The following is a 72,089-nucleotide window of genomic DNA, read 5'->3' on the forward strand; positions in this document are numbered from 1 at the left end:
ACACGTATTACGAAAATATTGTCCTAAAAATAGCCATCGCATTCTTTTTATGCGATCCCTCTCATATATTATGGCTTTACAGGCCAAAAAGGCAATGCCGAAACACAGCTTATATATGTATCATGCTGGTTCACCAACCGCAGTGATCGCTGAGTTGAGCCGTGCCATCGGCCTATTGCAGGAAAGCTAGGTAGACATATATAAGCCTACTAGGCTTGATATGCGAGAGAACGACGCCGGCTTATCACAAATATTTGATAGCGCTTTCCGCTTAGTTGTTTCGTGGTTGTCATAGGTCGGCCGTACACGAGCATGTGCTCTTATGTTTTATGTTTTAGTCCCTAAGCCAACCGATCAGATAATGAGCCGATTTACCATTTCAATGGTGGTAATACTGAGTCACTGGTTCTCTTCGTTGAATTAAATTGATATACGCAAAATAGTTCAATAAATCTACACATACCGCTGCTGATAATGCGCTTCACATGTTTGCACCCCCAAGACATATTTTCGCGTACTGTAGTTAGCGTTGCTCCGAAAATCTTCCCTGACGACCTTATATGAGCGAACATTGCGTAAATTTCACGAAGTACGATCTAAAACTTTCCGAAATCGCTGCGCAACACGCGACAGCAATACTTTAAAGCAGCGCCGCGCCGGATCGCACAAGCCAGAGAGGAGGAAAGGCTCGCCTCCCGCCCTTTCCTCCTCCCCCGATGAAAAGGTCTATACAGCCAGCCGCCACCGACAGCGACCGCACGTGACGTCACTCTACTAACCCGTTAAAACTAACCTGCCTTTGACGAAGATAGGTCCTTCTGTCGAAACGTTGGTCAGTCTTTCTGAGGCACTTCACCCTGTTTATAATCTTTATACCATAGAGGACGGTCTTGAAAGGTTCACAAGAGAATCGTTCTGAGCAGGCTACTCTAATGCATTGAATGCAGTCGACTTGAGTTACATTTAAAAATATTTCTCCAGGTCCCGAAGCTACGCGTTCCGTAATACTTTTGTGCATCACTCTGTCTTAGCCCAGCCTAAAATGACCATAAATCATCGAATGACGCTTGCTTCTCGTGCATTTGCTGTTTCTCGACAAAAACATCGGTCTATACGGCGTGCTATTTGTTGTTGTCATGGAAATATGCCGTTTATGTCTAGATGATGTCTATTGTGGGTTTTGTGAAACGTCTGCAAAATGCTTGTGCGGAATTTCATAATGATGCCCTGTTAACTATGTTACAGCTTTGAATGAAGCTCTGCTGGTCTTACATGCTGCAGCGCGCAACAAAACCAAGTACGAAAAAAAAGAATGTAGCCATTTTCAATGTAATTTGCTAAATATGTATCGGCGCATTACCACAAGGTGAGCAATGCAGAAAATGTACTAGCTATACAGGCTTTTCGACCAGGAAGTTTACCAATAGTATGCATTAAAAGAAGCAAGCTATTTTTACTGGTAGGCGAAATATGTTGATCCGCTGCTCTGCATCACCTTCTTATAAATAAGAAATAAACGTTGCGATAAAAAAATGCTTCTTATAATTGTTCTATTGACAGCCTATGAACACTGTCTCTGTAGCAATTTTCTCTACAATCTTAGACAAAGCTACACTCTTTGGGGCATATATCTGCCACACAACAATAATGGGCATCTGGCTTGCTTGTGTTGCCTTTCTCGAAAATGCCGCGCCCGCTACTTTCCTGTCGCGAATACTATGTCATGCTGGGTCGCTATCTTGTACACGTTCGAAAAGCCGGCGTTCGATTTTGCCTCGCGCGATTGTCCAGGCTGCGCCGATATCACGGCCTAGGCCAATCTAATCCAATCGCGTGAGGCGAAATCGAATGTCGGCTTTTCGAACGTGTACAAGATAGCGGCCCTGATAACGCGTATGCCGTTCGTTACTAGGAAGTACCGGGCTCGCCGCGTTAAAGAAAGGAAACTTGGACAAGACAGATGACGATTATCGTTGTGTGGCAAGATATGACCCAAAGGGTGTAATTTTGTTTTAGAGTGTATGTATGAGAAATTATTGGAACCTGCTTCATGTATGTATATATAATTACCGTAAGACAGAATGCGTCCATGTGTGCTGAACATACATTGTTATGTTGCGTATTGAATGTCTCGTTTTGCGATACCTTGCTAATAAAAGCGGTGAATAAACCGCATTTTTCTGACCATATATACTCCTGTTTCTCCGTTAGAATATTTCCGCGTACCATGACGTACTGGCTCCCGCATATTGGACAGAGAAAAGTTTTCACGCAAGTGTGTTGCGCACGTGCTGTCAGTACAAGAAAATTGTTGAAACCGGCTAAAAACAAGTTGTGCAGTAGTAATACTATCTGAAAAAAAATGCAAGCGGTGTTGGATTGCGTTCGCGCCTGCAAAGACAGTCATGCTCTCGTCGAGCGCATAGCAGACGACAAGCGATGTGGCATTTTCCCATCGACAAAAGCGTTGCCATGGCAACACGACTGATCTTTTCTGTTTTTTTTCCTTTGACTTGGAAGTTTGACCTACCAAACACCAGGGGAGAAACTTGCGCTCGTTAAGCGATTCCCGCTTACCTGGGGGTGTACCAGCTGACATAGCCGTGGTAAGATTCAGTGATAAATGCAAGGCACAGCAAAGCAGACGTCAGTGCTACGTCAGGCATGCAATAAAGTTAACTGAAATATAGCATTATAAATGAAAGGGACCTAGTGATTTTTCTTTCACCAACGGATACGTTTACCAATGTTTACGCAGTTTTTTTTTTTTTTAATGCGAGGATAAATGCCTCATGGCATACAAGGGTATGTGATGGGGGTGAATAAGGATGATTAAATGAATGAAAAAAGATTTGCTGACTTAATGAAGTCCAAGAGGGATCGATAATGCGGTCCCTGCGTCGTTTACGCAGTTCATCAGGGCTCTTGTTGGTGAAACTGTTGCCCGTTTACACGCTGTACACAAACAAAAAGCTGAATTCCCCGCGACGCAGCGACATGCTACTGCAAGTGAAATTCTCTTCAGTGCATCACTGCAACGCATGCTTCGACGGGCCAAAAAATATAGCAACCGGCAAGAATCAAGCCGCGCCCTTAGGCTTAACAGCGCCTGTGCAGGTACGCTTCTATGTGTGGCCACGCGGCGGTCATTGGAACTGCGGCCAACATTGGCACTTTGTCTTTGAGGGGTGTGGTGTCCTGCTCGTTTGTTCGAAATAAGTCAGCGCATCCCCATAGCTGCACAGCGATGACCTCAATTAGGGTGAACTCGAGAGCGCGTAGCCGAAGGCACTGTCAACGCCGCGTAACGGCCATTGCTGTAAACATTGCACATGTGCTCTGCGAAAGAATCTTTCAACCGCACGCACCACGTCACTGGATACACTCGTTCGTCGTCTGCTAACCACATTTTTAGTGAAGCATCGAGTGACACTCAGACGACCGGGGAGTGACACCTCCTCAGATTAGCGGGGGGGGGGGGGGGATTTAAAAATAAATCAGACAAAAAATTCAGTGCCCTTCCACTCTGTGAAGAAGAATGACCAGCAAAGCTGTGAATGTGGGCCCCTTAACAACGAACTGCACTTCCGCCGTGGGTCGGCCCGGTACCCATGGGGAGTGCTTAACGCCTGCTTCACCTCCGTCGCGGCTCGGCCCGGTATCGGACCAGCTTCGGGATCGGCCCACGTATGAGGAGTGCTTAACGCCTGCTCCACATCCGCCGCGGGTCGGCCCAGCATATTGCACTACCTTCGGGAGTGACTCAAGTATGTGGAGTGCTTACCACCTGTACGCCTCCGCTGCAGGTCGGCCCAGCGTTGCAATATCTTCGGGATTGGTCCACGTATGAAAGAGTTTTGAGCGGTCGCCGGGTACGTCTGGAACTCAAGCTTAAACAGCTCCGCGTTAAAAAAATATAGACAGAAATAGCACAGTACAAAATTGATGGGTTCCATTATAGATATGGTATCAGAGCATAAGTTTAGTTACAAGTTGAGTTACTGAAGTGTCTGGAATAATTAAAATTAATTAAAAATGACCGAGACGACCGCAGACGAACTTCAAAATAAATGAGGAAAACAAGAAAAAATTAATACAGAAAAAAAATTCAGTGGTTTCGTTATAGATATGATATCAGAGCATTATTTTAGTTACAAGTTGAGTTACTGAAGCGTCTCGACTCATTAGAATTAATAAGAAATCTATGATTACCGTACACGAAAGCACAGAACCGTAGACTTTAGAGACCCGCCAGGTGAGCACGACTTTGGTGCGATTGCTGGAAACCCGGAAGTAGAAAGCTGAAGTAATGACATCACTAATGACGTCCCACACAAAATATGGCATGATATTTAACCGACTAATTAATGGAAAACAGTTGCCTCCGAGTTCGGTTCGTGCCTTGCGTTCGCGTAAAGTTAACCTAAAGAACACCAACACCGAAGTGCGAGTGCCACTAAGAGAAAGCTAAGTCAAAGATTACGGTCGGCTACCATTTGTTTTTTTGTCTGCTGAGCTGATGCCTCTTGCATCTGATCGCCCATCTGGATTAAAAATTGATGTGTGTATGAAGAAATCAGTATGAGACAGTTTATATTTCAACTATATATTGAACTAAGCTACAAGCTCGCAGTTCAAGTTGAACAAGCGCACGACAGAAAAATAAAATATGAGCATATCTAGTACAGAGTCATGTCCCCGCTGACGAGGACTCCAGCTGTTCTGGACGGCAGCGAGTCAGAAAGTGCTCGAAGATGTTCGTCATTAGCCTTTGCCACTCGTTGTTGACTGCGGCCCAAAAGTGGTCGGAAGGCGCGCAGTAAAGGGGCTTTTTTGCCAAGGCAGCTTTCTGGCGGCCTCACACGTTTTTGACAACATTAATGTCCGCCCCTTTCGGTGGCCATTCCAGTAGAGGTATGTGCTGCTCTGGCGGGGAGTCCTTCACAACCCTGGCCGTGAGGATCGGCAACCGGTCGAGCTGGAAAATATAATCACCGTCGGGGAATGAACTGCTCGCCTATGGCAACAGCACATTGTTCAAAATGTTGCAGTATTTGCGCGTACGATAAGTGCCCACGCACGCGTTGAAATGGCCTTAAACCATATCCCGAAACCGCACCCCGCACACGTTCACACTTGCTCTCCCGCTGGCAGAGACGCATTGCAAGGTGGGTCGTTCCTGTGTGGCGTTGTTAAATTGAGTAAAAAAACAAACTCGCACGAACGCAGTATGTATACCTTACCGTTTGCCGGGCAGTCTCCACACGAGCAATCGTCGGTCTTATCGCTTCGGAAACAGGGACTTCTCTGAAAAGATGACACGACCACAGTCTTCGCTTGTGAACAACTCGTGCTGCTCAGCGAACCGCTATCGTTTGTGGCCGTTGCGGCTTCTGCGCTGCGACGCAACTGCCAAGGCCGGCACTGCGCAGGCGACGTCGATCGATAGTGTGTGCAACGCACAAACCTAACTCCTCGCCAACTGCTGCGGCAGGCAAAAAATGGTTCTCGACAACAGCTGCAAGTATGCGAGCATTTTCGTCATCTGTGATAGCCCTAGGATGCGGTGCACGGGGCGCATCACGAATGTCACCTTCACGCTTATACATCTGACATATCGTTGGTAATAACCTCCCAGTAAGAACTCAAGAATAGAGCGTGTTTGATTATCGGGAATTCTAACCGTAATAGCAAGTGGCGACAGACTGGACGTATGCGAAAGGTGCTCGTTTTTAAAAATGAAATGCTTTCAGCTCCCGTTATAGGCGACCTTCAAGAGACCTCGAGCCAAAATCCCGAGCCATTATCTGGGCATTCAAGACGAAAATGGGACGAGCAGGAAACAATATCATCCCGAGCAACCAGTTTCAAAAACCAGTCAAAATTTCAAAAAATGCGGTCTTCGGCCCCCAACCCCTTCTACCGGAGCACATTACATGCGCTAGTCACTGTCCAAACAAGTTACAAAAAATGATATTGCTTGTGACTCCTTCCTAATATTTGTTCACGATATCACTCACGCTGTAACTTCTTGTATACTAAAGGAACCGCGATACACAAGAACAAAATAACCGTCAGATCTTTCGAACAGTCGCCGAGCACAACGACATGTTCTTCGACATCTGGAGAAGCTGGACAGACAGCGTTGGAGGGCATTCTGTGGATCCCTAGATCCAAGACAGCCTCTACCTAAGATCTGGCGGGTCATACGAAGTCTTAAGGCAACTGCACAACAAAGACACCCATTCCCTGCGGTGGCTCTACATCAACGCCGGACCAAATTGGAGGTAGTGGAGGACTACTGTAAACTCATTGTGGACGCATCTAAAGCAGTGACTTCATCCCTTGTCACCATCGCGCCCCCGTCACCTGATGAGCGACTCGAAGTACCGTTTACGATGCAAGAGCTTGACGCTGTTATTTCAGTTTCTCGGCGCTCATCGGCACCAGGACCAGACGGAATCACATACGCTGCACTCTGCCATCTTGGCACCGAATCACGACGTGTTCTTCTATCTTATTATAATGCGACGTGGGAGACAGGAAATGTTCCAGATTGTTGGAAATGCAGTCGCGTTGCAGCGCTGCTTAAACCGGGGAAGTGCCCTAACGCGCTTTCCTCCTACAGACCGATCGCCTTAGCCAGTTGCGTCGACAAATTAATGGAAAGAATGCTCTTGGCAAGGCTGGAATGGTTTCTAGAGAGAAATAATTGCTTTCCTGATTTTATGCACGGATTTAGAAGAGGCTGTTCTTCCATTGACGGTGTTATCGACTTGGTCTCCACTGTTGAACATGAAAGAAGTCGCCGTCGGTTAGTTGGAGCTGTTTTTTTGGATATTAAGGGTGCATACGACAATGTACTCCATTATGCAATCCTTGATGCACTGGAAGATTTAGACGTCGGTGGCCGGCTATATGCATGGATTGTTAGCTACCTGAGGGGCCGCACGGTGTATATGTCGACAAGTGATGGCGACACTGGGCAGTACCATATACATCGAGGTGTTCCACAAGGGGGAGTTCTCAGTCCAACTATTTTCAATGTTGCATTGATTAGCCTTGCATCCGAACATCTTAGCAAGGTGAAGATTAGCGCATATGCGGACGACATATGCATATGGACATCTGGAGCCACCCGTCCCCAAATGCGTGCAAGGCTTCAACGTGCAGTGACAATCACAGCTAAGTATCTGCGGCGTCAAGGCCTCCAACTCTCAACAGAAAAATGTTCCGTGATTACACTCACGCGAAAAGAAATGACCAGGTATCCGATAATCGTTAACGGAGTAGCGATGCCTACGGTTACACACCACAGATTCCTTGGCTTAGTCATAGACCGGGTATTATCTTGGTCAAGACATGTCGTCGCACTGAAGTCAAAGCTGAAGAGTTTTGTTCACGTCCTTCGCGTCGTTGCAGGAACAAGGTGGGGCCCCTTGGAGTCGTCATTACTGCAATTGTACCAATCACTATTCGTAGGGTATATACGGTACAGCTTTCCGGCGCTCTCAAGCATGGGACTTAGCTGTGTGAACGCGCTGGAGAGCATTCAAGCTCAAGCATTGCGCACATGTTTAGGCCTCCCACGATGCACGTCAACCAATGGAACAATAGCGGAAGCTCGTGCTTGTCCTATTGGGATATACTTTCTCTGCAAGCCTCTTCGAATGTACCTTCGCGTGTTGACCCGACACAGGCACCATCCTCTGTCATCGCTCCCTGCCACCCACCCAGGTTCCAGCTTTTCAAGGACTATATCGTGCCATCAGAGTGTTTTGCCGTCAAGATTTTCTCCTGCCTGTATTCCTAGAATACCGCCGTGGGTTCTGCCTAAACCTGTCGTTACATTGCAGATCCCTGGAATTACTAAAAAGTCATCCGTTGCATCTATTGGCCTCAGGCAACTCACCCTGTTGCACATTTCTGCAAAGTACAGAGATACTGTACACGTGTATACCGATGGCTCTGTCACACCATATGCCTCCACTGCAGCCTTCGTCATTCCACATATGATCGTCGCTCGGTGGTTTAAACTAGACCATAGCTCAACATCGACTGCCGCAGAACTTGTTGCTATCCAGGAGGCGCTTCGATTTCTCTCTGAGGAGCCTCCTCACGCATGGACGATATTCTGCGATTGCAAGCCAGCTCTTCAAACGATTGACTGTGTACTCAGACGGGGCCCGTATTATTCCATGGCTATAGAAATTACAGAGCGCCTCAAACACGCAACTAGAAATGGCCACAATGTCACCTTTCAATGGATACCCTCACACTCTGGCGTGATCGGGAACAAACAGGCAGACGCTGAAGCGAAAACTGCTTTAGATAATGCTTGTGAAGTACGCATTCCGTTCTCACGAACAGACACAGACGCCCTACTGCGTCGGGTAAACCGCTACTCTACGTTAGAACACTGGAACCAACCAGATCCACGACACAAGCGATTACACAAATGGGACCAAGAAATGAAATTTTGTATGCCTCACAAGCTCAAAAGAAGCCACACGTGCATGGTGCACCGGATTCGCCTTGGTGTCGCATTCACCAGCCGTTATAGACATATGATAGGTGCCAGTGATACTAGCCCAAACTGTGAATTCTGACAAGGTGCCAGAAACGCTTGAACATACATTTTGTGTGTGTCCCGCGTACGCGCAAGAACGACAGCAACTAGTCGCTTCCATTGCAAAGATCCATGAGAGACCGCTATCGGACGAGTTTCTTTTAGGTCCTTGGCCTAATGCAAACAGCGCAGCCCTGGTAACAAGAGCTGCTATAGCGTTTCTCCAAGCCACTGGGCTGGACGCACGGCTTCAGAGATGCCACAACTCCGTGAATTTGTATATACGCATCTCTTCCTTATACCATCATCACTCATCAGCTCTTTCCCTCCCCGTCCCTTTTCCCCAGTGTAGAGTAGCAGGCCAGAGCAAGTTATAGCTCAGGCTGACCTCTCTGCCTTTCTGTAAATAAATTTTTCTCTCTCTCTTTCGCTCTCTCTCTCGGAAGTTTAATTTGTTATTTCCAATAGCGACGTTCGGAAGGCAGATACAGTGCACCATAAAGTGATTGTCATTTTGCGCTGAAACAGGGCTGAGTGTGCTGTTTTCAACGCCTGTGGTCCTTGAGTTCCGCGGCGCGCGTTTCGCGCCGCCTCCTTCGAAAGATGGTGCCACGCTGTGTGACCAGGCCGGCAGCGTCCGGTGCACCGCCGATAGTCGTGATGGTTGTCAAATGGTTGTGAGTAATCGCCGTAATTACTCCAACCAATCTGCTTTGCCGGTAGCCGTTCCGTGCTTACACTGCCCACGGATACAGAAGAGCCCGCATATTTTTTATATCCGACAGTGCATTTGGAACAACCCTGAAGAGAATAAATAGACACGTCCCCACGTAGCTATGTCCGTTTTCTTTCTTTTTTTCTGTCCTGTTTTCTCAAAGCACAGATATTTAAAGAAGGAGGGAGATTAAACTGCCGAAAGTATCAGCTCACAAGCCAAGAGCGCGGCTAGCAAACGACGAATGAGCCTCTCCAGTGGCGTGATTCGCGCGCCGGAAAGACAGCCTCGCCAAACGTGTACTGCGCATGTGCAATGCTTCCAGCGATTGCCATCACGCAGCGCTGACGGTGGGATAAAACCCCTTACCCCCCTTACGGCGGTCACGCCAGTCACACACTCGCTTGTTCAGCCGATGTGTGCGCATCGCTGTACCAACAGCCCAGTCTGCTATCGTGAGCGACAGTGCTTGCGACAGATACGGTCAGTGAAGGCATTTTATTTTCTTATTCCTGGCGCCGTCTTACAATGCTTCCTTTAAGAAGTGTTGCAGTTTGTGTTGTAGTACGTGTGTTGTTGCCGTGCTAGAGGTGTTTTACGCCTCGAGGTAGCGCGCTGCTTCTGTCGTACTCGCCGTGGTTGCTTAGTGGCTATGGTGTCGCGGGATCGAATCCCGGCCACGGCAGCCGTATTTCGATGCAGGCGAAAAACACCCGTGTACATAGATTTAGGTGCACGTTAAAAAACTCTGGTGGTCCAGCTTTCCGGGGCCCACACTAGTGTTCATGACCAGATCGTGGTTTTTGCACGTAAAATCCCGTAATTTTTTTTTTTTTTGCTTACGGCGTTTCGTTAAAGCCCGGTCACATTATAAGCCGACACCGAAGCCGACATGAAGCCATTGACTGACTAGCCGACAGGTCGTGGTGCTGAGATCTATATCGTCATACTAGCCTGGCAGCGAGGTCGTCGCGACAGATGACAGCGAGTCATCATAGTGGGAAGACTTTTGTTCCAACGACCAAACTACTCTGCCGACCGTCGTTCTGCCAATAGTCGCAAGAAAGGTTGCCGAGCGAGAGCATGGCACCAGCTAATTGTCGCATGAACTACACTTGCATATATATTCGAGTTTGAGGTTGGCCAGAACATGCTTCCGAAGTTGTAGTGAACGTTTGTGAGTTCTTTCACGCTGACGTTGAGCTAGAGTCGATGTCGTTCGGGGAATTTAGGGCTAACACATGGACGCAACGGCGGACGGCCTGACCTAAACGCCCAGTGACTCTAGCCCGACACGACTCCAATTTCGGGCGGCCCATTTCCGTATAGTTCAGTTATGGCCATACCGATATGAAATCAACTACTTTTCATTTAGTATAGTGCGCTCTCGAGCGGGGACAAGGCACGAAAAGCGAGAACCCCTATCAGTCTGGAAATGGCTGTTCAGCAAAGACCCACCGGTAATATTCACTCTTCTACGTGTAATGCGACGCTACTCAGTTGCGCAAATCTGTCTGGCAGCATTTTGCTGTGATTTCATGTGAGCACTACACGATTCCTACCGTACTTGAAGCGAACGACCAGTTGTGGCCTTATATACCTACAAATGGAAACAGACGCAGACAGTTGCGCTCCGTAGGAGGTTACTTGCAGAGTATTGACGATTTTTTCTCGTTTTTATTTGAGGATGGGTCACGACAAAAAAAAAAAAAAAAAAAAAAAAGCGAGCACCAGTTCAGAAACAGGCAACAATTCTGTGGTACGCACAGTGATAGGGTGGTCGTCTCCTTGCAGTATGACAAAAAAATGGTCTGACAATCTGCGGAGAATTCAGCCCCCCCCGAAGCACCGCTTGCGAAACCTCTGCAGACTATTGGCGTCGCACAGTATCATAGGGCCACTGAAATTTTTGGACAGCTGTCGCAATAAGTCGGTAGAAAAAATAACTGCGTAGTGTCGGCCTTGTAAGACTAGGCCATAACTGAGCCCGTGGTCGCAAGTTGTATTCCTCTCTACCGGGGGCCGGACACTGGTTGGGCTGAAATATCAATGTCAATATATATTTAAATTTAGGTACGCTATAAAAGAACATGTGGGCGCAGTTATCAGTTTACCTCTACATCCCGTATGTCCCGTCTGGGTGTTACTGTTTTCTTTTGACTTGAACAACTTGCAGTTAAAGCGGAAGATGGCAACTTTATTATAAATAAAAGCCACACTTCCGCATATGCGATTCATTCAAACGTCTCCACTCACGCATTTCATGCAGCCATTGTGCAGGAACGAATTCTACGTCAGACCCACCCAATTCGTTAGAAGGCTAGTCGGTATTGTGGCCATTCTGGCTGTGGGATCCATCTGCAAAGTTCTAAGACATTGTTGGTGGCATAGTCGGCCACATATGTCTAGCGCGCTTAATCGATGCACTGCGGTGCAAATAAATGCGTTCTTGGCCGGTTTGAGACCTGTTTGCAACCAGTGGAAGCCACGAAGTGCTGCCGGTGGATGCGGTGTTAAGCAAGCACCTTGAGCAAAGCGGCAGTTGTGCTATTGCCGTGTTTTGCTTGCAGTCATGCGCTCCAGAGAAAAGGGTAGATGTGTCGCCGATTGAACACCATGTGGTAGCTTGTGGCTCGTCCTTTGGCGCACCACGGCAATGATGCGGCAGCGTGGCCTACTTGCAGTCGTGCGATTTATGATAGCAAACACGAGAGCGCATCGCTCTCAATCGATGCGCGGCCTAACCAGCACACGTTCCGCCGCGCATGTGCACCGTTCTGAAAACGGAAGCACTGCCAATACTCGCGGACAACTTTCTGCGGCATTGAAGGGACAGCTAGTCAGGCGAAGCTTCTGCACGCGTTCTGCCGCGCTATTTGGCTGCGCTTTTGGTTTCTCGCAACAGAGGCTGAACCGACGCTGCTTCCGCGTGCACAGTTTGGCGTTTCCTCTGATGCGGGAGAAACTGTCAAAAGTGGTCACCTTTGACACTAAGTAGTGTGCTTTGTCTTAAAAGGTGCTTTTCTCTTCCCCAGCTTAATATAAAACGCGGATGAAAATGTGAAGCGCACTGACTTGAGCATGCTTTGCTTCCGTGCTTCTCTTCACCGGCAAAAAGTGGTACCCGAGTATATACGTATATGTACTGTCAACAAAAATCACGGACTCCTGCGAGCGCTAGCCGAATTGCATCATTGCGCCGCCCAGCGACTGGGCGCTTGGCCTGGCCTGGAGTCCAGACCCGCTCATGTTCGTCCCAAAGTATAGTACACACCGGCATATCCGCTGGTTGTGCCCGACGCACCCTGCTATCATGGGCGAGTTTTGCGGGAGCCACCGCTTTATGACGAGCACGACTCAGCGGTATCTCGGCCATATTACGTCGCATCTAGCGCCATTGGTAACGGTGCGCCAACTGGGCGTTACCAGCGTAACTTTACGAGGTGCCGCTACTGTGAAATCCTGCCGAGCAATGCACGTGTCAGATAGAGGCGCCTTGCGCGAAAATGAGAAAGCTGTAGGGGGGCAAATCGTGAAACGAATATTTAGGCAAGCGAGAATGCGTGATTTCTCGACGTTAGGTGACCCCGGCGCTCATGTGCTAGGTGGTGGAATGGTGCAATTCCGCACACGCTCGCAATAAAGGAATGCGTGCGCATGGTAGCGATGCTGCCATAGCGCATGCACCCTGCAATGTTGGCTTGTGGAGGCACGGTAGCGTCAGCTACATCTCGCGGGGTTAACCTTATCGGTGGGAAAAAAGCTACATTTTTCCTGCGAGGCTTGTTGTGCCAAGCCCTCTGCTACGCCAGCTCACATCACATATCATACACGGAGCACACAAGAGAACAAATGAAGCAAAAGGAAGAATACCGTAAGAACATGAGACGAGTTTCACATGAGTCTCGCGAGTTTTGACATCAGTCATTTGACTTTATGATGTTTCTTTGGAATTTTCTGATGTATTCCTACTTTCATTTTAAACCATATTGGCCACAGTCTTTCTGTTGAATACTTGAGTGTTCTTTCTTGCGAGCATGAGTTGTCTTCCTTATGTGTACTCCAGAGCAGTTTTCTTGTGACTGTCTCATGTCTTCCTAATGAACTTCTATTTAGCCAGCACGTGTGGTAACATTTTCTGATGTTTCCCGATGTCAGTCGGATCTTATTTCACGATGTTAGCTGTACCTCACCGTTTTTACTGGATTCCGGCACGCTCGAGGTCATGAGGTTCAATGTATATGTGCGTATATATATCTATATATTAACGAAGAGAAAGAGGATTAAACGAGGGGCCCGATATTTATTAATCATATCATAAGAAACCAACAAACACACCAAGGAACGGATAGGAGAAATTACTTGCACTTACTAATTGAAATAAATTATAAATTAATAGAATTGAACATCGATGAAATACAACTTGCCGCAGGTGGGGGATGATCCTACGTCTTCGCATTACGCGTGAGATGCTCTGCCAATTGAGCTACCGCGACGCCGCCTTCCCATCCACTTTCTTGGGTATTTATGTGTCACTAATAGAACTGACCCTGGGAGTGTTAGCAAGCGCCACGACTCTGAAAATTCTGAAAAAAAAACTCCCGATTCTCAGTTTGTACCAGCACACTCCCCCAACACATCGAAACAGGCTATACCAGAATCAATGCCAAACAGTACATACCAAATATCCAACGCTGTTTTAAGCGCCAAAAATTCGGTCACTGCTCTCACAGCTGTCCAGGCCGTACTAAGTCTAGTAAGTGCGCGTTGAACGAGCACACCGTGAACTGAAATGACCCACTTCACGGTGCAAACTGATGAACAGCCTGCTTACTATCGCCCGTATCCTTCATGGCAAAGAAAAAAAATCATAACCCTCAACGCAAAAAAATTATTCAATGAAGCGTGCAAACTCCTCTCCATTGTAGCGGTGCCTACATTCTGTAGGCACCTGTTCATGTACAGGGGCCTAAATTTTTTGGCGTCTTTGTTTGTTCGCCTATAACGACATCAATAAAAATCGGCCCCTCGGCTAACCCCCTTTTTGTGCTTACATTCTCCGAAGTGGCACGGCTGGTGGCAGTGCCCGATCCATTCTCGGTGGGCGTTCGCACCACGCAGAGTGGACCGGCGGCACCGCACCGCCACTCGCCCCCATTGCGGGATCAGCAAGTGCTGTTACGCGACCCGGCAAGAAGAGCCAGCAGTCCTCCGGGCCCGTAGGCTCTAGGACTTCAGGGCTTCTCTGCGCGAAAACGGGCCCAAAACAACCGCTAGCGGGTCATCCAGCGCCTCTGAGGAGGCGGGGGACACATTGCCAAGTGCATCGGCGTCCCAGACGCCGAAAGGTCGGCGCAGCTCTCAGGAGTACGCCAAAAAACTCATCCCGCATCAAGAGGTCCGGAAAGGGAAAGGGTCCTGTGGGATAACGTAATTTTTCTCGTAAGTGCACAGCACAAATTATCATAAATATGGATAGCAAAATATTACATTGGAACGTCAGAGGTCTTATCCACAACCTCGGTAACGACAAAGAACCCGTACATAATTTTAATCCCCTGTTGCTGTGTGTGCAATGGACATACGTAAAACCCAGGTAGCTAGGCGTTCTGCTGCAGTTCGCCATTTTCAGCAACGACAGTGACGGCGCCAACGCCTCGTCCAGTGATGTTGCAATAATAAAGTGCGTCGTATGTCGGGCTCTTCGATTTCGAGCGCCTGTTGAGGCAAGTGTGCTTCGAGCCTTACTGCTTGGAAAAAGATACAATTTCTTCTTTCTACATACCACCTAAGTGTCGACCCCAATGAAAGGAACTTGAGGGATTAATCGATGTCTTGCCAGGTCATTACATATTGGTTGGCATTTCAACGTACACAATTCTCGATGCGATGCAAAAGGCCGAATAATAGAAAAACGTTTTCTTCTGACACCAACGTGCTAAATGGGGAAACAGCCACCATCTTACAGCCTTGCACATAATACTCGTACAGGCTTACCTTACCTTGGTACCATATTTAGAATGGAATGTCGGAACGCTTATAGTAATGATCATTTTTGTGTGCCTAATTCTAGAAAAGGACATGCTCCTCCCCCGCACTCCGAAGACAAGAAAATTTAAGGCGATGACACATGTGCCTCGGAACACTCTTAACCAGTTTAATATAAACGATGGCGTTGCTTATTTTACCGCTTTTATTATTGACGCCGCATTAGAGTGAATCTAGCAAACGAATGAGGCTCCAAACAAAAGGCGCATGTCCTCGAGAAACGAGGACTGCAGGAACGCACGGAAAAAACAGAATAAGGCTTGGGGTATGCTACTCCAGTCTCAAACAACTGAGAACCTAATTAACTTAAAACAGTCCTAAGGAAGACCAACAGGGTTCATTGCTAGAAGAGAAACCTAATAAAATTACGCCTCCAGCATTAATACCTGATTTCCAGGACAAGTATGCAACCGGCAGAGAAAATTAGTATGCCGTCAGCCTTACCTTTCGCCTTACGTCGATGACAAAGGCAAAGTTGAAGACCAGGCTAACGCCCTTAGGCACCGTTTCGAGCGTGTGTGTATCTCCGAACATTATTCGGAGTCAATCCCAAAACAAAAACAATTAATACTACAGTCCCCTGACCAGGATGTAATGAAAACGAATCCTACAACCGTTCATTTAGTGTTGCTGAGTTCAGGGCTTCCTTAAACGATTGTCGAAGCTCTGCTCCCGGAGCCGATAGAATCATGTACGACCTAAGGAATCTTCACTCTATCAAATTGCACTGCTGTCCCTATTCAACACGGCGTGAATACATTCGCCGAATGAATACTTCTATAAATGCATCTTTTGAAAAGTAATAGACGGGTGGAAGAGCCTCTTGGACTACTTTTACCACACCGCCTCAGTTTCCGGTTAAATGACGGGATCGCTTCCACCTCTGTCAGATCAAAAGCAATTGTCCTTCCTCTATATCTTGTCATTTTGGTTATGCTGTATAAAATTTAAGCAATTGCCTACCGCATCTTATATGATCGGATCAATGTGTTTTTAGTGATTGTTCTACCATACAGCAATGCCCAAGCGGAGGCTGCAGGTACCTAATATAACTAAATACCAACCCACTGTTGCTCATTGAAGTCTCCATATTCTTGTGAACCATGCTCTGTCTTAATAGAAATAAACAGTGCAACGTTTACGCTGACCGTAGGACAGGAAGACAGGTACAAGCGCTGCCCTGTACTGTCCTACAGTTTGCGAAAAAGTTGCACTGTTTATTTCCGTCATGTATCTGTACCAACTCCCCCCAAATGTCTGTTCCTGTGCTCTTGTTTCTATGCCACATAAGTTTTAGGCTATTGACGAAATGTCGCTAGGCATTACATTCGACAACTGTCAACCAAGCTTGTCGTCCCTAGGGCCTTCAAATTTTTTTTTTTACCTTGAAGCTCAAATATGTTGGCACGGTCACTACTGCTGATCTGGTAAACGTAGCTCGCAGAGCACGAAGTTGCGAGTTTAATTTCTCGTGACCTAACTCGCGCTAACCGGAGCGGTATGAAAAAGCACTCGCGCAAAAAATTACTGGTGCGCGTTGACGAATGCCACGTGGTCAACGTTAATCCTAGCAATCCTAGTAGAAAGGTTATTCTCTAGATATCCACCTGCAGATCATGTCCATTTCAGCTGCTGCTGAAGTGCTGATTGGCTGGGTTGCGTGACCAACTTGGAAACACAGGCACCCTCGGCGAATTTCCATCTAGCCTGAACGGACATTCCACTAGGTGGACACTAATAGGATACCACCCCCCCCCCCCCCCCCCCCCCTGTGTCCTGCACGGTGCCGTCTCGGATGTTTTGCCTTGCGACGTTGAAAACCCGATCAATGAACTTACAACTGTATGTTCGACGCAGCCATGTCACCTGCTTGCTGCATGAAACGTAAGCGCCGTTTGCAAGCTTCGCCTCAGCAGCGTCTGTTCAGGCCTTCAAGCTACAAGCCTGGAAATGTAAGCCCTTACACTCTTCTGGAAGCAGGAGCGATATTTCGAATGTCTGAATTGTATTGCTTCTGATTAGCTTTTACATTATCACTAAAATTTTCTTTTACATGTACTTGAAGGAGACCATTTTTTTGCAACTGCAGATACATTCGTGGAGGGTAAAAAAAATAACTTTCACCTTAAGTAGAACTGAACCAGTTGTGAAAGTCTAGAGAAGGTTCAGAACTTCGCAAACAAAGCGCAAGTATCTGTAGGCACAAGCTGCTGTGCATATTTGCACGCGAAAGAAAAGGTTGCGTTACGCTCGAACGTGAGTTTATTATTTTCCGCTATTAAACGCTGAACAATGTTGGCAATCTAACAGAGCTTAAAATTTTTAAGAACGGATAAGTTGCAAGAAAAGCTTCGGCAAATAGGCTTGCGTAGCTCATGTCCCTGAAATTCTAAAAATAATCAGTACCAGGCATAGGCGTGACTCTTTCTTTTCTTTATGTGCAGTTTCACGGCCACTTCGGTGTAGACGAAGCGCGTGTAGATAGACACGCTGGCTGCAGGCCTGCTGCTTCGCCTTCCCAGCGCCCCGAATGGAATGACAGCACCAAGGTCTCGGCTACCTTTGACAACCTCTGCAAGAAAGAGACCCACAAAAAAGAACGTGCTCTTACCAAGGCACATAGGAAGTGAGTGGGAAAGCGGAAGGGATCGCCACGTTGTCATTGCGCATTTTTGCTACTTCACGAATTCATATTCTCGTGCTAACCGAAGACTGCATAGCGGCACAATCACTTCTGAAGTTGGTTTTATTACCTGCAGGTATGCTGTAAGGACGTGAACAAGTCTATCCTGCTTAAATACCCAGGTTAGATGCTGAAAGCAATATCTGCCTGTAAGTGGACAAAGTAGCTTTGTCCTAATTACGGTAAATTGTTTTCGTTTACTTCAACCAGCAACGAAAGTGTAAAAGTGTTTGGTTAGCATGTTGACGCTGGATCGCATATTTGCATGCCATTTCCTCATATTCGAGATACACTTCAAGGGGGCTTTTAAATCGTTAGCATTAGGAGTGGAAGAAAGCGTGCGAGTGAAGTGTGCGGAGCCGGTGGTGTGGTATAGGTAGATAGGGGATGTGAGGGCTTAGAACTGACGGTGGTCTGCTCTGGACCCCACTCCACTGTCAGTTGCACTTCGCTCCTCGTAGGCGCAGGATTTGTTTCCGTTGCGCTCCTGACCAACCAACCTTGCAAATTGGTGAACGCGTTTTAAATCATGAATCAGGTACCTTCACTGATTGCGACGTAATGATCACGTCAATGTCTTTAGCATTGTCGCTACATTGCGACTGACATTTTTATCTGTGACGGCACCTTATTCAGTTCGAACCGCTGCCAATTTTCTTGAAAGCTGGCACCAAGACGGTAATGGCCATTTCCATACCTTTCCGCATGCATCGAGCTTTATATGCGTGAGCACTATACCTAATCGTTAACGAGTGGAATGCAAGGAACGTCTTTCCACTAAATTACGGATTGCCACGGAATTAAGGTGTTCACCAATGCAAAAATTAGGTGACGAAGGTTTGTTTGACCAGATAAAAGGACAAAAACGGCAAAAACACAATTACACAAAAATATCTGAGTGCCCTTCCACTCTGTGAAGCATGACCAGCGAAGCTGTGTATGTGGGACCCTTAATGGTTGCACTATCCTCGGGATCGGCGCAGGTATGGGGAGCGCTTAACGCCTGCTTCACCTCCGCCGCGGGTCGGGCCGGTATTGCACTGTCTTCGGTATCGGCCCACGTATGGTGTGTTCTGGTTACGACATGAATTTCCTTGGACGTTAGAGGTACACAGCTTCGCTGTGAAAACTGATGACGTTTGTATCCCTTTCGTTCAACAAGCTGAACCCACTGGCATCGATATTACCTGGGCACGCATCTGCGTTGAACGCAGTGGGATGACTCTTCTTCATATAGCATTACTACATTCCAACAACTGGGAATACGCTGAATCGCCGTGACGGCAGCCTTCCGATTCGCCACACTCGCATTGCTTGCGCCAAATTTCCATTACTTATATTCCCTCTAAATTTCAGCTGTCACTAATGTGAAAGTTATTCCCGTGTGGCAGAAAAGACTGTTTGTTCGTTTTTTAACTTATTCTTGCATAATCGGCATTCATATTTTTGCAACACTCTTGCTTATCCCCGAACGGACGAACAAACACGCTAGATTTCAGCGTTCAAGTCACTGGCGACCCACGCTTGTCGGCTGTATCGTTCTATCTCGTATCAGAACAGTCTTTCACGAAAACTGTTCCGCGCGGCGTGCGTCAAAAGAACTCGTACGATCGTTGGTATCGGCGTCTTCGCATCGGCGGCCATCATAGGTATAGCAGCCGGAGGCTTCACAGCCTCTGATTGGCGGACGTTGGCGATGCGTCGCATCGGTAATCTTCTAGCATGGGTAGTCGGTGCAATCTTTGCTCGTCGCCAGGCATCTCCTTTTTCGCCACGTACGCTTATGACGCATTAGACTCATTGGCGCGTGCCGACGCATGCCCGTGTTTGGGCCTTCAGAGGTGCGCTATAAAATGAAAGCGACGTACGTGCAAATACGTTTCCTAGAGTCCAGACGTTTCGTTTGCTAGACCAGCCTTCGTCTATTTTGACAAAAGGCTGACATACCAGCCAAAACGCTTGGATAGGGACGAAGTGTTTCCGCGTACGTAGTTTTCATTTGTGACGCGCTACACCAATGGAGCCCGCCTACTTTTTTGCCACCGCTGTATATACACGGTGATTCACGTAACTTAAACCAAGGATTTTAAAGATAAGTGGTTGGCCGCAACTGAATGAAACCAACGACATAGTTTGTCGTCAGGTGGTTGTTCTTAATCTTTCATGTTTCGCTTAATTAGCTAAATAACTATGACCAATTATGCAAATGTTTTAATATTTACTTAAGGGCCAAGTCCGTTTCGTTATGTTGTAGAGGGCACTTCAAAACGACCGAGCCAGCTTTTGTGGCAACGTAAATGCTGCGTGCTGATTTTTCCGGCGTTTAAAGAAAGCCCGCGAAATATGAAATAAAACCACGTGACTGCGCTCGTATGCTCTGGTATTGCAGCGCGTTCAACCGCGCGTCGAGCCTATCCGTTATCAGGGCCACGGTGCTTCCTTTCAGAGTGCCACCGTCAAAGATGCGGACGCACTGTGCAGCCGATGCCTAAAGCCACGGCCGCTCAGTTCGCCATGGTCCGCGCGCACGGTTCTTTCGCACGAAGCGCGGTTGAGAGCGCTGCAATACGGTAACGCATGAGTGCACCTCACGTGGCTTTATTTAATATTTCGTGGCCTTTCTTTAAACGCCGGAAAAAATGGCCACGTGTCATGTACGTTGTCTAAAAAAAATTGGTCTGGTCGTTTTCGAATGCCCTGCACGACGTAACGAAGCGTACTTGGCCCTAAAGTGAAGATTACAACATTTGCAGAATTGATCTTAGCAAATTAACTAATTCGTTAAATTAAAATATAAAAAGTATTCTATGGTGCGCCGCATAACGGCAAACAATGTAGTTGGTTTCATCAACTTGCGGTTAGCCACTTCTTAAAATTCTTGATTCAAGTTACGTGAATCACCCAGTGTAGTCATCACCACATAAAGCCAACACATAATGAAACGAAAGCATCGATAAAATTGGCTGTGGTTGATATTGAAATGCAGAAAAGAAAAAGGGGAAATGAAAGTGCACGAAAATACAACTTGTCGCTCGTGGGAGCTGTTGGGGCCTCGGTGCTGGCGCCCGTTATTGCGAATGGGTCGCAAGCCCCAAGGGTAGCGTTGGCCTGGCGGCCTGGGGCACTGGAAGCATCCGAAGGTCCCGGCAAAGCATGAGTAGACTGGTAACAGAACAACTTGTTTATTCTAACATAGCAAAAGAGCGGGCGGTCAGGTCGACCGAAGTGGAGAGACGGGAGAGCACGTAACTCAACAGTACAAATCGGAGCCTCTCTCCTGGCGTCCGGGGGCAGCTGCTCTTATACTCTCGGCGTCGCGGGCCAGAAGGAAGGTCACGGGATGAGCCCACGCGACGGCGGAGCATGAGCCCACGACGGCGCGCACGGTCGAGCCGAGAGACATGTTGAGCCGAGTGTAGTGACGCATCGCCAACCCGCCGACGGACAGACCTCCTGGCACCTCACTTGGGGAGCTCCGCTTCCCGGCTGCCGCGCATTGACAAGCGTGGGCACACACACACACACGCACACACGAAGACACGTGGCACTGAAACACGCCTGGACACGCTTGGCGGGGAGGCGTTGCGGCGGCGTCGAATGGGCCAAAATGTCCGCCGCTTTGAACGAAGCCCCGGCGTCCGTTGCATCCGCGCCGGCATTACCGCGCGTTGTAGGCGAAACGTAACAGACCGCCCCGCCGGGGGAAGGAGATCCCGATGGTCAGGGGACTGCATCCGCTGTCCGGAGGGATGTCGCTCGATGATGCTCATAACCGAAGTCGGGCGTCCTTTGGCGTTTCTTGAGCGCAGCGCACAGAGAAGGCCTCGTTCTCACGTTCAGGTGCACACAGGACACTGCAAAGTGACTTCGGGAGAGTTGACATTTTTGTTCTCGTTTCCGGCAAGCGTTAGAACCACGCCTGAAAGTCAACCGCTCAGTCAGCAAGCACGGCACAACCCTCACTAAGCCCTGCCAGGCTCTTTCCCCTTTTATACTGCTGCCTAGTTCCTTACAGTAGTTTAGCAGCACTCAGAACGCGTCCACAAATCGGAAAATTGCACTAGAAAGCACATCATCACTTTGAAACACTACACAAAAGCAATAAGTTAAAAAAAAATCCTGCCTCAGGAAGAAAAACATCAGTAACAAGCAATTTTGAGGCTGATTCCCACGTTAGGGGCTTCGACTTAAGCCATCGGCGTTACCGTTGAGACTCCCCTTTTTGTAACGCACCTCAAAGGAATATTGTTGCAAAGCGAGGCTCCAGCGCAGGAGGCGGCCATTTTTGGGAGAGATGGTCTGCAGCCATTGGAGAGGGCAGTGATCCGTCTCAATGATAAACCTCGAGCCAGCTAGGTAACATGACAATTTCTGAACGGCCCACACGATACACGCACACTCTTTCTCGGTGGCGCTATACGCCTGCTCACGATTCGTCAGCTTACGACTAGCATACAGGACGGGGTGTTCTACTTCTCCATTTTCCCGTTGGCACAGTACAACGCCCATGCCTCGCTCACTAGCATCACACTGAACAACGAACCCTTTTGTGTAGTCGGGCGATCGTAGCACAGGCTGGCTTGTTAGGGCGCTCTTTAGGGCGCTAAAAGCTCTTTCCTTTGCCTCGTCCCAGACGACTGTTTGCGGCTCTGTCTTTCTTAGAGCATCCGTTAGGGGAGCCGCGATATCAGAGTACCTGGGGATGTACCTCTGATAGTAGCCGGCGACACCTAAGAACGACCGAATATCGGTCTTCGTGCGCGGTTGCGGGAAGTCTCGCACAGCGGCCACCTTTATTTCAGAGGGGCGGCGACGACCCCGACCAATCACGTGTCCGAGGTAGACAACCTCGGCCTGGGCTAACTGGCACTTGGGAGCCTTGACTGTCAAGCCCGCATCGCGCAGGCGGGTTAGCACTGCCCGCAAGTGCGCCATATGCTCAGGCCAGGATGCGGAGAATATCGCTACGTCGTCTAGATACGGTAAAGCGAATTCTTGCTGTCCCCGCAACACTTTATCCATGAGGCTTGAAAAGCAGTATGGCGCGTTCTTCAAACCAAAACTCAAAACTTTAGGACGGAATGTCCCCATTGGTGAAATGAACGCCGCATACCTACTAGCCTCTTCTGTAAGTGGAACCTGCCAATAACCCCTGACAAGATCTAGGGTGGAAATAAACTGAGCGCTACTCACTCTCTCAAGGCGCTCCTCGATGTTAGGGATCGGATAAATTTGATCCTTAGTGATGGAATTAAGCCTGCGGTAGTCGACGCAAGGACGAGGTTCCTTGCCCGGTACCTCAACTAAAATCAAAGGGGAGGTATAATCACTCTCACCCGCCTCAATAACACCGAGCTGTAGCATTTTCTTTACCTCAGCCTCCATAATATCGCTCTGGCGGGGTGACACCCGGTACGCCTTGGATCGTGCTGGCTCTGGGGAGGTAAGTTCTATGTCATGAGTAAGGACAGAAGTCCTACCAGGCCTCTCAGAGAACAGACCTTGAAACTCTTGTAAGAGCTGGTGTAGTTCGGTTTTCTGCTCAGGCGACAGCGATGCTTTACTTATTAAGTCACTAATGACTTGATCGGTGTCTTTCCTGTTCGTCACTGAGCCTAGTCCCGGAAGCTCGACCGGAAGCTCTTCTAACTTTCCCGCATCGGGAATTTCCTCTCCAGTATCTGGTGCCTTTAACGCTACAGGCTCAATTTTATCCCGTTCGGGCGTGCTCTGAATACCAGCTTGCTGCGCCTCTGACCCTTTTTCATCGTTCAACTACGTCGACCCCGCAACTACCGCCTTTGCAGCGAGCTCCCGAACCTTCAATCTGGTTAAGGCCTGAACGCTAGCCTCACCAAACAAAAGCCCCTTCTCGCGCAGGAGGTGATCGGACCTGTTCGAAAATAGGTACGGGTACTGGGGGGGCAGCATAGATGACACTGCGGCCTCCGTCTCAAGTGCTCCGAAAGGTCCTTCAATAAGCACTTTTGCTACCGGCAGACACACGCTATGAGCTTCCACTGCTTGCTTGATCCATGCGCACTCGCCCGTGAACATATCGGGTTCTACGTAAGAGGGGTGAACTACATCCATTGTAGCTGCGGAATCGCGAAGCACTCGGCACTCTTTCCCGTTCACGAGGAGGTCTCTCATGTAAGGCTCGAGAAGCTTCATGTTCTCGTCAGTGCTGCATAAAGACAAAAACACGACTTTTGTTTTTGTTTCTGGACACTGCGCCGAAAAGTGACCCGGCTTCTGGCACGTATAACAAACGCGCGCTTGCCTCATCTCGAACCGCTTTCTGCGTTCGGCTTCGGTTGCCGCCGTCTCCGTACTTTCGGTCGGACTGCTTTCCCTCGCATCCGAACTACGTGTGTCCCCCTTTGCTCTCATGGGCGTGAACTTTGGCCTCTCAAACTTGGAGCCAAATTCACCCTTTTGACCGTCCTTAGCTCTGCGAGCCCGACGCGTCACAAACTCCTCGGCTAACTCAGCGGCTCTAGCCACCGTACTAACGTCTGGCCCATCCAAGACCCAGTACCGCACGTTCTCAGGTAACAGACTATAAAACTGTTCTAGCCCGAAACACTGCAGAACTTTCTCGTGGTCACCAAACGCTTTCTCTTCTTTGAGCCACTCCTGCATGTTTGACATAAGCCTGTAGGCAAACTCTGTATATGACTCACTTCTGCCTTTCTCGTTTTCCCGAAACTTCCGACGGAACGCCTCCGCTGACAGCCGGTACTTTTTTAGCAGATTCGATTTCACTTTGTCGAAATCCTCTGCCTCCTCTCTCTCCAAGCGAGCGACTACGTCGGCCGCCTCGCCGGGTAGCAAAGTGAGCAAGCGCTGTGGCCACGTTTCCCGAGAGAACCCCTGCTTCTCGCACGTTCGCTCAAAGTTAACCAGGAACAAACCAATGTCCTCTCCAAGCTTAAACGGCCGCATCAGGTCAGTCATTTTGAACAATACTCGTTCTCCTGCACCGTGTGCCTGACTTCCATTACGAGCGCGTTCCATCTCTAACTCGAGACGCTTCATTTCCAAAGCGTGTTGACGGTCGCGCTCTTCTTTTTCTTTCTCTTTTTGTTCTTTAAGTTCACGCTCCTGTCTTTTTGCCGTCTCCCTCTCCTCAATGGTCTCAAGGCATTCCGACAGCTCGTCATCCTCAGCTTCTAACTCAAGAATAGCCCTTAGCAGTTCTGGTTTTCTGAGTTTGTCTGAGACATCCAGACCCAACTCTCTTGCAAGCTCCAGCAATATCGGTTTGCGCAACGACTTCAAATCCATGGCTGCTCTGAATGCTGCTTTCTCTACTGTCTACTATTGTCTTGCCGCAAACTAACCCGGCAGCAACGACAACCACAATTACCAGCTCTGTTTCTGACACTAACAAAAGCCTGGCAAAACTCAGAAGAAGAAAGTCCCGCACTCACCAAACCTCGCAGCCAAGAATTCAGCGCAGTCGTTCCGCTGCAGGCAACCAGTCATCACACAGGGCTCGTTGCACTGCTCCCGGATGGTCGTTGTGCTGCTCAGCATACATTCAACCGCATCTCTTCGCTGCTGGCCTCCGTTGTCGCGATCTCACCGCTGGCAACCAGTTGTAGGGGTCTCGGTGCTGGCGCCCGTTATTGCGAATGGGTCGCAAGCCCCAAGGGTAGCGTTGGCCTGGCGGCCTGGGGCACTGGAAGCATCCGAAGGTCCCGGCAAAGCATGAGTAGACTGGTAACAGAACAACTTGTTTATTCTAACATAGCAAAAGAGCGGGCGGTCAGGTCGACCGAAGTGGAGAGACGGGAGAGCACGTAACTCAACAGTACAAATCGGAGCCTCTCTCCTGGCGTCCGGGGGCAGCTGCTCTTATACTCTCGGCGTCGCGGGCCAGAAGGAAGGTCACGGGATGAGCCCACGCGACGGCGGAGCATGAGCCCACGACGGCGCGCACGGTCGAGCCGAGAGACATGTTGAGCCGAGTGTAGTGACGCATCGCCAACCCGCCGACGGACAGACCTCCTGGCACCTCACTTGGGGAGCTCCGCTCCCCGGCTGCCGCGCATTGACAAGCGTGGGCACACACACACACACACACGCACACACGAAGACACGTGGCACTGAAACACGCCTGGACACGCTTGGCGGGGAGGCGTTGCGGCGGCGTCGAACGGGCCAAAATGTCCGCCGCTTTGAACGAAGCCCCGGCGTCCGTTGCATCCGCGCCGGCATTACCGCGCGTTGTAGGCGAAACGTAACAGAGCCGAACCCACAGCCTCCGCATTACACTTGCATTGCTCTACCATTTGTGCTGTGCTGACGGCAGTCAATCCGCCCACTAACTTGGGTGTGTCTTTTCATTGGATCAAAGAGCACGCAGCCTGGTGCCCAAACCGTTAAGCCAGGAACGCGTGCCTCAACAGGGTCGGAATAAAACATTAGAAATTTCCCTCGTACAAGCCAGCTCTTTGACACACTTCGCACTTAACGATCGTTCATTTCCGGTGGTGCATCATCTTCACGACATTTCGTGCGTCTCTACATCGCACACGTCGAATGTAGACAAACGCACTGTCGGTCTGGAGCGGGCGACTCGCGCGAAATGCGCGCTCGGGAATGCCTTAGAAAAAAAAAAAAACCTTCCTGACACAGATCCAGAAACGCTGTCGGCAAGAACCGCAGGTTGTGTTTATCACGAATAACGACACGCGTCGGCCATGATGAATATGCGGCGGCTAACGATTCCGTGCGAAACTTGAAGCTACACGTTTACGCGGACCAACCGCCGAGTCGGGGCTATAGCGGAGAGTGCGCGCCTCTCCCCTCCAGCCCGGCAATGCACCGCCCATGGCCTCGAATATTGCGTGCTCTGGCAGGTTTTCCTCCGGCAGTCCCATTAAGCGCGCCACCCCAAAAGTGTTCTCAGGCGCGCGCGGGCCCACCGGGCCCGAGGTGGCACAGTTAGCTGGAAGCTCTTAGCCTCTAAGCGTGTGGATGAGACAAGGGGAAGGCATCGCGGCCCCAGGGGCAGCCTTTGGCGAGGAGGGAGGGAAAAACGACCCGTTGTTTTTGTTGGCGGTATAAACATAAGTACAACCGGCAATGTAGAGAGGGTAGGAGCAGGCGAGTGCAGATTATCGTGCTTCCAGAAAACAGTGGGGCGGAAATAGCGAAAGCGAAGGAACGCATGTGGATGATTTATTGGCATCCCGTTTAAAACGAGGCAGGGACAAATCATCCCCTAGCCTGGTTGATTTACTCATGTATGTTATCAATGCTTTTCCTTCTAGCATTCTTCTATACGTACCGTGATGAGCGATATGAAAGGGAACACAGGAACGCGCAGACCACACCCCAGACCCAGCTATTGGTGATGCGCAGCGGCCGCCGTCGGAAACAAAGTGGAAAGGGGAACGCCGTTCTAACTCTTCCCACTCCCGCCGCGCGTCTGCAAAGAGCGGAACTTCGCATCACCAGCAGACAGTGATAACACTGCTAGCTATTGCGTCACTGGTAACGTTTTTGCGCCGAATCGTTACAAAAGGTAGCTCTGTTCCTTACTTCGATATTGATTTATGGTAAATCTTATAAATCAAGAATGGTCTGTAAGGGTGAGTTCAAGATATGTTTATTGCCGCTTGCCCAATATTAAAAAGATATTGAAGCAAATGAAATAAGGCAATAGCGTCATGCAAGCTTATGATCGTCGTTTAGTTTGTTCGTTGTTGGCGTCATAACGCGTCATGCCACCGCCGACTTGAACGACGGCCTCAATCTTTGGGGCAGAGACGCGTGGAGAGCCTCGATGAATGCGGTATCACGCTGAAGGTGCTTCCACTCATGTTCTGTTGCTTCCCATAGTGGGTCGGAGTTCGCGAATTGTAGGGACCTCTTTGACAGGTTCTTTCATGCGGCCCCAAACGTGCTCTATAATGTTCATATCGGCACCGTTCGCGTACCACAGAAGTTGCATTTCCCCTCGCTCTTCCAAAAGGTGTGCCATGTCCTTGAATGTGTCAACGGGAGATAAGTCCTGCTGGAAGAAATAACTCATCTGGGTGCGGCCCGTTCAACACATAGGGGATCTGGTGCTCGAGCAGAGTGCAATACGCAGCACTGGTGAACCTTCCATCAATTCTCACCAGTGGGCCTAGGCCTTCGTGGGAAATCGCCCCCCCGGACGTTCACGGACGTTAAGTCCGCTGGTGGCCACCTCCTGGATGTTCTGCGGACTAAAGCGTGTTTTTGGTCCGCCATACTCTTTCGTTGGTCCCAGCGGCTCGAGAAAGTGGACCCATAAGAGAAAACCACATGCTTCCACTCGCTCTCGCTCCAGCTGCGGTGTTCGGTAGCGAACCTCGGGCGAGCTGCTTTGTTGGCTGCGGTGAGCAGAGGTTTCTGTGCGGCGATACCACTTCCCAGTCCTGCTTCTCTAGGCCTTCGTAGTACCGTGCTGTCGCTCAAGTTGTCCAGGCCAAGAGCACCTCGAACGTCGTCCTTTGCACATTGAAATGGTTTGTCGCCGACGGCAGCCACGATGCAAAGGTCTTGGTCGTTCATTGTTGATCGGGATTGTCTGCGGTGCCGCGCATCGCCTATACGTTCTTCGTCTCGGTAAGCCTGGATAATCCGGTTGACCGTTTTCTGTGGACGGCCTGTCACGAGATCAATATTGCGCGGCGCATAACCTTTTAAAAATTTCTATTATATCTTCCCGCTGTTTAAGAGGCACTCGAGGCATCTTGAGGCTACAAAATCACAGCTGACTGCTCTGCGTGGGCCACTGCAGTGTGCTACATAATTTTTTCTGAACGAACTTGGTGCAACAGTCGTACAAGAGACAGTTTAGCGATGTTTCTTTTTCATTTTTTTATTCTGTTCGTCTGTCGTTATTGGTTCGAGCGCCGCCGCTGTTCGAGGTGCCACTGAAAACCGGGTGCGTTGATTCAAATAAAGAATCGGTTGCAAATAGAGGGCAATCTTGGTCAAAGTACTATCAAGCGGTTGCGCGAAGAAAAAAAATATGAATGAATGAAAGAAATGAATGGTGTAAGTCACTGTGACGATTACCATCTTATCGGCTGTCGGACGATGCCATATAATTGGCGATATGACGTAAGCTACTGCTTTGCAGAAATGCCAGCGTGGTGGGAGGGCCAACAGTTTGAAGAGCGCCCTCCTTTCCCCCTTTGTTTTTCCACAGCGCCATGCGCGTATCGCTCAGTCTGTTTCGAGGCTGTTTGCCACGTGTTCCTGTGTTCCCTTTCACATTGCTCATGATGGTACATCTTTTAAACCTTGTGCCGCTGCTTGTCTCCAATGGATCGTCGTATCAGTCTTTCCCCTGCTTTTTGTCCACCAAAGCGCTAAACATCTCTTGCTTATCTCGACTGCTGATTGGTTTATACTTCCGCCTACTTTAAATCCAAGCGCTTTCGGTAGGTGTACGTTGCGTACTGGTCTCGCTGGGCGAATACCTTCGCATAACAGTAAGTTGTGCTGAGCGGTCGCCGGATGTTTGCTGCGCTGTGCACATGCCTCATCTAATTGCGAATATTCCCTTCTGTATGTCGGCGTCCTTAGGCATTCACGTCGAGCTTCAAATGGCAAGGCACTTCCCTTCAGTTTACCTCACATGTTTTCCCTTGTATCTTTTTTCTCGTTAAAAATTTCCAGTTTTCGTTTCCATTCTTTGCATCCAATTCGCTGCCTTTGTTTCTCCCACTTTGTGATTACTGCTGCTTGTTTATTCAGACCTTCAATTGCCCTGTACTTGGTCAGTAATGTTGGAAACATTTTCCTTCATTTTGTGTGCACGCTTTTTAGGTACAGATACTGCTGCGCTTTCGCCGCCCATTTATTTTGACCCATGTTCCTAAGTCTTTCTTAAAGGGCCCCTCACCAGGCCACACAGCAAACTTTGGTTATAAGCTGGAAGTTGTTACCTGTCCTCAAGAGAGCGTTCTGCTGCAAACATTTTCCAAATTGGCTGATTAGTAGCCGAGATAGAAATATTTCACTGTCGCGAACCCATGATTTCAGGAGCCAAGTACACCAACATCCTGTAGAGAACATAAGGCCTTCTGGCTATACCCTCTCCCCTTGAGCTACGTCACGCAAAAGAGGCCCACAAAAGTTACGTGCAGCGTGCTGCGAGCGGCGCACCTGTGTTGAAAATGACACGCGGAAGACGGTTGGAGCGACGCTGGCGATAGCAATTCGATTAATTCCGGGAACTCTGCTGCTCCTTGGATAGCTTCGGGGTTATAAAAGTCCTGGCATGCTGCGGCATGCTTCCCAGCGCGCCTTTTTCTGGACGTGAACCGTGCACGTAGTCTCTGCGCTTGTGCTGCAATTGCGGTTATGTGTCCGGCAAGCCTTCAGTGCCGCGGAATGTGAATTACGTTCATGATAGGATATGCCTAATATGTGCTGCGTGCCCAATTGCTGGAGCAATTACAAATCGGGGCCGAACAATCATGCGTTCATGTTTCCGCAAAATCAATGACAGAATATTGGGTGCCAATGCTAAGGCAAAGAGAAAAGCTGTAGTTCTGTGGAATAAGGCAGCTGTTTCTTTGTAAATAGTTGCACGAATGTTTTGTATCTCTATTGCTTAACTCATTTGAGGTGTTGTGAATATGTGGACTGCGGTACTGCATGTAATAATGCCTCGAAAGCGAAATTATTCGTTTAGAGCCTAATCTAGACTGGAATAAATGTGTCCCGAATGTGAAGGGCACACCGGTAAAGTTGTCATGTGCTATGGTGCAGTGCTAACGTTTGTGAACGTTTGTGGTCGCATGAACAGCAAACTTTCACGCCGACGATAAATCAGTCAAAATAAGCTACTCTGAAGAAGAGGGCAGCACTGACCTTTATTATTTACCCGAAATTCGTTGTCAGTCCTCAGGTTGAACCATTTCATTTTTTATGGGCGGGCTTTTAAATAATGCAGTAGTAGTTTTGCATAAATAAAATTTTGGAAGACCCTCCGTTCTCAGCGGCCCATCTGCTCAACTATGCCTAAAAAAGAATAAGTGCCCTCTAGTTAACGTTGCCCATAGAGGCGCGGTCCCTTCATGCAAACCGTATCCCCGAGCACGCTGCCGGCCTCTTCTCCGTGACGTCACTCGCCGAGTGCTCAGGCCTTCTGTAGTCTAGGTGTCGTTGTCTACCCTGGCAAGCGAGACACCCTCTCCACTTGCCCCATGTAGCCTCCACAAGTGAGTCCTAGCTTCCCCGTTTTCTCCCGTACCGGACCTAGAGGATCGCGTGACGCATACTTCACGGTCACCGCCTTCCTTCCTTTATTTCTCCTGGCTTTTTGCTGCGCGGCGCACTTCCGCTGACGGCGTTCGCGCGCGAGCTGTTCATTAGTTTTAGATTAGGCGACGCAGGCGGCTTGCGTGCGCAAGAACTAGGGGCCACGGTGCTGCGCATGCTCAGATCCCTCCGTCTGAGTCTACGTCTACGCAAGCTGCTTGCATCCCCTAACCTAAAGCTGTCTATTGTCTCGCTTCGCGCAGCGCACGATTTTGCGCGCTGTCCACGAGGACGCTTCACTACCGGAATAAGTCGGTGCTACACGAATACTGAGGAAGACAAGCGGATCACAGAGCACGATCTCGTGCTAGAACACGGTAGAAAATGAGTTTCGGGGTCTGCGCCGATTGCACGACGTGGGAACAAGCAGACGAATCGGGAATACATCTCTTGGTGCGGGCCGAAGTAAACCAAGAACACCCAGACATTCTGTTGGCGAGTTTTATTTCTGTAAGCTTTATATTGTCTGTTCCAGCAACATATTACACAAATAACAGATGTTGCCTTGAATAATTATCGAAGTCGTGTCACCAAGAGCAATGTCACAGCACAAACACGTGCCAGTCATCCTCCGGCTTGCAGCGCAGCGGCCGCGAGTAGAAGAGAAAACGGCCTTCGGTTTCAAGCTTCAGATCTTCCGTGGCGCGTAGCGATGTAATACTTTGCCGACACGATCGTTATGGCGGATTTTATGCGCTGCGCTTGTCAGCTCAAAATGGCCATACCTGGGGAGGGGCCCTTGAAAAACTAATTTTGCTCTGTGCTTCCGACTTAAAACGAGGCCCAACCAATGTCCGTTTGCGCTGCCTAATTTGTGGTTTTGCCGTAGGCTCCCTAAGACAACCGGCCCACCGTCCTTCGGTGAACTTCCAACCCAGAAAACTTGTCCAATTTTATGCACAAAATGGTATTTATGAATGTCAGCGCTTCGGCCATGACGTCTTTGCAGATTCCATGTACCGCCTCATATTTATTGTGTGCAAAGGTGTCCTATGTTGCATTTTTGCTGCATTCCGCTTCCCCTTTATTTTCAGATTAACTTGGTGGGTGCTTGAGTAAGTCTTTCCTTCGTATATGTGTACGCCTAGGTATTACTATTGCTTGACAATGGATACGACTTGCGGTTCAACTGACACCACGTAATTACTCTTCTGTTCGATAAAGATCAGTATTCCCGATTTCTCTGTACTAAATTTAAAGCTTAGATTTGTCCTTGCGTTGCCACACGTATTGGCCGCTATCTGTAAATCTCTTGCATTGTCCGCTGGTAACACTGTCGTCCACGTTCATCAGTGCGGGGACCTTCTGTTGCACAATTCGTCCATCACGCGCGTGTGACCAAATGAAAGCCTAATTCACTGGTTTCCAGTCGTCTTTCTATGGACTTAACATATAGCGTGAACAATGGAGACAGTACATCCTTGCTTCAGTTCTTGAATTTCCACCACTTACCTTTTCGACCATCCACTACAACTTGTACTCGGTTGTTTTTACATCTCTGCTAGCAGCTCGATGAAATTGTCCTCTACACCTTCGTGCTTGAGAATATCCCATAACAATTCTCGGTCTACGTTGTGATCGGCTGCCTAAATACCTAGAAATGCCGTCAAGCAAGGTCAGTTCGGAGCAACTGAAATCTCTATCCACTGAGTTAGTAGAAACATATTATCCTGTAAGCGTCTGCATTGCGTGAACCCATTCTGCAGTTTCTCCAGCACATTTTTCTCCACTCACTTCAACAGCTCCAATTTTACAGCTTGCATTACCATTCTATATATTGTGACACGCTGACGAAGACGACCCGCTGGACTTCGCGCGCTGTCTACAATCTTGTCAGCTGCTACAATTGTAAATACTCCGTAAATGTACTTCTGACTACTTTTAACCCAGTAAAATTTTTGATGGAGGTTGCGGCATCATTATCAAGACTGATTTACGTAGCGGGCGCTCCTTGGCTGCATCTACCATGCCAGCTCAAGGCGAGGATGCTTAGGGTGCGTCGGCACCCACTCCCACCATCATTCTAGCACAATCCCGCGACCCAGGAACCTTTACTGGCACCGACGACACTGATGTTCAAGACTGGGTTGAACTATTTGTGCGGGTGAGCGCCAGCAAACCACTGGGACCAGACCGTCATGCTCGCTAATTTGATATTTTGCCTCGCGGGCACGGCACGCGTCTGGTTTCAGACCCATGAGGAGGAACTTCCTAGCTCGAACATTTGTAAAAAGAAGCTTAAGGATTTGTTTGGCAAGCCTGTTGTACGTCAGTGCGCCGCCCAAAAAAGACCTTGCTTCGCGTGTCCAAACGTGCACTGAATCCTACCTCACGTACATCCAGGCCGCACTCGCTCTGTGCCGCAAAGTGGATCCGAAGATGTCCGAACCTAATGAAGTCGCACATGTCATTAAGGGCATAGCAGATGATTCCTTCCACCTCCTAGTGTTCAAGAATTCTTCCACGATGCAAGCCGTTATTACCGAATGCCGGTGGTTTATATGAGCCAAGAGTCGCCACGGGTGCTTAGTGATGCATTCGTAACTGTTAGCTGGCAACAGACCCTCTCTTTCTGTATGCATGTAGCCGCAGCGGTGACCGCAGGAGTGCCTGTTGAAAGAAGGGAAATTACCCTTTCATTGGCTGTGCAAGAACAGATATTCTCGGCTTGTGACCGAAATTGTTTGCCCTGCGGATGCATGTGCTTATCACAAAACAAAATAGTCATGTTGCGTACACTCTCGCTGCGTCGAATATTGAACGACAGCATACGAGCGCCCTTTTAATTGATCAAATATACAAAAACACAGACAGTGAATGAACGCCAGACAACAGCATACATGTGTAGTAATCTAAAATGCGCAGCACATTTATCTACATTGCTGTTTCACACGTTGCTTTTCAAACTCAAGCAAAAAATTACGGATTTTCATAGGTCTCTGCATAATCATGCGTCGGGTTTCATGACTTGGTTGTTCGCGCAGCCTTCCCTATTAAATGTCACAGCCAAAGACTTTCCTTTGTCTATGGCCACAGAATCGATGTAGCTTAGTGATCTGGTCGACGGGTCCCTAGCGCAGCCGCCCATCTCAACGAGTTCAACCAGTAAATGGCTACTAATGGCGTGAATGTGAAAGTAGCCGTCAGCACAGGGCTATGAAACGGCTGGAAAACTCTACACATGCCGTGCCTCGTCGCGTAAAACGAAGTGTGCAGCGATCGAAAGCCGACAGCGTAGGTAAGCACAAAGCGACGAGTTAAGATACCTACGATTCAGCCGTAATAGCTCCCTTTCTGCCTCAACGCGGGACACGAAACTAGGCATTTTGCATCCTACGTAACATAATTTTACGAGCTGCTGCTGCTGCACTTCAAGTTTACTAGAAAAAGAAATTACCATGTTGCTGGCCCGGACTGCCTGACCGCCGTTCAAGGCCGCCTGCTCTTCTTCGCCGCTTGACACGGAAGGCTCGTAACCGTAAGCGGTTATATTTCTTGCTAAGTTAGAATGGTCCTCGTCTGCAGACGTGTACTCATCGCTGGTAGAGGCACCAGAACCCGAATCTATGCTCGCGATTGCGGTGGCGGCGCGTCTCGAATGACCGTTGCCGGCCGGCTGGCTATCCGACGGCGGTGTCGTGACGTCACGCCTTCCAACTCCCTTGGGCCGGGCGGCGTTGCGCGCGCTCACAAAACCGCCAAAAATAAAGCAATCCCCTGAAAAATGAGCGAAGTGACTACTTGTTTTCGGTGTACTCGCACACTGAGGACTCATTTTCTGTATTGTAAAATGTTCAGATTTTGTGTCCGTAGCCCTTTACCCTCCTTTCAAGCTAGCTTTATTTCCTTGTTCCATCATTTACGCGGTTTCCCCTTTGCAATTCCGCAGTTTTTATGAATTTGTCTTATCTCCTTCTGCATAACGTCTACAACTTCCTTATATTCTGACTGCTGTAGCAAAAGCCTCAATTTTCCTGTTTATACAGCGACGATGTTTACCTAACGAGCCTGTAGGGATGAGCCGTATGCGCGGTTTCGTAGGGAGGGGGCTGGCTAACGCCAGTAAAGTGACCAAAAAAGACGGCGAACTATTGTACGGCGCAGGAGAACGGACACCTGATTTTACGGCACGCCGCTCCTGCGCAGTGGGGAAGTGCACCCGCGCTGGCAGCTGTTGCTTCCGCCTGCGTGTGCTGTCATCTGCCCTCCATGCAACGCTGCGGCAATTGTGCCAAGAAAACACGGAGGTGTGCGCTGCAGCATCCGCCGTGCTGTATAATAACAGTATTGTGCATTGCAGAGGTAGATCACTGCAACAGTTGCAACGGCAAGAAAAAATGGGAACTTGCCGAAGAACAAGCCGAGTACGGGGACAGGCGTGAGTTGCAACCTCCTTCGAGTTTCACCGGGGCAAACTCCAAATTCAAGATCTTTCTGGTCGCGGAGTTTGGCCATAGTTACTCGGTCTGCGATCGACAGCTTCGCTGGCTAATGCGCCACCATATGAATGGTTCAGCCCGAAATTTCTTTGCCATCTGTTATTTACTGTTCATTTATTTTTAGAAATTCTGGTGCTATTGGTTTGTGCTTTGCGTTAGTACCTCTCGCAGTTTGAAGTTAAACGTCTGTGATCGCTACCTGGGCCACTTTTTTCATGTTAGTCTATTATCATTTGGTCTAATTTTTAGGCCATTTTAGAGAGTAAGGCGTGGTCTATACATGACTGCCTGTTTTCGCCCTGCCACGTTACCTATCCATGACACTTATTTTCCCTGTCAACTACTTTGAGGTTCTATACATCCCACAGATCCAACACTAGAGAACCGTTGTAATCGGTATGTCCGTCAAAATCAACCATGTGTGCGTTCATATCTCCCACTATCACCTTGCCCGATTTCTTGAAGTCAATAATACCGCTTCTAATGGTATAAATTCCTTACCCGCCATTGTTGCTTAGTGGCTATAGTGTTGGGCTGCTAAGCATGAGGTCACGGGTTCGAATCCCGGCCCCCGCGGCCGCATTTCGATGGGGGGCGCAATGCAAAAACACCCGTGTACTTCGATTTAGGTGCTCGGTAAAAAATACCTGGTGCTCCAAATTTTTCCAGGCTCCCCAGTATGCTGTGCCTCAAAGCGTGGTTCTGGCGTGTGAAACCCCACAATTTTTCATTCCTTTCGATATCTGCTACCTGTCCATAGGGACACTACTACCAGCCACCTCTTTTTGCCTTGCCATGTGCTGCTAATCTAAAAGTGCTACTTACAAGTCTCGTTTACCCTTTCGCACTTCAGCCGTCGCCTAACTAGCATGCCTGTCCGTTACCTATCAATGACATATGTTCCCTGTCAACTACTGTAAGGTTCTGTTCATCGCGCAGATGCAGCACTAGAAATCAGTTGTAATCAGTATATCGGTCTGACTCACCCATGTGTGCGTTAATATTTCCCACTAATATCTCCTGGTCCCATTTCTTGAACTCTTTAATATCGCTTCTAATACGAGCAATCATTTCCTTATCTGTGCTGTAACAACCTGTCCATACTAAGCTACGCCCAGCAAAGTCTTTTTGCGTTGCCATGTGCCGCTAATCCGTAAATGCTGCTTGCATGTCTTTTACCCTTTGCCGCTTTAACATCGCTTTATTGGCATGCCTCTGCCTTCGCTTGACCCAGCCATTTTGTGGCACCTTTCTCATACAATACTGTCACTTACAGGCGGCTGCTCCAAATCTCGTAGATGCATTTCGGTCAAGGAGTACACGCTTATCTCTTCATTCAGTTGTACGTGTTTAAATTTCCTGTTATTTTTCCTGCTTGCCACCACCCTGAATATTTATGTGGCAAATTTTACTTTCGGTATTATCTTTTGTGCGTCTTTTCCTCTCCTTTTAGTGCAATTCTGACCTCTACTGGCGGGTCACAACAGTCAATGCTTAATCTTCCTTCCTGATTGCCTGTGGCCCACCTGAAGGAGCTACAGCTCGCGCCGGGAATCTACGTCTAAGCGGGGCTGCTACATTTTCGCTGAAGTATATCCCGTGAACGTTAGGTGCATAACATACACAAGTGGACGTTGGGCGCATAACATTTGCAAAAGGCACAAAGGCCCACCTAAGATTCTGGAGCTATGTATGAGCACGCAGAGCTCGAACTAACAATATGCAGACAGCTATAAGGGATGAAGAGGGTAAAATCTTGGAAGGAGACGATGCGCTGCGGTACGCACGCACGCTTAATGCCAACTTCGGCACTAGAAAGTCTAGTTCAATGTTCTAATATTTTAATACAACAATCGTCTTCAAGGTGCAACTCGTAAACCTGCGTGCCGTTGTGCGACAGGAGTCTTCATGCAGAAATGTCTTGAACAGTGAATCCGCTTACTACTTCATGTCACCAATTACGTGCGGTGCATCCAATGTTGTGCTTCGCGTCGGGCAGCCATAAAAGAGGACCAGCAGAAAAGATCCTCCCTTGTGCGCCTTTGATGGTGCTACTCTCATTGAATCAAGGCGCCATAGGTTAGCAGAGCACGATAGGCGAGCCCTCCTCCGTTCTCTGGAACATGTAGCAGGCTTTCGTCGCGGATCGGTTAACGCAAGCACTGGCGGTACTTGACGGAGTTGATGTCGCGACAAACCTTCTGCGTGCAGGCGTCGTTATGTGCTGATGCTGTGAATAACATTTATCATCGTGTGTAGCTATATTTACATATGCCGTGTGCTTTTCTTTCTTTTTTTTTTTTTTTCAGGACACGACGGGGTGCGGAGGCTCGGGTGAAGATGGACCCAAATGGAGAAGGTGACTATCGCTACGTTTCAGTTAAGATTATCCCTCCTACGTTGCAACAATGAGAAACACATACAAAGATGGATTTTTTAAAGCCACGATTTTTTTCTTCAACTCCTCATGCTGAAAACATGCGGTCAACTTGTTGAATTAGAAAACATTAAGGTTATTCTTTAGCTGCGCAGAATCTTTTAAGTTGCCTGTGGGAGATAGCACAATTCGAACCATTGATACAAAAACGCTGTGTAGCGGCTATTACTTTACGAAAGATTATTGCCTCATAGAATTATGAACATAATTACGCTAATTATCACTTTGATTTATTCCTTTACTTCACATATTTCAATCTGCGAGTAGCGGCTAGTGAGTCTGCGCAGCTTATCTACTCTGGAGAAATTCTGCGGATAAGCAAGTTTGGAAACACTAATTTTCAGTGTCTGAAGAAATGCATTTACGTTGGACTTATTTTTGACCTTCAACGCATAAAACGGTATTCTTCCGAAAGTAAGTGGAACAGTGAATTTTTACCGACAATTTTACAGCGCGTATCTGGAAACCGGTGCCATCCTCGGAAATCGTCCTAAGTCTTGCACACCGCTAGCTGTAATTCGTAGATTGCAATGTGTGGCACTGTGAATAATTAAGACGTTATTTTGCGTAATTATGGTTATTTTTATTTGAACATTTCAATTTCTCGACGTAATACTACCTCATCAAGTAATTTTGATCAATGATTAGGATAGTGTTACAGGCCACAGGGAATTTCCATAGTTTTGTGCATCTAAAAACACCTTGTGTGTGCTACTAAAGCGAAAAGGATCAGCAATTCTGAAGTAATTTTCCTAAAGTACTAAATAAATAACAAATTTTAATTTATTTGATGGAATAATACCGCCGGAAATGAGAGCAATACTTTCCTTTTCTTCAATTTCGCCCCTATATCACCGAGCAGATACGCCAACATCAGGTCCCACATTTTCAAGTGCTCAAATTGTGACCGATTCGCCACACACTTTTTGAAATTTGCTGTAATCCGTCGTTCACCTCTTCAACGCAGTGAAATGCTTGTAAAAAATTCGGGACGTCACGATAAGCTGGTGCGAAAGCTTTACCCTGACTTCCACCTTTTTCTAAAATTTTTAATGCTCGTTTCATGGTAGGAATGGTGGCGCATCAGTTATAGAATTGATTTTCGCAGTTGACCTGAATATTGCTCTATGTTCCCTATAACATAAAAAAAACCTTAATTGGAGGTCTGTTATCGAAATACGTTGGAATAGAAAAATATTTTTACTCGTCATCCACGGCAACGAATTTGCTCCTCGCAAGGGGCGTCTGCGTCAGCGTTTGGTGTGTTGCGACACCTCTAACCCGAGCACACGATGGTCGGACCCTCCCGCGTGTAGCCGTGCGTGGCTTAGCCGTGTCAGGGGAAAGGGGGATCCTGGGAGTTAAGACGCGGAGTTCAACATGTTAAGTTGTTGAGACCTTTAAGGTCTAAACAGCGAATTACGATGCCGAGGCTACACACCTCTTCGGCCTCTGTTCCACATAGACGGTACCTCCAGGTTGATCCGCCTGCAAGAAATAGTCAGTGGCCGTTTCCTGTCCTCCTCTTCGCTTCTCACTTCCGAATGTCCCGGTGGCAAGGGTTAACCTTGTGTGGCTAGCCATTCTTGGTTATGCTGTATTTGGTTATAGCAGCCATTTGCGGCTGTCATTGGCAGGGCTTCCCTCGCAGGAACTTCTGTCACGTCCCCCTTTTGGACTCCATGGTGGGCGGTTGGCATTGCTGCTGGTAACACCATCCATACTTATGGCGAATGCTTTCCTTAAACTCCCTGATCGCCCTCAATGAGGGCGCACCGAAGATGTCTTCCTGTTTTTCGGACGCCAAATCCTGAACTTTCCTCGATTCAACATTATTCACTCTGAAGTCGTACAAACCAGTAATATCCAGTTCAACGTTCCTTGTTTCAGCCTTTGTGTAAAGTTTTTGGTCCAGGTTATAACGCGTGAAGGATGGCAGGCGGCGACCTCCTCTTAGAGCTCCGTGATCAGAAGCAATATGAGAAACTGCCGAAAGTAGTGTCATTTGGGGGGAGACCCAAGTAACAAACAGTAACCCCGCACCGTACTATGTACACCACCCGCCGCCTTGCCTCGGGCGTTGATTTCCTGGAGCTGACTGAGGCTGAACTCTTGGAGGGCTTGAGTGAGCAGAATGTCCGGCCCACACGCAGTGAACCGGCGGTGACGCCATCAGCCCCCCCCCCCCCCCCCCCCCCCCCTTCGGCAGCTGCAGCTGTTGCTGCTCCGCCGTCTCATCGATCTCCGGGCTGGCGGTCTCAAAGGTCTCGTCCAGCGTGTCGAGGCCTTCACAAGAAGCGGCGAGATTATCGTTATCGCTCCAGAAAAGACAAACCTCGCGTCACGGTACCTGGGAAGGGCCCGTGAGCTAATCTGCGTCTCTAAAACAAACAGCACAAAATACATTAAACATAATGGAAACACAAATACTACAGTGGAATGTCAGAGGGCTTCTTCATAGCCTTGACGACATTATAGAACTGCTTCGCAAACCAATATTGCTGTATGTTCAAGAGATACATCTGAAACCTACGAACACCTATTTTCTTCGTAATTGCAGCATGTTCTGAAAAGACGGAGACGAAGAACGCCTGCGGTGGTGTAGGCTTAGTAGCCGACAAGTCTGTAGCTTGTCGACGGTTCAGACGCGCTTTGAGGCACTGTTAGTTTGGGCCATTCTTTTTAATAAATTAGTCGCTGCATATTCCATTTATATACCACTGAACCATAATCTCGAAAAAGTATAACCTCATTGATCAGCTTCCCAAGCCTTACATACTCGTGGGAGATTTTAACGTTCATAACGCGATGTGGGGAGACTCGCGATGTGACGCGATAGATCGACTCACTGAAAACTTGCTTTTTAACCTCCGGTGCGTGCCTCAGCAATAAGAAATAACTTGCGTATTGTAATCCACATCATAATTCATACTCGTCAATAGACCTGTGATCGCCTCCGTTTCTATCTTTTCTGATTTAGACTGATGTGTAATTAAAAATCTATTCGTAAATCCGTTCCAAGTAGCTCTGAACTTGTCAAACTAACCTGAGTTCCCTCCGCACGTCCCAGGCTTTAAGCTAGCCTCAGCTGACTGTTAATGTTTTAAGGAATCCACCTACTTGTCACAAGATTTTATAGATAATTTTAGTATAGATCATGCTGTTTCGTACTTTATCGCGTCTATCATTGACGCCGCTGAAAAGTTAATTCCTCAAATAAGTGGCACTTCATTCAAGACGGGCCCCCTGGTGGAAGGACGATTGCGGACAAGCATGAAGGAGACAAAATAAAGCATGGGGGCAAACTACGTGAATGTCCTACGGCCGAAATTCTAATAGAATTTCAACATGTTAAGTCCGAGAGAGACTCGACGACAGGCAAAGAGGGTAGGCTGGCAGAAGTCTCTCTCAAGTATTAAGTCGAATACTCAAACGGCTAAAGTATTGGACGGGCTAAAACTGCTGAAGGGACAAAAAATTAATCCGTTTCCCTAATGAAGGATGAAGCAAACGGCGTGGAAGACCAAGCTGACGCTCGTGGCAAACACTGAGCGCGTTTCCAGTTCTAACCATTAGTCCGAGGCATTCTTAAAGCACAAACTAGCAGAGCGCAAGGCGATCCACCGCCCATGCAGACAGAACGAATCCTATAACCTGCCTTTAAACATTGCCGAGTTGACAGCCTCCTTGGCTGCATGTCGGTACTCTGGACCTGACAGGATTATGTACGACATGATTAAACACCCCTCCAGTGATACTCAAGTAAAGCTACTCGCACTTTTCAACGCTATACGAGTTACCGGGTACCTTCCTACTGCATAGACAGAAGCCCTTGTCGTTCAGATTCTGAAACAAGGCAAATGCCCCACATTAGTTACAAGTTCCCGCCAAATCGCCCTCACAAGCTGTATTTGCAAACTTTTTGAAAAAATAAAAAAACGATTAACCGTCACCTTTTACACTTCCTTGAATCAAACAAAATTCTTCATCCATATCGGTGCTGTTTTAGAGAAGGACGGCCTACAATAAACCATCTCGTGCGCATCGAAGCAAACATTCGCGACGCCTTCGTGCATCATCACCATCAGCCTAGTTACGCCCACTGCAGGGCAAAGGCCTCTCCCATACTTCTCCAGCTACCCCGGTCATGTACTAATTGTGGCCATGTTGTCCCTGCAAACGTCTTAATGTCATCCGCCCACCTAACTTTCTGCCGCCCCCTACTACGCTTCCCTTCCCTTGGAATCCAGTCCGTAACCCTTAATGACCATCGGTTATCTTCCCTCCTCATTACATGTCCGGCCCCTGCCCATTTCGTTTTCTTGATTTCAACTAATATGTCATTTACCCGCGTTTGTTCCCTCACCCAATCTGCTCTTTTCTTATCCCTTAACGTTACACCTATCATTCTTCTTTCCATAGCTCGTTGCGTCGTCCTCAATTTCAGCAGAACCCTTTTCGTAAGCCTCCAGGTTTCTGCCCCGTACGTGAGTACTGGTAAGACACAGCTGTTATACACTTATACAATCCTTATCAGTGTTTCTCGATGTGGAAAAGGCGTACGATACAACTTGGCGTTATAGAATGTTGCGTGACCTGTCGACGCTGGGAATCCGCTGCAACATGTTATTTATAGAAAGCTACCTACACAACCGTACATTACGGGCGAAAATAGGTAATGCGCTGTCGCGTGCAAATTGGGGTTCCCCAGGGATCTGTACTCAGTTCCACGCTCTTTGTCGTTAAGATGAAGATGCTTCGTACATTATTACCAACAGCTATTTTTATTCAGTCTACATAGACAACATACAAATAGGTTTCAATTCCTGCAACCTTAGTTTGTCAGAGAAGTAAAACAGGGCTTGAACAAAGTTCCTAAAAGGGCAGGTAAAAAAGGCTTCAAAGTGAATCCCAACAAAAGTTGTGTTTTCACCAGGAATAAAGGGCTTGCTGCAGATCCCACTGTCGAAATGTATCGGCAACAAATACATCTGAACAAAGAGCACAAATTTTTAGGCATCATGCTTGACTCTAAACTTTCATTCCACACATAAGATATCTTCAAGTAAAATGCCTAAAAATGAGTTTACTGAAAATTTTGTCCCACATTCTGGGCAGCGACAGGAACTGTTTAATGAATCTTCACAAGAGCCTAATTTGATCACAAATGGACTATGGTACCGTTGTATATCAGTGCCGCCCCAAGCGCGCTGAAGATGCTAGATCCCGTCAACCTTCTAGGTACCCGCCTGACCACTAGCGCATTCGGAACAAGCCCTGCCGAAATCTTATACGTAAAATCAAACGCGTCGTCACTCCACTTGCAGAGAGCATATATGAGCTTCACCTACTTTCTCAATGTGCACTGTAATCAGAACGTCCGTGTTCTACAACCGTTAACGATTTGACGTGTGCAACACTTTTTCGTAATATACCTTTTCTGAGACTACCTTTCTCTCTGCGTGTGAAAGAACTTGGCCAATAAATGAGTGTCACTTTTCGAACATCGCCGAATGCCTCTCGGGATGCTGTTACCGTCCCGGGAGTGGCAAGTGATAGAATGCGATTCATCCTTTGTACAGGTCGCAAAGCACGCTCCGGAGCCCGAAATCGCAATGCATTTTCCTGAACTGCAATCGAAGTACTCTTGCTCAGAATTCTACAGGGACGCGTTAACGTCACGGGCTGGTGTCTCTTACGTTGCTGTTGGCCACTTTTTCCAGACCTGACCACCATGCAAATATGCGATACTGTCTGTGGTAAAACACATAAACTAATTTTAGATAGCAATGATATTCTCACTTGTAAAGCCTTGTAAAAGCGTTAATGTGTTTACAAATCCTGCTTTTATCGAACTCTACTCACTCTTGTTCAACATTATTTTTCTCGTAGTCATGTAATATGCTGGGTTCCTGGCCATTGAGGAGTCGAAAGTAATGTGCTTGCCGACGAAATCGCAAGGTATTAATTGTTCTGCTGCTCCCCCTGCCCCAGATCTGAAGCCTTTCATACGAAACAAACTGCGACGCCACTGGCAACGCTTGTGGGATGCTGAAACGAGCACAATAAGCTTCACATGATTAAGCCGAAGTTGGGTTTCTGGCCGCAAACTACGAAAACACGACCACATGTCCTATTCACTCGAATCAGAATAGGACACATATTTGGCACTCAACTTTCTCTTGACTGGTAACGAGCCCCCAACCTGTGGTAGACGTGACAGGCTGACCGTCCTCCTAGTCTTCCTGGAGTGAGGGGAAGCCGAAAGAGGAAGAAGCATTTTCCTTTTGCTTACCGCTATTGTGTCCCTCTTCATCCGGCTATGTTCCTTGGTCAAGAACAGCTTTTCAAGAGCAAACAGTCCTCGCTGTCTTGATGTTGTCCTACATGTTATAAGCCCAGTAGTTTCATAGCGCATCCTCTTTCCAGATGATGCCGCTTTGATAGTTGTTTTTTTATAGCGCATACAATACAGTACAATCCTTATTGTGCATAACTAAAAAAATACAAATAGCAGGCCTGCCAAAGACGCAGCCTCCAGGCCCTTATGTTTCAAGGGCACTGGTGGGGTTGTAGTGCTCAAGCCAATGTTAGCATCTTACGTATTTTGTATATCGCATCATTCTTTCGCAACGCATTTTAATGCTCATAGTACACGTCATTGGTCATTGCCATAGCCTTATTACACGTAGATTTTCCGCAATTTAGCGGCCATGTTTAGGCCCCTTTACAGCCACGTCACATCAACTTCATAGAACTCATCACACCACTTCGACGTCTAACACTAGCCTGGTGCTCTTTGGCCATACCTGGCCCTTCCGCCACTAAAGACCACAAATTCAGGCAACGAATTTTTCTTTTTTTTGCATTTAAAACGAAAAGGTCAAGCCTACTGACTATTGGAAGCAGATATTCTAGGCCGTGAATGACATTACAAAAGTTGATGAATTGCAATACTAAGCACTGTTTTCAACTATTCACTTTGGTTGTAAATATTGCTCTCAATTCTCTGAAGAGCACATACAGAGACACTAAAGCGGGCAAGATAATGTATTATAAACTGGTCCGAACGGAACTGCTAGCTTGGGAGTTCGGATTTTGCTAAACACTCGTAAGCATTGCTACAGTATTAAGTCGTGAAATTGTATTAACTTCATGCGCTTTAGTTTCTTTGACAGGTACAGTTAACAAAACTGAGATCTGGTTTGGTGCAGAGTTGTAAATTTGTAAACATTCTGCATAATCTGAGACATCAATTTCCGGCGACATTTGTGAAAAGCATGCGAGGTTCTAAATCAAAACTCTGTACCCTCTGTTGCTGGATACCTAGATGTATGGTTGGCATGAAGAACTTCGGAAAGTACACGAACAAGCGTCATTATCAGCTGCAGTTTATTTTACGCAAAAAAACTTGACACTTCTACAAGTGCACGCTTGCGTATCTTATCGTACAAAAGGCACCTGACGCGGTGTCGTATCTCGGATTTGACTCCGACAGAGCAAACTCAGTGGCATACAAAAAGGAGACTTACAGCTGGCACACTTATCACCATGTTTCTTAATATCAAATGCTCAAGTGTTTCTCTTGCGGCAGAGTTCCTGCACCTGCCCAGAATTCGTACACTACCGAATTGCAGCTCGCATCCACGAGTGTTAACATGCATAATCAATTGTGCGCAGTCAGTCTTATTCAAATTTTACGCATGCTCCCTCATTTTGACTCGCGCAGTTCCCAGTCAGCCCAACATAGCACTTGCCACTGGATGATAGAACCTTATACACCACTGCTGTGGAACATTACGTGAATGTCGTGGAATGTCTCTTGTGGTTTCCTCCTTTTTACGTCATCATAGCAAATTGGAAAATGTATTTTTGAGCTTGGTAGGGACGGAGAACACAACAGGCACACCGCGTCTCCGAACGACTTTCTTGATGTTGTGGGTAATTTTGTACAGAGAGGGCACAGCTTCAGACCTCATATCTTCCTTGTCAGGTCTGTAAGAGTTGAGGAGGACGTCGGGATGAAAAACTTGGGAGGTTTATTTGCATTAATTACAGTGGGAGTCAATTAACAGTCTTAAATGTCATTACGGGCCGGCAGCAACTCGGACGCTGCGGCCCGTGGCAAGAAGCTCGAAAGAGATGAATCAAGGAATGCTCTAGGAATGCTCTCTTGCTGCTCCCGGTCTGTCTTTTTAAGCCCTTCGGTGTCTCAAAGACGCGTCATGTTCGGCCAATGGGAGAGCCCGCTCAGGTGACGCGATCTTCGGCCAATCGGCGAGGGCTTACTTCTCCCTGCGGTCTTGCCTTGCTGACTTGCAATGCGCCGTCACAATAGATGGATGGGGGCGACGCTGCCAGGTTTTCACGGCGCATTACAGCCGTCCTGCTTCGGGACCCACTTTACCCGCAACAGTGCCAGGCTCTCGCTTCACTTTCGGGAAGAGTCAAACAGTGAATAGCTCCACTGCGGCCCACGAAGTGGGGGCCGCCAACTTGTTTGCACGTGCCGCGCCTCGGGAATGTGGTATCCGTGCTTCTGCTCTCCTTAATTAGCTGTGGTGCGATTCGATGTGGTCTGGTGAACTCGAAGTAGGCTCAGGAAACGGCCCCGTATCTAACAGGTCTCGGCGCTAGTCCAGCTAGTTCTACGTTTTACAAGCTTCTGTAGGAGCGTTTCAGCAAGTCCTACTAATAGAAAATGAGCGAAGCAAGAATTCGAAAGCTACACGAAATCAAATGTCGCCAGGAGTTCTTGACGGCAGGATAAAGGCAGTTGGCAACAATCGCCTCTTTGACAGTCTTCGAACATGCAGATCAATACAACAGGTCATTCTCTGTCGGCAGGTAATAGGCCCAACTGATTTGTTTACTCAAAAACTGCAGCTTAATATAGTTAATGCAGCTTAAGTATATTAAGTATAATAAACTTAATATACTTAATAAATATACTTAAAGGGACACTAAAGGGAAAAATGATTTCTTCTGCATCAGTAAATGACCGTTCTACAACACCAAAAACACCACTCTTACAATGATAAGACGTTTGGTAAGCCAGAAAAAGCGCAAGAACGAAATACGGGTGGCGACGCCTACTTATGTTTTGGCACCAGGAGGCTGTGACGTCTTGCGTTTTGATGGCATCTCCTAGGGCCTACTAATTATATATAGCGGTACAGATTGACTACATTGTGTTCTAAAGGAACCAAATATTAAACATGACAAGTTTCGGGTACCTTTATTCAGCCAACGCGGCCCAAATACGAAAACATACTTTGGAATACCTGACGTCATGCTGACGTACAGGCGCTTGGGTTTCGGCGCGAAATTCAAATACTGATACTTTGACCTTCATTTTCTCATCTAATAATCAATATATTTTTTTGAAATGACTGCCTGCAGTGTTCTCAAACAATGCTTCATTAGTTTCACCTGATATAATGTTTCGCTTTAGTGTCCCTTTAATAAACTTAATATACTTAATAAACTTAATTCATTTAATAAAACTGAATAGAGCCGGACGGCGGGAGTTCGTGTGTAAAGGGCATGTCTCGGCGATGTTGTCTAAAACAGATGAAATCTCCCCAACCATAACTATTTCTGTGAGATTGCGCGTCTTAAATATTAAAACATTATGCACATATGAAAAATTAAATAGTACTTGTTAAAATTCTTATCGAAATAACGGCCCAATCCCGCTAGTGATCGGGGACCTGTCCACGTCTCGTCCTTGTCGCCTTTGTTTGCCCATACGTCTACTTGTATACTTATCAATTCAACGCTCCAAATAAACTTGATTAGGGAGAAATTGCTTGCATTTTCTTTGTAATGGCTATAGCATGACATCTAAGAAACAACCTGCCGAACACAAGGCTGTGATAGGCAGTTGCTGGAAATTAACTATCTCTGAAATACCGCAAACTTCATTCAAATCGATTTCTGCGCTTTCATCTCCAAGCCAAAGCTTAAAGGGACACTAAAGGCAAATACTAAGTCAGCGTGGATTGTTCAAATACAGTCCCAGAAACATAGCAACGCTTTTTTCGTGCCAAGAAGAGTTTACGAAGAAATTGCATCTGAAGGGTGCGAATACCTTTTTAGAAATTCAAATCTCCGGCCACCCAACAGGGGAGTTGTGACGTTGCATGCGCAATCGCCACCCTTTGCTGCCTTCGGTGAGTAAAACGGCGCCCGACAGACGGCGGATCCGAGGCAAGACAGTGCGGTGGATTCCCCGCGCCAGCTGCATTTCGGTCAAGTGGCGTCGACCGTTCGGGCATCCCGCTACATCACATGGAAATTGAATTCACTTGCAGTTTGTGAGAGTTTCTCGAGCCAGAAAAACCAGTGCAGCACTACGCGATAACGAAACTACTGAAACACGAAAGTGTCGACGGTGCGGAATCGAGCAAAAACGAAACCTTTCGACCACCCGCGTCGTTTTCAAGGGGCATTTCGATGAGTTCTTTTTCTAAAAATGAAATAGAACTAGGCAGCTCGCAATTTAGTCATATGCCATACAAGGAATATTTCTGCAGTGAGTGGTTGGGTGCTAGTCACAAAATTTAAATGAGTGCTTTCGTCATCGGGCAAGTACTCGAATGTCCCGAGCGAGTCTCTTATGTCATTTACCTCAACGTCTTGATTATTAAGGCTCTCGTCGTGATAATATTGACACCTTAGATATTCTCGAGCACCGGTCTATCACTTTAGCTTGACTTAGTATTTGTCTTTAGTCTCCTTTTAATAAATCGGGTGCAGTTCTCGGTCGTGGACTGCGTGTTGGGTCGCCAACTCTTTGTGGGAACGCTAACCTAGCAGTTTTGCGGACGGAATGAATGTACAGTCACCCTGATCGAACAACTCCGTCCTACATTAAGTTGCATGTACAAGCACTGTTACAATACATGCTCTTCTGTTCCTTTCTGCCATAGCGACCAAATCAAGTACGCCCTACGGGTTGGCCCCCCTCAAGCTCCCGGACTACTCGTTCCTCTTCAAGCCAGTGTGCTTCTCCCCTGACTGTTCTGACGCCGACGGTCATTTTCAGTGTTGGCCTCTAAAAAGGGCTCGCATATTGTAGCAGCCACCTCATGGCGCAGCCCTTTTAATTGACATCTGTATGCTTACGCGTTTTTAGTATTCATGTTAAGAGAAATGTGATTTTATACCTGATTTTACACATGATGTTGACGACGCCTATTTAATTTCTTCGGGTTTTATTGTAATACGAGTCGTGAGTTGGCGGTAAATGTTACCTAGCGAGCACCACTCCTGTTTGCGTAGCGTGCAGCACGCAATGATGGAGATTCCAGTCGTGGGTATGTGGCGGACAGGAACTTTTGACCATATTACAGCCGGTAGACAATCTCTTGATGTGCATGTTGCTCTACTCGTGGGTGCAGCGCGGTAAAGATGCATGTCATGGTCTCCTGGCGTTGTTTAGAGCTAATATAGCAAGAAATCTTCCATAGAATACAATGACTAGATGAGTGGCTATGGTGTTAGGCTGCTGAGCACGAGGTCGCGGGATCGAATCCCGGCCACGGCGGCCGCATTTCGATGGAGGCGAAATGCGAAAACACCCGTGTACTTAGATTTAGGTGCACGTTAAGGAACCCCAGGTGGTCGAAATTTCCGGAGTCCTCCACTACGGCGTGCCTCATAATCAGAAAGTGGTTCTGGCACTTAAAACTCCATCATTTTTTTTTTTAAATGACTAGATGAGGCTTCAGTATGTGTCTTCCTTTCGGGCCTTTGTGGTGTGATGCGAGCTCCTTGCGAATGTCTAAGCCTCTGACGAACGCCGTTGTGCTAGCCTTCTTGTAAGTAGAGCTGAAGAATGCTACGTACAACATTCTTATGGCATATTTAAAGAATTTGCTCTAGGTAGGCTGCGATCTGTTTCCTTCCAGAAGCCAGCCGTGCTAATTTTTCCACTCCTGGGCTCTTAGTGCGGCTCATACGCTTCCTTGTGTAAACGCAAACAGAAACCATACCACTGATCAGAAAAAAATCTGATGAATATTGCAGTGATCAGCATCTTCTGCTTGTTAATTGCCTTACCGCCCATGTGCTCTACTCTTGTGTGACAATATGAACGTGCTTCTAACAGCACAACTGAAGTTTGACATCTCATATTTGACTGACATTCCCAATGTGTAACTCGAGAAGTAAGCGTGGCATTTGTGGTCGACTTGGATCCTTAGAGATTAGTGCTTGCCATGTGGCGTATATATCTAACCGCCTATGCAATTGCTTTGCAATAAACGCAAGTTATTGCGAACGTGTGTTTGTTCTTTTTCTTTTCCTTGAGAAAAGTCTCTTCCCAAAGACAATGGGTCATTAAAAACGGATTTAAGCTTCACCAAGTGGTGTAGCTTAACTTCCGCTTGATCAGCTGGAAGTTCTCATTTATTCATTAATTACTTTTGCAAAAAAAAAGTATCGAAAACGTTGCTACCGATGTGCTAAGCAAATAAGCTGTTCATTATCACTCTCCGCGGTAGCCTAATGGCTTGAGTGTTGCTTTGCGGAGGTCGCGGGTTTTCTCTTTGACGCAACAGCGGCCTTTCGATGCAGATGAAATGCAAGACCGCTTGTGTACTTCGGTTTAGATGCACGAAAACCCCACGTGGTCAAAATGCTACCAGAGTTCCACACTACGGTGTACCTGATAATTAGATGGTGCTTTCGACACGTGAAACCTCAGCACTGGTTTTCGTTATCATCGCAATGTGTAATATTTTTAGGTTAGTTTCATGAAGAGCCAAGGATATAAGCTGGCGCTGCGTAGCTTAATACCGATATAACACGAGCATACCAAAGTTCCGCACATAGAGCATTGAACTTTCACAGAGGAATTATTTCAAGGGAGATCGGTGAATGCCACATGGTCTCCGCTTCAGCTCTTCGCAAAAAGCGCCACATCCTTGGCGCTTACGTCGCATCGAAAGAAAGTTTTAATCACCGTCCGAGCACTCCGTACAGATGGTTAACCAGCGAAACTGAAACGTGTGGCCCCGGTGTTTATCACTGTATTAATCCCAACGGTTCATTTAGCGATGGCTTGGTAGGCTACCGGATTCTCGGTGCGCAGTTGCCGAATCCACTCGGCTGCACGAGCCTGTTGTTGTGCCCGGGCTGCTGCATCGTCACGGCGTAGACGAGCTCGTTCCCGGTTTTGCTCGCGACGTTCCTGATCGAAAGCTGCCTGTTCCTCAGGAGTGAATATGACGCGTGGCCTACCCATTTCGGAGCCGGAGGGAAGCTGCTGCGAGCGCAATCGGCTGCGACGGAGAGCAACGACGTCAATATGGCGGAGCCAGTCGCGCGCCTGTTTTCGCGTATGCGCTGGAGGAGTTTTCGGCGTACAGGCGACACACGGACGGACGAATCGGCTAGCCATGTTTGCTTGAAATACTCTCAGGGCCGAAGCAGTAGAGAGGGAAGTGTGAAACAATAACTGCAAAGAATACGATAGATAGAATGAAAGCAGCATGTGAAACAAATCACTGCATGATTAACATGGCTTTTATAAAAGTAGGTACGAAAATTGGATGTAACATACAAGTTCGCTATTACCAAATAAACAATGAAACTAAATAAAACAAGATTGAAAATTAACATAACCATAACAGGTACAAAAACGGGCTCTATAAAATATTAGCTGTGGGGTTTTTATATTTCATGATTTAGAATTGTAGCGAGATTTTCGGGAAGGTGATTCCACTCGTTAGGTGTGCGTAGGAGCAAGACAAGCGAAAAGGAATTCCTTCAGAAAGAAGGTATGCCGACCTTATTAGCATGGTGTAATCATCGGGATGTGCAGTGCAGTGACAGCAGTTCTTTGTGTAATTCTGGGTGATGAAAGATTTAATCGAAAAAAGAGCTCGTTCCCGGTTCTGCTCACAGCGTTACTGATCGAAAGCTGCCTGCTCCTGAGGAATGCGTATGACGCGTGGCCTACGCGTTTCGGATCCGGAGAGAGACTGCTGCGAGCGTAATCTGTTGAGACGGAGAGCAACGACATCACTACTGGCGTAGCCAATCTCGCGCCTCTTTTCATACATATGCATGGGGTTGCGCCGGAGGAGTTTTCGGCATACAGGCAGCAGACGGACGGACGAATCGCCTAGCGATATACAGCTTCGATGTAGAAATGAACCTAAATGCGCCTTAGAATGAATTTACGCCTTATTTTATTCTGCAAAATGTGTTGTAATTGTTTTTTTAGTTATGACCAAACTGAGCGCTTGCACAGCGTCTGTAGGTAGCAGTAGCCAAGTGTAAATGTGGTAGAAACGAAGTAAGACGCAACAGTGACGGAGGAAAGAAATTCTGCAGATCCCACTTACCGTAGGAAACAACCTTGTGCGAAGCACACGGTCGATACAGGCAGCTAGCTATACAGCATTGTTTGGGGCTCAGCAAAGCATTACCAGGTTGACTAGTGTGTTTTTTTTTTTTTTTGTAAATCCCGTGTGTTATGTGTGTGTGTGACGCGCGTACAGTGAAATAGAATTTTCCCGAGTGCACGCGTTTCACGACGGCAGCAAGTCGAGGACGACGGTAACAACGATTGCATGGTTTCTACGAACGATCGAATAAATGTGACAGAGGGGCATGGAGGGCGAGATGGGTAAGAAAATACAGAAATTAAATGTTTGCTAACGGCTGCCCGTGGTATCACTTGGAGGACACAAATGGGGGCCTTGACGGCCATACTGAAGTTCAATCTGAAGTCCCTGTCCTTTTTAGCCATCCGAATGAGTGGCATGGTGCAATGCTGCCTTGTGCAGCCTTGACTGAGCCGTGATCACGCTGCCACGGTGGAAGTTCCTGCAGCGTTGTCGTACTCGGACACTATGTGCTCCAGGAACGAGCGCGCCTCTGCTTGTTTAAGTGGCCTGCTAACGACGAGAAGGGCTGTCAAAGTCCGGTACGAGCTTTGGTAGGAAAGAGGAGGAGGTGCGTTGTTGTGCGGCGCTCAGAAATCAACGCTCACGGGAAACTTGATTTTCAGTCGCTGTTTTAACAGATGCAATCATCTCCCGGCACGTGTGCTGCTGAGGTGTCATGTGCAACATGTGACTGTTTTTTCGAATGTGTACGTTTTTTTTCCTCGTTGTGCTGGGGAGTGTGTCGGCATAAATGTGTTCTCTTTGCTATTGAATGATCACGGCAAGCTCGACTCTCAAACACCCTTGCCTTTGGTGTGCAACGATTAGTTGCCTATTCTCACTAATGTTGTGGTTTCATCTAGGTTACGTCGCTCTGTTTGCACCCTCTTCCGCTTTCTACAATCGACCGGTAACAATGATTGATTAAACTTTGTGTTTTGATCTTCTCACAAAGCGTTTTGTGTGCAATGTATCAAAGAAAATATAGTTTGTTCATTTAATTACTATCCTTAGAATATGAATGTATATGAATGTATCTAGATGCATCTTTCTATATATATATCTCTAGTCTTGTAGGTAATTATGTCTGCCCGTCATGAAAGGACCACAGTGTGGTCTGCAGTATGTAGTAAAGAGAGAGAGACAGAGAGAGGGAAATAACGTTTATTTGCACTGGCAAATAGAGTACCGAGGAGTCAAGTGTCTTCCTGTTTTTTTTTTCAGCTTGCTTCTCCCTTTTCATCTGGCTGATGCTTCTTGGAGCTCAGCGGTGTCTATGTCCATGCGGATGACTTCTTTTTGCTCCTCTTCCTTCGAGCTGGTCATTAATGTCTCCCAGGATTGTCGGTGCCTGTTTGGTTTATTTTTTCTAGGACATGTCCATATGTATTAAGTAATTTTTTTTACGTGTGCCACAAAGCTAGAGCGCACACGGCATGAGGGAATCAGAGGCAAGACTCAGATTACGAAACTGGAATAACGATGCAACGACAATAGCAGTATCCCGAACGCTGTCATATCTATACAATCATTGGTCCAAGTTAGTACACAACTTGGTCCACTGGTCATAATAAGTTCTTAATTCATAATTCATAACAAGTTCATAATAAGTAATAATATGTATGTCACGAATTTATCTAATTCTTGTCATGCTATGACATTCATTGGAATCATGCAGTGGCTTGACATAGACTTTGGCGTTCCTGCCAATCATTTTGTGACATACATGGCATGAAATGTCAGTAATGTAACACATATGATTCTATCCATCATACTCATCTCAATTATAACATTCATGTGATGACATGATTGTCATTCATGTCGCTTTCGTTTTCTTGCAAGTTATATATCACGATATCTATAATATAAATGAAGTAACATGATATGCATGCATGTCATGACATCATTGTCATGAAATTGACAAAATGACAATAGGGGATGAAGTCGAGGTTATTTCTTTAATGTATGTATCAGGACAAGTGTGGTGAGACATGCGTGCATTACATAAAAATGACCCGGAATGACGGGCTGATGCATGCATGGTCAGTAATGTCATGTCATGCAATTGATGCCATTCATGTCATGCCATTCATGTTAAGTCATGCACGCCTGTCGCGTCATTCATATCCAGATATATACCAAATTATTTCATATATATCGAGTAACGACAGCATTATGTTATCATACCATTTGTAGTGACATACATGCCATCACAAGCAATGTAATGTCATGGCTTTCATGACATGCGCTAGTATGTCTTGTCATTCATGTAATGACGCACATTACATGTCATGAAATATATCGTTCATATCGTGACATATCTGATGTCATCCATGTCAGGTCATGCATGCATTTAATTCATATCCTGATATATATTGTGTTTAACAACCACGACAGCATCATGTTTTTCATACCATTGATCCACTTGAGGACAAATAGACATGAATAGACCGATGCAAAATGCCCGAAGTTCGCAAAGAACGGTACGCATTAAAAAGCTGACACGCAGAAACCTACGGCACTTTGATGCGTAGCAGCCGGTCGCCAAATCGCACACGACACCCATTTGACGTCAATGATGATGCGGCCAAGAGGCTGATGCCGGTGCTGCTGCATGCACCGGCGTGTGCAAGATTCAGATTCCGGCTGTCACGACAGTTTTTAGTGTCTAGAAGCTTGTATCGTACTGGGAAACTTTATTTCCGCAGGTAAGAGTTAAACTTGTATAATTATACTGTAAATAATTTTTCACTTATACGCCCTTTGGACTCAAGAGGGCGTGCGACATGTCCTTAAGAATTCAGAGAACGAACGCGAACACCCCTGACTCAAAGCTCCTTCCGACTATGCCTCCTTTGATGCACTCGTGTGACAGCGCGAATAAACCCCCGAAGGAGAGAGTCTTTGACTCAAATGGCTTAGAAAATGCCGGTGTGACAGTGGTATCAGTTGTTTTGTGTGCCAATAAATTTAGTCTGAGTAACCTGTAATACATTTGCTCGTCAACTGTATTGTGTTATCTGTTTCGTAAGTGATTTTTCGACGCTTGGCTCTATATAGTTATTCGTCCTCGCCAGCCTGATCAAACCGAAAAAATTACACCTTCGATTTTAACTCGGCGTAATCCGAGTCTCGTCTCGTCTCTCTCTCTCTCTCGTGTTTGACCAGTGCCATTTCTGCAGTAGCAAGTTGCAAGCAGTCGAGTGCTTTAGCACAGGCGTATGCTTAGGTAACCCGTTTCTAAAAAGAATGCGGACCGTACTGTGTCGCATCTAGACTCCGCGTGTTGTGTTGTGAGAGTAGGGCAGCGGTGGTTTGAATCGCTTTGATTCTCGGGCGCATTTGTTAGCCGTGAAACACGGGGCCTTCAAATCGCAATCAAGCCTGATGCGATCCATTATTTGAGGTCGCGATCAAGAATAGTAGCTGCTGCACTGTCCAACAATTTGTATCGAGTTGTTTGAGCTCACTCAGCATTACGGTGCTGGCAACAGCCTACGATCGCTGTCTACTGGATCCCGGATCCAGTAGACAGTAGATAAGTGCCCATGTAGAAGCACCCGATGCAGATTGGACTCAGCATCGCTGCAAGATGCCCGAGTTACAGGGGTACAAATTAACCGTGGGTTTAAGCACCTGAGCGACGTCACAGTCGGTTGTTGAGTCGCGCGAAGCGAGGGTAAAGCCGTCTCTTTTTATAGTTGGGAGGCGGCTTCGCGCGCGAGTTTCTTCACGCCTGTTCTTTTTAGTCTTTAACGATTCCTTTGCTTATTTCCTCGCTTTCGTTTTTAACGTGCAATGATATCGTATCACATAAAGCCACTCGCTGCACCAGCGCGAAGCTGCCACTCTTGCCACACCCAGCGGGAGCCCCCAGCGGAGGCTACGAGCCCCGGTGTCCCTTTCGACATTCGAACCCACTTTCATGCGAGAGCCCACTTGACTAACTGCGTGTCACGGATGGTAATTTCGTATGCGAGAACGTTACACTGGCATGCAAAAGCAAACAAGCGCCACTGTGCTAACAGCAGTCGTGACGCTTGTCTTTTTTTCGCACTCCATCATCATCAGCAGCAGCAGCAGCCTATTTTATGTCCACTGCAGGACGAAGGCCTCTCCCCGCGATCTCCAATTACCCCTGTCCTGAGCCAACCAACTCCAACCAGCATACGCAAATTTCCTAATTTCGTCGCACCACCTAGTCTTCTCTCGTCCTCTACTGCGCTTCTCTTCTCTTGGTACAAATTCTGCCACCTTAATGGTACAACGGTTATCTACTCTACGCACTACATGATCTGCCTAGCGCCATTTTTTCTCTTTATATCAATTGGAATGCGGTCTATACTCATTTGCTCTCTGATCCAAACCGCTCTCTTTCTGCCTCTTAAAGTTATGCCTAGTATTCTTCGTTCCACAGCTCTTTGCGCAGTCCTTAACTTGCTCTCAAGTTTCTTTGTCAGTCTCCAAGCCTCTGCCCCATATGTTGGCAGCGATAAAATGCACTAACTGTATACTTTCCTTTTCAATTATAATGGCAAGCTTCCCGTAACAAGCTCACGATGTCTGCCGTATGCGATTCAACCCATTTTTATTCGGCGAATGTCCTTCTGATGGTCAGGGTCCCTTTAATTAGTCCACCTAGGTAAACGTATTCCTTCACAGATTCAAGAGGCTGACTGGCGATCCTGAGTTCTTGTTCCCTTACCCGGTTATTCATCATTATCTTTGTCTTCTGCATATTAATCTTCAGCCCCACTCTTACACTCTCTCTGTTAAAGTCCTCAATCATTTTTTGTAACTCGTCTGCAGTGTTGCTGAATAGAACAATGTCATCGGCAAACCGAAGGTTGCTGAGGTATTTGCCGTCGATCCTTACTCGTGAACCGCACTTCGGCTCCACTGCACTTCGGCCCTTCTTGTTTTCGAGGCTCTTTAGAACTGAACGCGGGCTAGTGTGGACAGATGTGCGGGAGAGGCAGTTGCCCAGCCTGTGCCACTGTGCACAACACGTCTTCGCAACCGCGCTACCTGACGACTGGTTCATTTGCTCTCGTGAGCCGTGCTGCTCAGCAGCATCCGTAGCGCCATCTAGCTCCTGATTGGCAAGTGCATAGAGTAACTCTCTGCGTGCACCATTCCAGCATTCCTCCCTTGCGTGAAGATGCCACCGCACCAAGCCACCCTCGCATGCTTTCCCTCACACCTACAGCATGCGGCAAGCAGCCGCGATCTTGTCGCACTTCGACTTTGTGCAAACGACACGGCGGTAGTGAGGACAGAATTTCGCTTGGAGTATCGGTAATAACAAAAAAAGTCGCAGTTTTGCCTGAAAAACGAAACATCAATTGTGGTAGCAAGTTAGTAGATAGCTATAAAAATTAAAGATAGTAGTCTTATTGGTCGTATACACTTGTAAACATTCGCTTACTAACTATATGAACAAGCACGGTGTCACGCGTGCACAGGTAAACATGAACACATCTCTCTCCATGGCTGCGGAAACTCGCTGTCGAAACGCCGAAGTGAGGAATCGCGGCAGCAGCAGCGAGCGAATTGGCCTTCGCGCACCTCCCGTTTCAACGCAAATGAAACGTCGAAACCACAAGCGCACACGATGCTACTGGCACTACCTGCACTCCGCAAAGATCGAAGACCGCTTTGAAGAGCAGGGCCGCGCGGGCGCGCAATTCGGCACGTCGCAGATCGCTTTCAAGATAGCGCTCCAGCATGGCCGCGCCGTAAGTCGCAGCCGTCGGAGAAGAACGCCCCATCTTCCTTGCTTCACGCTCGTGCCTCCCGCGCAACAGAAGAGGAGGCGCTTGCCAGCTGCCCCTCGAACGCTTTCACTCGCACGTACAGCACACGGCGCGCGGGGACGACTATATCGCCCTAGGACTTTATACGGAACTTAACGGCGACAACGACGGCAGTTGTGCGCCTGGAGTGTCCGCCTAATTGCTAGAGCAATTGCTAGAGTACAAGTAGACGTAGAAGGGGTGGGACGGGCGTCTCTCTGTCGCGGTCGCCTTATGCCATGCCGCCGCCAAGTGCCATTTAAATTAACTGCTGCGCCTTCCGACAGATACCGTCGAGTTCCCAAGTTACTGTAAGGTCGGCGATATATCGAATGGTAATGCGAACCATAGAATTAGAACTGTCAAAGTAGATGGAGAAGAATGATATTGTCCGGGAACTACATAATGGGTTCATACCAAGCAGACGCTTAGTGCATATTTTTGTACGAACTCAGTGCATAGAGTTTACAATAGATCAGAATCGACCATTATCGGGATAATTTTTAGATATTAAGGTAGCCTACGGCATTCTTGTGGGATATTCTCAAGCACTGATGCATGGATGGCGATTTCGTGGAGCTGCTCAGAGAGTTATATAGGGACAACAGATTGCAATTTTTATGGGAAGTCCAGAAATGCAATGAAGTGGTGGAAATTTTCCAATGGCGTAAAGCAGCGTCTCCTCTGTCTCTTATTCTCCCTCTTTATATTAACGTAATAGAAAGACGACTGGAAAACAATGAATGAGGGTATGGTTTATTTTACATTCGCCTTTGGCAATTGGCGCAGAAGCTCATTGGACTGATGTAGGCGGACGACATAGTGATATTAGCAGACAATACAGGAGATTTACAGACACTTGCAAATATGTGTGGCAACGCAGCAACAGATCTAGGCCTTAAGTTTGGCACAGACAAATTGGCAATTATGATCTTTAAGGACGAGACAAATCACGACGTGGCGCCACTTCAACAGCGTCATGCCCATAGTCAAGCAATGTAATTAGCTAGACCTATGCATAAATGAAGGAAATACCCAGACACCACTAAAATAATCTGAAAATAAAGGGGAAGCGGAATGAAACAACAATAAAACATGGAACATTTTGGTGGCACAATAAATAGGAGGTGGTGCATGCCATCTGGAAAAGGAATAAGGTTTCCAGCGCTACTGTTCGCAAATGCTATTCTGTGCTCAAAATCGAATATCTTGTCGGGGATTTGGAAGGTAACGAAAGATCGCTAGGCCGGTTGGCTTCGGGAGCGCGTGGTAAAATCACAAAGGAGGCTGTGCACGGTGACGTGGGTTGGACCTCTTTTGAAGTTGAAGCGCAGAGCATTAGATTTGAAGTTAGACTCAAGAACATGGGTGTCAATAAATGGGTGGCTAAATTGTACAGGTGTCCGTACCTGAAAAGCTTCGACGCAGAATTGAGGAAGAGGTCCAGAAAGTTGGCAAACAAGTACAGCTTAATTGAAAACATAGATAGACAATCAGCAGTCATAAGAAAGAAAATGATAGAGAGAAATAGAGACAGCAACTTGAACGAAAGGTTTTCGAACAAAAAAGACAGAGATTTACACTGGGAAGAAAGGAATTTGAAGATATTTTTTACGATAACACAAAGGGCAGTGCCTTGCTGCTTGAGGCTTGAGCTGGTTGCCTAAAGACAAAAGCATACCGGAGCAAATATTGGCAACAAGGTGACGCGCGTGTCTTCTGCAGCGAAAATCGGGAGACCACTCATCGCATCGTAATGGAATGCGAAAGTATTACCCCAGTGAGATCCGTAGGTAATGGAAACCTTCCAGAAGCGCTTGGACTTAAAGTGGAAGGAAGCATCAACAGGTCAGTAGTCGAGGTAAGGAAGATACCTTTAGCGTATTCGTGAAAAAACTTGTGGAAGAGATTGATACAGTCATAAGTAGCGGCAGAAGGCATATGGAGCCGTTTACAAAACAGATGGAGACGTTTACAAACAAATGTAGACGTTTACAAAAATAATAGAATGAAAATGTATAAAATGCCAGATACACTGAAGTAGGCTGGGTGACTTTTTGGCGCTGTTCCGTTTCAGAGCTGATGCAAAAAAAAAAAAAAAAAAGATCATCAATACTGTCTTTCTTTATGCTTCCAAAGGGAGCAAAGTTGTGCCGACCTTTTTCCTTCGCCGCTTACGCCACTACTTCTCGAGCGCCATCACATGGTATAAAATGATGTCAAATGTTCCGCCGCGCTGTAAAGAAGCGAACTTAATGTACGCGACGCCGTCTTTTCGATACCTTCAAATCCTCAACATCGCCTTCCGCCGCTTCCGTATTACGCGTGACATTACGTCCAATGTCATGAACGAGATGCGTGTCATGAGATCAGGAATAGCGTACATGCATATGACATGAAACGCAGAGATTACGTTTATTACATACATGAACGACATAGCATACATGACATGTCATTTTATCATGCCATGAATGATGCGCACGTATGGCATGTCATGACAGTAACATGCCTCCATGGTATTACTTGTCCAGATATGAACAATAATAACATTTGCATTACATTACGTGCATGAAAAAAAATTATACACACTCAATAAATCGTTTGCGTTGCTCATGGTCCGAACGTTTACCCGTTTGAGAGTGTTTTCTTTGTTTGCTCGAAAAGGGAACCAAGCCATGTCAAGGTTATACTCAAAGATGTTAAAAGCGGCATAAAAATTTCTTTTCCGGTGCACCATAGTCTTACAAGGCGCGCGCATTGATTGTACGACTTTCCTACGCTGTAGCATTCACTTTGCGGTAAGCCTGTGGGAACATTGCATGCACATACGAATACGGTGTATTCGTCGGTGTCTCTTCGCGAACGAAGTGCACGCTACAAATTTTCGGGTATGCTGGTGGCTTCTGTTCCATTAGGGCTTCATGCACTTAAACAAGTGCTAAACACATGGCTGATCAATGAGTTAGCGGTAAGAGAGAAAATAGAGGAATTCCGGATCAAGCTACAGAACAGGTATACGGCTTTAACTCAGGAAGAGGACCTTAGTGTTGAAGATATGAACGATAATCTTATGGGCATTATTAAGGAGTGTGCAATAGAAGTCGGCGGTAACTTCGTTAGACAGGATGCCAGTAAGCTATCGCAGGAGACGAAAGATCTGATAAAAAACGCCTATGTATGAAAGCCTCTAACCCTACAGCTAGAATAGAACTCGCAGAACTATCGAAGTTAATCAACAAGCGTAAGACAGCTGACATAAGGAAGTATAATATGGATAGAATTGAACATGCTCTCAGGAACGGAGGAAGCCTAAAAGCAGTGAAGAAGAAACTAGGAATAGACAAGAATCAGATGTATGCGTTAAGATACAAAGCCGGCAATATTATTACTAATATGGATAAGATAGTTCAAGTGGCTGAGGAGTTCAATAGAGATTTATGCAGTACCAGTGACACCCACGACGATAATGGAAGAGAGAATAGCCTAGAGGGATTTCAAATCCCACAAGTAACGCCGGAAGAAGTAAAGAAAGCCTTGGGAGCCATGCAAAGGGGGAAGGCAGCTGGGGAGGATTAGTTAAGAGCTGATTTTTTGAAGGATGCAGGGCAGATTGTTCTAGAAAAACTGGCCACCCTGTATACGCAATGCCTCATGACTTCGAGCGTACCGGAAACTTGGAAAAACGCTAACATAATCCTAATCCAAAGAAAGAGGACTCCAAAGACTTGAAAAATTATGGACCGATCAACTTACTGTCCGTTGCCTACAAAGTATTTACTAAGGTGATCGCAAATAGAATCAGGAACACCTTATACTTCTGTCAATCAATGGACCAGGCAGGATTCCGTAAAGGCTACACAACAATAGACCATATTCACACTATCAATAAGGTGATAGAGAAATGTGCGGAATATAACGAACCCCTATATATAGCTTTCATTGATTACGAGAAAGCGTTTGATTCAGTCGAAACCTCAGCAGTCATGGAAGCATTGCGTAATGAGGGTGTAGACGAGCCGTATGTAAAAATACTGAAAGATATCTATAGCGGCTCCACAGCCACCGTAGTCCTCCATAAAAAAAGCAAGAAAATCCAAATAAAGAGAGGCGTCAGGCAGGGAGATACGATCTCTCTAATGCTATTCGCAGCGTGTTTACAGGAGGTATTCAGAGACCTGGATTGGGAAGAATTGGGGATAAGAGTCAATGGCGAATACCTCAGTAACTTGCGATTCGCTGATGATATTGCCTTGCTTAGTAACTCAGGGCACCAATTGCAATGCATGCTCACTGACCTGGAAAGGCAAAGCAGTAGGGTGGGTCTAAAGATTAATCTGCAGCAAACTAAAGTAATGTTTAACAGTCTCGGAAGAGAACAGCAGTTTACGATAGGTAGCGAGGCACTGGAAGTGATAAGGGAATTCATCTACTTAGGACAGGTAGTGACCGCGGATCCGGATCATGAGACTGAAATAATCAGAATAAGAATGGGCTGGGGTGCGTTTGGCAGACATTCCCAGATCATGAACAGCAGGTTGCCATTCTCCCCCAAGAGAAAATTGTATAACAGCTGTGTCTTACCAGTACTCACGTATGGGGCAGAAAGCTGGATGATTACGAAAAGTGTTCTACTCAAACTGAGGACGACGCAACGAGCTATGGAACGAAGAATGATGGGTGTAACGTTAAGGGATACGAAAAGAGCAGTTTGGAGAGGGAACAAACGCGAGTTAATGACATCTTAATTGAAATCAAGAAAAAGAAATGTGCATGGGCAGGACATGTAATGAGGAGGGAAGATAACCGATGGTCATTGAGGGTTACGGACTGGATTCCAAGGGAAGGGAAGCGTAGCAGGGGGCGACAGAAAGTTAGGTGAGCAGATGAGATTAAGAAGTTTGCAGGGACAACATGGCCACAATTAGTACATGACCGCGGCAGTTGGAGAAGTGTTGGAGAGGCCTTTGCCCGGCAGTGGGCGTAACCAGGATGATGATGATGATGATGATGATGATGATGAAACACGTTTTAAAGGGCGTGCATGGCGCACACGGCTTATCCAACGTTGTCGCTGTTCGCGGTCGCGTCGAGAAACGAAAAAACGAAATTGTTCCCGGTCGGAAGTTTTAAAGAAATCTGAGGACGCCTAAACATTTTTACAGAGTTGTGAATGCGAAATAATTATTGCCCAATTCAATGCCGCTGAGCGGTGCTTCAAGTTATCATGGTAATAATAAAATTCAAACAGCGCTGGACGACAGGACCAGAAAGAGGAGACCAACACGGCGCTCTTTCTGGTCCTGTCGTCTAGCGCTGTTTGAATTTTATTGTTACCTTGGAACACCAACTCGCCCAATCCGCTGCCCTTCTGCAGTTCAAGTTATCAACTCCGCACGGGCAAACGAGCGCGCTGAGAGCTTGGTCAACACCTCCTAGACAGCACAAGGTCGGTGCACTTCGATCCGAGAGGTCAAGCTCTCGTCATGAGCGGGGAGTGTGGTGGCGGTGTTCTACTCCGGCGACTGCTTGGTATGGCGCGGCCGCGCGGGCCTTATCCTGAAAGCGATCTGCAATAGGGACATAGTGCGCCTAGTGCTGATAGCTTCGTGTCCGCTGTGTTTTCGCCGCTTAGTTTGCATTGATGTAAGGGGCAGCACGAAGGTAAACTTCGCTCGCTGCTGCTGCCGCGCTTTCTCACTCCAGCGCTGTGACAGCAAGCTTCCGCGGTCATCGAGTGAGATGTGTTCGTGTTTGCTTACGCGCGCATGACACCATGCTTTTTAACTTAGTAAGCGAATGCAAAATGTGAAAACCCCAGTGTACTTAGATTTAAGTGCACGTTAAATAACCCCAGGTGGTCGCAATTTCCGGAGTCCTCCACTACGGCTTGCCTCATAATCAAAAGGTGGTCTTGGCACTTAAAACACCAAAATTTAATTATTCTTGTTTTACATTTAAGCAAGCGAATGTTTACAAATTTACGCGGACAAATGAACTGCTATCCTTACTGCATATATCTGTCTACTAATTAGCTATCGCAATCGATGCTTCGCCTTTCGGGCGAAACTGCGACTATGTTCATACATGAATTTGCTTATTGCGATTTCGAAGCGAAGTTAGAACGCCAGCGTGACCTTGCGCAGACAAGGAACGCGAGGATGACGAGCGAGGGTGACGTGGCTTCGCGGCGATTACCTCTCCCCGCACGCAACACCTGGCACGGTAGAGCGGCAGCAGGAGTTCCCTATCGTAAGCTTTGTTCTGTCAAGACGCGCAAGTACATGGCGTCGCAGCCAATGGGACTTAAGTGTCGTTTCGCCGCTAAAGACGACGGGTTTTTCGCTCAATGGGCCATCTTATGCTTTCGCATCAACAATTGTTGGAGCATCCAGCAACATGCCAGCAATTTCAAAAGTCCCACTTAAGCGCACGCACTCTTTTGATACTCGTTGACCTTATGAGTATATTCATGCGAAATACTTTCGCACTGCCTCTCGCGGCGGCGCCACAGTCTCGTTTTATATGGAGTGATTGTGTAGGATCCCTTTTGGGCAGCCACCCTTACGCCACCGTTCGCCATCTTGGGCTCCAAAACTATGAGGGAAAGTCACTCTTCGCACGCGCAGAAGCCACGTTCGCCCAGCAATGCCAGCAGGGATTTTTCTCGCTTTTAATTTTTTTTTTGCCAGTACAAGTACATAAGCTCGCCTCGTGGTCGCGAGCCTGGATTTTACGCTTGCGTGCCTTATGTAAATGCGGAACCGCATGGCGCGATTTCAGGCGCAATTGACGCGCGGATGGTGGGACGCGCGCGTCATTTTGATGCGTGCCCAGCATGATCAGTCACGAAATGCCGCGTGGTGCTGCTCGGAGTAGGGAAAAAAAAAAAAAAACGCGTCGCACGGCGCGTCCGCCAATCAGAGTTCAGGTAAGTCACGTGACATTTGGCCACGTGGCATTTTCGTGTTTGATTTTGTCACCAGATGGCGCTGCTCTCTGAGCACCTCGACGGAACCTCTCTGGGGCAATTTTTTTTTTCTCGGCAATACTGGCGCGTGCGTCAAAGAAAGCACTTGCTACCGCGATTTCGTTCGCGCATCGTGTTGGTTCGCGCATCGTGTACACTTAAAATGGAGAAAGCAACCTTCAACGAGATCGTAATAACTGAAGTGGAGAAGCGTCGCGTCCTGTGCGACGTACGCGACCGCATCTACAAGAACAACATCAAACGTGACCAGGCATGGCGAGCTACAGCAGATACCCTCAGCGTAGACGGTATAGCAGATGCCCTCAGCATCCCCCTTAATAGTAGCAATCGCCTCTTCTGCTCGGTAGTAAGCGGCCGACACTCTATTTTCTGTGTGAAGTTGTAAACAAGCAGCGGCCTCTCAGCATGCGGAAGGTACATAGTCGCAGTTTCACACACAATCTTGCTGCTTGAAATTAAGCTTGATAAATACACTTCGGACGGAAATGTCGCAATTTAATTACACTAAGATTATTTTTATTGTAGTGTTCTGTAAGTTTAAGGGCATATTATATATGCGGTAACAGAGACAATTCATGTCGTTGGGAGTTGTGTTGTCTGGCAAACCGGAAAACGCGACGCGAAAGCGCCGCTCCCTTTTTTCGTGCGGGTGCTCACGCGACGGCGGTAACGTGGGCGTTTGCCGCGAGTCGCGTTTTTCACTCGCGAAAAACGCTCCATGTGGTTCCAGCTTAACGATTCCTAAAAATGTAGCCTCCGTGTGACGAACCTAGTGTGAACGTCTGTGAGACTTTCCAATTTCTATGCAAAGCGCCAAATAAAATTCTCAGCACTCATACACTAGCCGTATTTCTTATTAGGCATGCATTTCATCACGGCTCAGCGCATGCACAAGAACGATTAAATAGCGGGAGATTATTTACAGCAGAATGATGAAGAAGCATTGGCGTCGATGGAACGACGAAGGTGGCATGACGATAATGGCAATACGGCGAAGGGATGATGACTCCCAGATGTGATGGTGATGGTGAAACGATAGCGTGAAGACGATTGCATGACGACAGTGGTATGAGGACGACTGCGTGACAACGATGGTGGGACGGAGGCGGCGTGGCGAGAGTCGCATGATGACCTTAGAATGACAACGATGCAACGACTGCGACAGCATCAAGACAACGGTATGACAACGAATCCATCTGAACGATTGTATGACAATGGTATGAGGGCGATATGATGACGAGTGTATGACAATAGCGTGATGATAGAGTGTAGTAGATTGGGAGAGTGGTCTCCGCGTTAAGGTATTTTTTATTGAGAATCCAGATGGCGCCACCATCGCCTTTTCCTGAACGCCACGGCCGCGCACGCCGGAGGCGCCGCCCGGCAGTGACGGGGCATGCCGAACAGAAGCACGGCCGCGCTCGAACGCGGCGTTGCAGTTGCGTTCGAGCATGACTGCAATCAGATGGAACGCGTTTGTTGTTTTCCTTCTTAAACCTTATGTGCGTGTTTTCACTGTGTCGTGAGGGAATGAAATTCAGAGCTCATATTGCGAAGAAATGGGGTTCATGTACAGGAATGGTCAGGACGAGGTACAGGAATAAATAAACTGTGGTACTTAATCAGGTGTTAAATAAAAATTGGTGAACCGTCGTTTTCCGCCTTTCTCAAGGCGACATATTGAATGCTAACAAAGTTTCCGCAATGCCCTTATGACGGCAGCAATTTTACATTTAGGGAGAATGTATGATATTATTGCTTGTATGACATTATTGGTTACCTGCAGATTATTTTTATGTTAGGTGTGTGTTTTGAAAATATTTACGGAATGGCCGTTTTTTTCCCTATTTTTATGCGTCATACGCCTGAGACGCAGCTGGTTTCCAGGTCCCCTGGGTGAATAAAGCAAAGGGCATTGTTTATATTTGCTTGAATTAAGAAGCATATTACGGCTGTCAATGTCATCGAGCTCGCGCAGGTTTCCATTATCGCATGCTTTCAGTGTCAATGACGGTTCAACTGACAAAGGGGGCGTTCTCCTTGATGACCGGACTTCATCTGTTGCCTGTGAGGCCGTTCTCTTTTGCGTGGGCTGCTCGAGTGTGGGCTGCTCGTAGAGATACTCCGGAAGATACCGCAAAATATTGTGGGTACCGCATCAGACCGAAGCACAGGCTTTCCACGCTGTGTAGATACCTCCTGACCTTCAATGATATGCACTGCACATAATGTCTCGGCATGCACTTTGCATCATAGTGCAGCTCACAAATGGAGTCGTTGGCTTCTAAACGGGCGATCAGTGCCATGAAGGTTGAGCTCCCACACCTGGTGCCTTTCTTCATCTTTAGGAACTCCGAACAGCGAGAGCTTGGCCTGACCTTTCAATCTGCTGTATACGGTGTTGCAACCCACTACACAACAGTAGTTCTTTCACCGAGGTGCGCTCATCCTCTCGTCCTTCGAACACTTTGCCAAGTCGCCAAGTTACTAGGCAAACTATAGACATATGCCAGGGCTGTCTGCGCACGTATCCATCGTGCAGACGGCATCGTTTGACGGAAGCGAGGAACCTCAATTCATGGCAAAGCAGTAATTTTATTGTATACTTTTTTTTTGCACATACTAGGCAAAAAAGTGAAGAAAAAAAAACACAAGCACGATGGTTTGTGGAGCAGACGACGGCGCGTCGATCATACGACAGCTCGGCGCCGCCGTAATCGCCGGTACGCGCGGTTCCACCGGGCTGCCGAGGCACCGGATTGGCCGGAACTTCCGAAGAAGGCGACAGCAGCACCGCCGCAAATTTCAACGTTCCTAATTGCTTCACTCTCGCAGCTTGCCGTGGTCTCTGTCGAACCCACTCCCCCATTCTAGTACACTCTAGTGACGACGACTGTATAACTGCAATGGCGTGACGATGATGGCATGTCGTGAGCCTGATGACGAAGTTGAAATGACCATGATAGAATGACCACGATGGCATTTAGATGGCGGTGTCATAAATAACGCATGACGGGTGTTCGACGACGATGGCGTGAGGAAAACGGCATGACGAGAGTAGGACGACAAAGCTGGAGGGACTATGATGCAATGGCCATGACGGCATCTCGACGGCAGTGTGACAACAATGGCATAACGACTGTTCGGTGGCGATAGCGTGACGACGATAGTATGACGAGAGCGGGATGACATAGCTGGAGGAATGAAAATGCAGTCACCACGACGGCATGACGACGGTATCACGACAGCGGTGTGACAACGAATGCCGGATCATTGTTTGACGACGGCATGACGACCGTTGGACAAAAGGCTGGAATGACGACGCAACGACCATGATGGCATCACCACCTACTGACCCAAGCTGGTAGCCAACTTGAGCCACTGGGTCATCGAAGAGGATAGATAGATAGATAGATAGATAGGCAGATAGATAGATAGATAGATAGATAGATAGATAGATAGATAGATAGATAGATAGATAGATAGATAGATAGATAGATAGATAGATAGATAGATAGATAGATAGATAGATAAGCTCAAAGTGGCTTAAGTAGGCAAGGAGTGCTAACATTAGAAAACGCTCACCGTAAGCCTTCCAATGCAGTTTGGAGAATGTGTACTAGTTTCTAATCAAGGTGTCCACCCCTCCAGTTTACTTATGCTGAACGAGACTCAGACCGTGGCACCTGTGTGAATTGCCATCTTCTAGATGTGGCTGCGTGGCTAGATTACTTCGGTATCCCCTAAAAAGCGGGTGTGCCGCAGTAATTTGCAGAACACTTGATAGACGATGATTATGTCGATGGAACGAAGAATGCTAGACACAAAGTTAAGAGACAGAAAGAGAGCGGTTTGGATCAGAGAGCAAACGGGTATAGCCGATATTCTAATTGACATTTACAGAAAAAATGGAGTTGGGCAGGTCACGTAATGCGCAGATTAGATAACCGTTGGACCATTAGGGTTACAGAATGGGTACCTAGAGAAGGGAAGCGCAGTCGAGGATGGCAGAAGACTAGGTGGAGCGATGAAATTGGGAAATTCGCGGGCGCTAGTTGCAATCGGCTGGCGCATGGTAGGGGTAATTGGAGATCGCAGGGAGAGGCCTTCGTCTCACAGTAGAGATAAAATAGGATGATGATGGTGATGATGATGTCAATCCGCTCAGAAAGAAACTCTTGTGGTGAGCAGTGCCGCCTGGGAGTGTGAGACATGGGTTCCTGACATCAGTTGGCAAGTTCTGTACAATTCTTTAAAACAAAGCGCATGTTTTGTTCATTTACTTTTGTTTCAATACATGCGGACGTGAGTGTGACTGCGTTGTTTCGGTGACGTTCAATGTTTCTTTTCTGCCGTTTCTTTTGCCTTTTTGCTTCATCTTTTCTTAACTGTCTAAGTGAAGGAAATTATGATCGCTATTATTTAAATATATAAAGGATCAGAAGAAAACCGCTTGGCACAAGGCAGAGATGTCGGGGGACCTGTCAATTTCCGTATGAGAGAAAAGTACGCAGCGCCACTATAAACTGAGTAGTTGAACTTTCGCATCTCTTTGTGATGGTATGTAATGTAATCAGAACATACTCATAAGTCAGCGGCTATAAATGCGTGCCGTGAAGTGATGCAAGTGATTATACTTACACTAGGCTCCGTTTATCAAGACAAAAGCTGCACTTTTCAAGCAGCAATGTCTTAACTATATAAAACAAAAAATGTTATGCATAGTTGAATAAATCATATTGTTTTGATATCCTGAAAAAAGCACGAGGCCATATTGACAGAGCCATTGAGCTATTAGTCATTGGCATTAGTTAATTTATATTGATCTCCTTTACAGGTACTACCGAAGAGCCGATTTGGGAGGCAGCATCCACGGAGCACCATCCTATTCTAACCAGAGCATGGTCATCCCGGCTACAGATCTAAGGCGCGCACAGCTTTCGCTCATAACGTCATTCCCACAAATTAGAACTTATTTGAAGAGCGAAACTGCTTGTTCCTTTGTTAAAAAGCATTATTTCCTTATAACATGTTTTCACAATTAAATAATAGAGACAGCAGTTTCAGTTGCTGCCAGAATGAATAATCGCATCCGTATTATTATGCATGCAGATAATATGATGTTTTCATTATTTATTTATCATCGTCTCACTCTACAAGTACTACCGAAGAGCCGATGGAGGAGGCCTCGTCAACAGAGCGCCAGCTACATGCAGAGCCGGGGCAGTCCGGGCTACAGAAAGGTGCGCAAGGCTTTCCTTCGTAACTTTAATGCGACAAATAAGAGCTAACTTGAACACACAAATTGCTCTATCGCATGCTGCAGATTGTGGAAAGTTCCCTTTGCGAAAGGAAGCTTTAAAACATTTTTTTCCAAATGAACAAAAAGCATGGGCAAAACTTTTCACAGGCAATTCATTAACATCTAAATTTGATAATATTACAAATGTAGTAAACCCAATGCCCTGTGACATTCTTCCACTCAACTCATGTTCCTTTTCTCCTCACGATGCCCTCTATGTGGCTGTGATGATGCTGTCTCCTGGTCTTGCAAAGCTACCCTGTAGCAAGAGTGATGTGTTGTCTCCCCTAATTTTGAGCAAGCGTGTTTACGTGGACCATGCAGTGGTTGTTTCAAGGAGCACCGTAGCTAATTCATGGCACACATACCCGCGCTGCAACAATTCTTGACGAAGTGTGCCTCTATTTGACCGGTACTTTCCCGTCTCCTACTGATTTTCGGTTTTTGCCGCGTTTATCTACGGGACATCGGTCCCCCACTGGCAGTGATGAAAGTGGACACAGCTCGGCTTTCTCCAGACCCGGCCTCGCGTTCTGCGGTCCCATCGCAGAAGCGTAACAGCGTAATGAATCATACGGCCCGTGATAGCACGGAACTCTACACGGTCAGTGGAGAAGACTCTGAAGACGGCTTCGAATCCGTTAGAAGCCGTAAGGCGAAGCTGAGGACCCTCAGGACATATTGGCCTTCAAGCACGTCCACAGTACAGAATACCAGCCGTCCTCGGGGCTCCAACCATACTCTTCTGTGCCATCTGAAGAGGTAAGCTGTCGCCACGCTCCTTGAAAGATTAGTACCAAATGAGATAACCGACATAAAAATGAACAATCGCAAGAATATACTTGCCGTAAATATCATGCATTCAACCGCTTTTGACATCTTGCATACAGTAACCGATTTCAACAGGATCAGAGTGCGCTCTCACATTCCACTCGACAAGGATACAGCAACAGGCGTAATCTACGACGTAGGTGTTGCAATATCGAAAGAAGACTTGCCTATCCTAGTCAAGACAGCCACTCCTGATGCCACCATCGTGCAGGTATGTCGGATTGGCAATTTACGGTGTGTGAAGATAGTCTTCAAGGGCGACACCATACCACCTAATGCGAAGAGTGGCCATTTTAGGTACCTCGTAAATCCATTCATTCCGAAACCTCTGCAGTGCCACAAGTGCTTTCAGTTGGGGCACGTCAAAGGTGTTGCTAATAACACAACAGTACGTGCACACTGCGCTGAGTCCCACACCAAGGAATCCTTCCAAACAAATGTATTGAAGTGCAGAAACTGTAAAGGATCACGTAAAGCCATGTCGAAAAATTGCCCCCGAAATAAGAAGGAGTGGAGCATGCTTAAGGAGATGATAACGTAAGGCCGTACACACCGGGAAG

General features: G+C 47.3%; 1 protein-coding gene across 1 annotated transcript; it reads left to right on the forward strand.

The window, feature by feature from the left end:
* Positions 1-9,647: 9,647 nt before the first annotated feature.
* Positions 9,648-49,468, forward strand: LOC129381334 (uncharacterized). Its single transcript, XM_055064091.2, has 5 exons — positions 9,648-9,767; positions 17,190-17,284; positions 17,777-17,958; positions 38,084-38,133; positions 49,146-49,468. Exons 2-5 carry the CDS (start codon positions 17,192-17,194, stop codon positions 49,292-49,294), a joined length of 474 nt encoding a protein of 157 aa, XP_054920066.1. The 5' UTR covers positions 9,648-9,767; positions 17,190-17,191; the 3' UTR covers positions 49,295-49,468.
* The last annotated feature ends 22,621 nt before the right edge of the window (positions 49,469-72,089 follow it).

Source organism: Dermacentor andersoni, chromosome 1 (genome assembly GCF_023375885.2).
Source record: "Dermacentor andersoni chromosome 1, qqDerAnde1_hic_scaffold, whole genome shotgun sequence".
NCBI lineage: Eukaryota > Metazoa > Arthropoda > Arachnida > Ixodida > Ixodidae > Dermacentor > Dermacentor andersoni.

Excerpts from the sequence above, each read along its gene's own strand:
- LOC129381334 (XM_055064091.2), top strand. The coding sequence starts at position 17,192 with ATGTCACCTGCTTGCTGCATGAAACGTAAGCGCCGTTTGCAAGCTTCG. Across the intron at positions 17,285-17,776 it reads CAAGCTACAAGCCTGGAAAT|TTTCACGGCCACTTCGGTGT; the intron begins GTAAGCCCTTAC and ends CTTTATGTGCAG. Across the intron at positions 17,959-38,083 it reads CTTACCAAGGCACATAGGAA|GACACGACGGGGTGCGGAGG; the intron begins GTGAGTGGGAAA and ends TTTTTTTTTCAG.